Below are 72,089 nucleotides of genomic sequence, written 5' to 3'. Positions count from 1 at the left end.
TTGTATCTACCCACGTGACTGATGTATCTCCCTACCCCAAGATGAAAACATATTCTAAGTTGTTATTATTGTCATTAATCTAGGATCTTATCCTTTTGCTATGTCTTCTATAGTTGATTAAGTTAAAAAAAAATTTAGGTTGATGATAAAGAAGGCATCAGTTTTAAAGCCATGCATGTGTTAGGTAAATTGCAGCATTGTATTCAGAGATTAGCACATCTCTACCTCTCTCATTGGTAGAGACTTTTTCATTGAACCTATGAGGAGCCATGCTGTCTGAGTTGAGGCATGGGACTACTATAGAGTTGGAGGACAGACGTAGGGTGAAGATGGAGATGGCCTAGGGTGAAGGCATCGTTCTTATAGAGGACAATGAAGGCATCCTACTTGCAGAGCATGAAGGAGAAGCAGAGAGCAGCACAGAAGTAGCAGGCCTTGGAGACAGGAGAGGAAGGTAAAAATCCAACCTTTCCTGCCTAGGCTACCTGGCTCAGCATCGAGAAGAAGTGTGATCTGATAGAAGCTTCTAGGATGTCTGACTTAGAAAAGCTGTTCTTCCTGTAACTGCAGAGCCCCACACAGAGCATGGATTGAAGCATCACCTTTAGCCACGCCTTCTCCTTTCCCATATCAAAAGTATAAAAGTGAGAAATAGGAAGACGCCTATCCTGTGTCTTAGTCTCCAGAGATTAATGTGATTCTTAATTGGACTCTTTGATCATTTCAAATAATGGCATGTAAAATATTTAAATTTATGCAAACTATTCTTTTGAAGAAGTAGAAATAAAACATATTCTTGTCCCATTAATCATCAAACTCTCCAATAAAGCATTAAACCAAAAGGGCTCCTACCGCTCAGACTTGAAGCTTAGCTGTCTTAGTTTGGCCTCTACCTTGCTCTGAGACTTTTCTTCCCAGGGTAGTTAAGCACAGCATGTCACCACTGCAAGAAGCGCTACACGGCTGTTCCTCACAGCCTTGGATTCAGTGGCACCAGTCCTTGTAACTATCACTTGCTCCAGCCCTGCCTGTGAATTTTTCCGTCAGCACAAAGCACGGAAAACAAATTGTGAACACTGATCTAGACAAAATTCATTGCTAACAGTCTTTTTGCTGTATCCACCAAAGTTTATTCATCTCAGCTCCACCCCCTTCCTGTTCCAGCGGCCTTCCGTGGAACCATGAAATCTCAGATAACCTGGTGAGGGGTTGCTTCCAATGCTCTGTGAAGGCCAACAGTCTCAAAGGGGACACAATGGGGTCTGACCATCTACAGTGAAGAAAAGGTTTAAATAACATTCAGAATACCTACTATGAACAGTTTTCCTTCCTGTATGTTCAGGACACTCAAGAGGCATTCTGCTATTCTTGGTGAAATTTACAGCAGCAAAATTGTTTATCTCAAAATCAATTAACCTGTAACATAAACATACATGCCACATGTCTTTTGGATGGGGATTTATTTATGCTGCGTGTATTCATACACATGATCTCAAATCCTGGGAGTGGTCTGATTTGGGTCATTCCAGTTCCTGAAATCTTCATTTATATCTGCTCATTCTGCAAAACACACACACACACACACACACACACACACATCTGTCCGAAGCATCTACATATTAACTAGTGGCTTGTGAAACTTCTCAGGGCAATACAGCAGTCATTTGTCAATCAAGAATTCAAGAAAAATAGGGGTTAATAGAGATTAGTTAACAGGTTTTAGCACATAGACAATAAGAAATAAAACCCACAAGGTTCTAATGTTTACTTGTCAAATGGAAGGTTGCCAATGAATATGTGTGATCAAATACTAAAGGTAGGAAAGTCTTCAAGTTAAAACATTTTTCTGGTTCTTAGCAAATGGCTGAACAGGCAGACAAGAATGGCCAAATGCTACAAATGCATCTGGAAGATGAGCAAAAGATATTTTTTGTTCACACAAACAGCACCAAGTCCCACTTCTTTTGTTTACTGTTTTTGAAGCAACCTCTTAGGTCTACAAATTTTCTACCCAAGTTTTTTTTAATCTACTGAAAGTGAGAACCATTTGTGACCAAATAATCAGCCAGAAGTTTTTCATTAACTTGCCAATGACAACTTATTTTACACTATTATATATAGTGCCCTGTATATATGTGTATGCGTGTATTCCCATGTATCTTATGTGAAAATAAAACTTTAATTAATCTTAACAAATGCATGGCATATATATTATTTTGAAATTCCTTCTTTGATAATAGCTCATATTGTATACTAGGCGCAGCTCTCTCCTGGTACTCAGTCTTCAAAGATACTTGAGACATAAGTTTCTGATCTTCAGAAACCTATGGCTATGCACTATTTGAAAAATTAAAATATTTTTCTAAAGAGAGTTGTTTGTTAAGAGAGGGGAAATGTTCTTTTAAGTACTAATGGGTAAAAAGAATTGTATTTCTCAGGGCTGGAGAGATGGCTCAGTGGGTAAGAGCACTGACTGCTCTTCCAGAGGTCCTGAGTTCAGTTCCCAGCAACCACATGGTGGCTCACAACCATCTGTAATGCTATCCAATGTCCTCTTCTGGTGTGTCTGAAGACAGCTACAGTGTACTCACATACATAAAATAAATAAACCTGTTTTTTAAAAAAAAAAGAATTGTATTTTTCTTTTCAAATTGTTCAAAATAATTTTATAGATAGGTATATATATTATGAGCACATATACACATATTTATTAATACATGTTTATATATGTATATAATATATATATGAATTTTATAAACATATATGTTGGGAGAGGAAACCAGGCAGCTGTAGTAAATTGGAAAGTGTGTGTAAAGGAGATACAGCATTCTCTAGGAGAGCTATCACACTCCAGGAACCAAAAACTACCCTGGGAAATTAATTCCTTTCCAGTTTGCTATGGAGTTCACTATAACTGAACTACACAGCAGGTATCAGTGCATCTGATGTCATCATTTCAGGTCAGGAGACACTTAGGAAAATGCTGACAAATGCCTGAAAAGTCGGGAAATTCTGGTATAGGAGTCTCTGTTCCCTGGAGACTTTTCTGAAATTCTAGAATGAATTCAGAATCCAAAGTGCCAACAGGAAACTCTGGTGCATGTAAGCGCTGAGAGGACTGTGAAAGCCAACAGGCAGCCCCAGGTTTTCAGGGCTGTGTGAGAGCAGCCCAGGCCAGGTGGCAAGCCAGTCTTAACCCGGAAGCTGACATTTGGCCTAAGTCTGCAGACTGTGGCAAGTGTGTACCTCAGATAAGAACGTGGCCTAATCCTGACAAGCCTCTGAGGAGGATTAAATTCCATATCATTTAATTTTATTGTTTAGCATATTTTAGCATATTTTAATAAGATAATAAATTGATAAGATGTGTCTTTTCTAAAAGATGACATTCAATTCAGTAACAATCCTTTGTTACACAGGAAATCTGACTTCTCAACTGTCTAAAGTAATGGAAGTTTGGGGGAGGCAAACTTGCCTGTTTCAGAACTCAGTGTCTGTCCCAAGCTTGGGGCCAGGGCAGTTGCTAGACTCATGGTGCACAGGGTTGGAAATCTGCAGGGTTTGGAAGAGGGCAGGGCCTATCCTGTAAACTTTACCTTTAGCTCTGATGGTATCTTGTTGAGGACACTCTCTCAGGAGAGACAAAAGGTGACTTTTACATCCCAAAGCAGCAAAGCCCGCCTTCTAGGCAAGAAATCTGACTCTCCCTTATGAAAATGCACAGTCAGAATGTGTGCTGTGTGATGGGGCTCTGAATGGGGCAAACTCTGGAAAAAATTGTACTTTTCTCCTCGTGACAGCTGCCTTTTGTTTGGGCAAATCATTTGGGGAGAGAACAAAAAAGCAGTTGTTTGCTTAATGCCAAGCCACAAAAACACAGGGCCTTCCTGCCCTGCTATGGAAGCAAACTCTGTCTCCTGAGCATTCCTGAGGATTTGCCTACAGATTGAGGTGCTGCAGAAAGCGCCCACTGTCCCTAGAGCCCCCTCTCCTGGGCAGGAGCTGCCTCCCTTGCCCATAACTCAATAGGATAGGAATCTAGGGAGGCCAGAGAACTGAATGCCAAGGCTGACCAAGCCAAAGAGTGGCTGTAATGGGCGGAGTAGCCTGAAAGCAATTCGTTAATGCGCATGGCTGCCCTGCCTGCCAGCTGCCAGCACTCTGGGCCAGAAGAATCTGTAAAAAGAGCACGAAAGCTCGCGTTCAAAAGTTTTGGAGTTTATAACATATACAGGCTCATCCACACATGCCCAGAAATACACAAGCTGCTTGTGATACATACATTTGACGCCAAAATAAATAGAGCCTTGGCCCAAATCCCTGTAAGCTAGCAACAGGCCAACATAGCATTTCAAGTTAGAGGCCAATAGCAAAACCCAAACAGCATTTGTCCTAAACTCAGAGTCACAAGTGGGTATTGCTTTTCCCTTAACAGAATGGTTTTCTAATATCTTCACTCAGACAAGACCCTGCCTGCAGGGACTCCTGAGGCAGCCTTGCTGTTAGGTGAGTTCATTACCGTAAATCCATCCAAGGCAAGTTCCAATAACAATTACGAGGCCATCAAACCACGAAAGCCAGGCCTGACTTGGATTTGTGACTGATGCCGGTGAGAGGGGAAGGAGAGGTGATAGCTTTCTACAATTGTCTGGTCTCCTGAGTTTATGGAAGCACTGAGCTCCCATGGAAGAAGGGATGGTTTTCTGGGCCACCTGGAACATCAGACTATGGAGGGAGTAGGCAGTGTCCCCAAGCCCTCAGAGACTGCCTGGCAGTGTGTAGGTCGCTGACCTTCCTAAGGTTGAGACGTTTCCTCATACCTTCCTCCATGCTAAATGTTCTTTCTAGCTTCTCCAACAGTGGTTCTCAACCTGGGGTCATGACCCCTTGGTAGAGGGGGACGGTCACATATCAGATATCCCACATATCAGATATTTACATTAAGATTCATAACAGTAGCAAAATTAGAGTCATGAAGTAGCAACAACAATGATTTTATAATCATTTTAATAAACAATGAGTTTATGTTTGGGGATCACCACAACATGAGGAACATTGTTCCTCCTGAAACCTTGAAGGGTTCCCGCATTAGGAAAGGTGAAATCCACTACTCTATAAGGTCGGAGCCCAGGGAAGGATTGATAGCTATTAATACCAGAGTCTGCATACATTCAACTCTGACTTGAACAGAAAGAAGGAGCATCATTGGCCAGCCACTGGACAATTTGTCAGGGGCAATGAGGGCAGTCTTTACAAAGATCCTCATGCAGAGTTCCCCATTGGATTCTCCAATCAAATCCCAGGGCAGTGCTCTCTTGGTACAGTGCGGTTTTCCTTTGCCGCTGCCATAGATTTGTGTTTTAATGAGTATTTATGTTTCACTGCTTCTACTGAGCTCTGCAGATCAAAGCTACGCTTAGTTTTCATTGCCACCTGTGAATGGCTACACAAATCCACAGCTAGAGAGGTGAATGGGCAGATATAAGCCAAGAAGAAAGGATGTGGAGAAATAGACGCTGGATCCATGAATGGATGAATACTAAACTCCCCCGGGCCTGTCCGTCTCTACCTGATCTTGCCTTCCAGCATCTACGTGGGTAGCATCCAACTTATGGACATCCAGTCACTAGGTGTTGGTGTTACTGAAAGCTTTTGAAGAATCAGAGCAGGAACGGCCCGGACAGGCCACAGGAACAGCCTAGGAGGAAGACTGGGGGGCAAGGGGCAAAGAGGGAGAAACTGGAATGCTGGGAGTATGCAGAAAAAAAATGGTCATGGTGGGAGGGGAGGCGGGGGTGGGGGGGCGGACAGGGGGGATGGGGGGGACTAAGGGGGGAGGAAAGGCTTTAGTGACCTGAGGGGAAACTAGAATGTTTTGCTTAGCAGCATGGGGGGGGGGGGGCGGGGGGAGCAGCTAAGCAGTAATCGAAAGAATCCCTGTCATCAGAAAAGCCGAGCTGATAGGGGCCTCTCTGAGTGAGTGGGCTGCAGGGAGGCGGGCGGGGGGAGGGAGCCGAAAGTGGGAGGCCTGGAGGAAGAGAGCAGGAGGGAAAGAATCTTACCCCAAAAAAAGCAAGTAGCAGAGAGAGAAGGAAACAAGATGAGAGAAAAATGCTGGCCCTGAAGGCTGCTGAAGGGGTACCCAGGGCGGGGGAGCCAAGCCACAGCGCCCCTGCCAAGGGAGGAACCCGTAGGAGACCCACCCAGCCAGAATCTTGAAGTCTCAGACTTTTTCCACCTTATGAGCTGTAAATTGATCTATTCAGTTAAAGAAACCTGGTTTTTATTGAGTAATTTCCTCTGAACGACCTCCAGTTTTGAAAATGTCCCCAACCTTCTCTGACTCTCCCTCCTCCTCTGCCCCCTCCTGAGTCCCCACGTCAATGCTGGTAAATCACAGGGAGGCACCCTCACCGACCCCCCCCCCCCAACCTCATGCCCCTAAAACCGCTCTTGCTGCTTGTCAGGCTACTTGGCTATTCCACATATGGCCCTCGGTGCTCTTGGGTGCAGAGACCCCAGAGTTGTTTGTTCTGCCAGCCAATTCCCAGCATGCCCCTTGCTGAGCTCACATCCCGGCAGCCTCTCAGGAGCCCCCAGCCACAAGAAGGATTTCTCACTGGTCCTGAGCCACGTCCTCTGCCTGGCCTCGGATATCAAGGAAATTTCTCAATTTCTCGTCTTAGCCTTCAAATCTGGCCTCTTGCAGATGAAAACAAGGGGCTATTTATGGGAAACTGCACTCATCTCTTGCTTTTTACATTGCGTCTTTTATGCACTATCCCTCAAAGCGTTTTTCACAGACAAGTGCCATTGTCTTCTCCCTTACAGATGGCACCAAAGGAAAATCACAGAGAGTTAAGTAGTTCAGTGAAGGTCGCTGAAAATGTCAGAGCAGAGTTGAGAAAGGAACCTAGGGCTCTCGGCTCCCAGGCGCATCACCTGCCCACCACCCCCAGGCTGGTCTGTCAGAGGCCAGAGGTCTTGATTGCCCCGCCTGCACCTGCAAATCTCCTTCAGCTTTGAGCCTTTCAGCTCACAACAGAAACTTGTCTTCCTAACCACGAGCCCAGTTCTTTGGGTGAAAGGAGCCATCTTGCAAAATCAATTGAAGGCCAATGGACCTGCCAAGACCCAAAAGAGTCAAGGGAGAGGGGGGCCTGTGGGCCCCTCAGGAGGTGATATGCAGGCGTCAGGCTCGAAAAGAAATTGCATTACCTGTGCAGCTGAGGTTTTACTGCATGCTCAGTCTGAAAGTTGGCAAAGTAGTAATCAATGAAAAGGAAATATAATTGAGAAGATTAAAAGCCGAGGGTGGGTATGGACTAGGGAGGGAAGTGATTGCTAAAGAGGTCCATTTGTATAATTCAAAGGTCGATGCCTCTCATTAAACTCGCATCTCCAGACACTCAGGGGATGAAAGAGAACCTCTCCATGCTGACTGGCTGACACCTAAGAGTTTTCTTTGGCCACTTTCAAGAGTAGTGCAAGGCCAGAGGGATGCGAGAAGCCATTGGAAGGCAAATTGAGGGAAATCAATAAGCAAAAGAACATCTGGAGATTTGGAGACGTGAAGAATACCGGAAGGTCTTCTGACCCTCTCAGAAGATAGCCAAAGTTCTTCTCCACTCGAAGGGCGTATTTACACCTCAGAACAAAAGCTGAATCCGTGCCCAGGGAGGGTCCAGCCTGGCAGGCTCACCATCTCTTGTTTACATTCATGCCAACTCCCTAACTTGGGCCTGCACACGCATGTGTATCCTGCATGAAATACACATGTTCTATCGACTGTGTATCATTCAGACTCTGGCTGATATATGTACTTACTAAATAAAATAGCAGTTGTGTCTCTCAAAGAAGGCTTGTCTTTCTACTCTTTCCTAGAAAGGAAAGTATGTAGTGTGTGTGTGTGTGTGGTGTGTGTGTGTGTGTGTCCCCACAGGTATAGCTAAGTGGCAGGGAATAAGCTGTGCAGCAGACCATATGATGATTTGGTCCCCCGACCCCCCACTTTGATTCTGGGTCAAGTTGCTACCATGAATTTATCTGTTGTATCTTGGTCTCCATGTCCCTTTTCCAATCCGGTGACCTAACCCAGGAATCTCTGTAAGTACGTTTTGAAATATATGTTAGTTGCAACATATGCTGTTTAGATCCTTTTCCATGGGTAGGACTCTACAATGGTTTGTACAAGCTCTCTGCTTGGGGTCTCTCAAAGACAAAAATCAAAGTGGAGGCCAGGCCTGAATCTAATCTGCACTTCTGGGTTCAGGGTTCTCTACCAGTCTCTTGCAGGTTGTTGGCAGAACCCACGTCAATTTTGAGGAGGGACTGAGGTGCCCACCTGTTCATTAGGGCTAATTCTCAGCTGGTAGAGACTGACCACTGGTCCCTGCCTGTGGCTTCTCCATAACCCGGAAGCCTGCAATTCTAAGGCCCCAGAACAATTCTCAAATCCTTTGAACTCTTGACTTTTTCTGTTTCTGGCCTCTGGATTCAGAATTATAAGGCTGATGTGGTTAGGCTGGGGTCCCCTAAGATAATCCCCCTTTGGTTAATTCCAACCTAACTAGTTAGTAACCTTAATTACATTCGCAAACCATCTTCTCTGCCCTGTGCATTACCAACTTGCCTCTGTAATGAAAACACCTACCCCAGATGATTTAGGAGAGGAAGCTTATTTCTGGCTCAAGTCTACGAGGTGGGGCAAGCCTGGGGGAAGGGCATTTGAATTCATCTCCCAGAAAACAAGGAATCAGAGTAAGTCAGGAAGTGGCAAGGACTAATGTACCCCTAAGGACCTACTGCGTCCAGGTAGACACCACCTCCTTTGGTTTCTACAAACTCTCCAAATAGTGCTATGAGCAGGAGACCAGCATTCAAACATTAGCCTGTGGGTGCCATTTCTGATTCTGCCCATAATATCATGTGATACAATGTCATATCATGGCTTCATAGCCACAGGTCCCATTTGCCCGTCTCTGAAGGAGGTGATGAAGGTAGCGGGCACATCTAAGAACTGTGCTTAATGTAAGAAGTATTTTACAGATGAAAAAGGATGGATCTTTTAGAACAGCCACTTTCTCTACAATTAGTATTAATATTGAACTACCATTCATTGTTTATCTGAAATTCAAATTATTGGGCATTCTCTGTGCCCTGGATCAAGGCCTGCAGTTCTCTACCCCAGGGCAGGCTGGCATGATCCTGCAGGAGTGAACAAGGCACTTCTGTGAAGCAAGCAGTTGAGGCATTTTCTTCAGGCGATAAAGAAGGCCTCCACGGCCTTGTTTCCGTGGCAGCATGGCTGTCTCTGCTTCCCTCCCCAGCTCCCTGGCCCAAGCTTGTCAACACCCTGCAAACTCAGGAGAGTGATGGCTGTTCCCAGGCCAGCCCTAGCTTTGTGGGTGGGGCGAGGAGTCTGGAGAGGAGGAAAGGGGCTCAGGGAGAGGAAGAAACAAGCCCTGGCTGTCTCCATCCATTCTGTGTGGAAGGTTCCGGCAGAAGCTTTGGCCTCCAGGAGGGCCACACCGGCTCTTCAGACAAGAAAGCAGCCCTGAAGCAGCGGTTTGCCTTGTGAGCCCTGCTTGGCTCTCTCTCCCTGCTCTGCTCCAGGTCCCTGCCAGCAACACTTCCAACCCTGGCCAGCCCAGCACAGCCTTTGAACAGGCCAGGCCCTATTAGCCTGATCCCGGGATGGGTTTTTCTTTCCAGCTTTCACTAACAAAAATTCCCTTTTGTTTGGACACTCAAGTGGCCTCTAGGAAAGGCGCTTTCATGAGTTGCCAGAAGTGTTCAGATGCAGCAGCATTTGCGTGTGTGGCCAATTCCACAGCACCTCTGGGCTGATCCCACAGGCTTTCCCAGGCAAGATTCCGGTGAACTCCCAGCAGACCCCCCACTCTTCCCCCGAGGTCTAGCTGCACGAGCAGACCCTGGCGGCTGTCTGGGCAGCCAGAGATGGGTTTGTGCGTGGCCATTTTACTTTTATGAAATCAATCTGAGCAGAGAGAGTGATTTATATAAGCACCAGTCAATGCATTATTAGAATTAATATCATTATTTTACTGCTTCCCTTTTTAGGTTTTTTCCCTCTCATAAATCAATTCAGTTCGATAAGATTGGGCTGGGTTTTGGCTGCACATGGATGAGATAGCTCTGTGCTGTGGGAGTGAAGGGCCACTCGGTGGGTTCAGACAAGGCGTCCATTGTCTTCTGATTTGTGGAAAGCTGGTTTTGTGCTATGTTACATACACTACTGGATGTATTGCAAAGCAGTTTAGTCAGGTTTGTGTTTTACTCTGAATGCTATCCTCACAGACCCATGCTTCCTTAGTCTAGCTTGCCACATGCTAGCCTTTTCCACAGCCACATAATGGCCACTGGAGGATGAGTGGTGTGTCTTCCCATTTTCCCACTTGGCAGACACCACACACTAACCTGTCTACTGTCTGCTTTGGGTTTCCTAATTGCTTACAGAAGAAGAGTGTCTACCTCAATCTTTCTCTATCTCTATCTCTTTATTCCTCTCTGATTTGTATTTTGAGTATGTGTATGTTTGTATATATATACACGTGTGAGTATATGTGTGTATGTGCATGTGTGTATGTGAGTGTGCATGTGCATATGTGTGTGAGTGTGTGTGAATATGTGCATATATGTATGTGTGAGTGTGTGTGAATGTGTGTGTGTGTGTGTGTGTGTGTGTGTGTGTGTGGCTTACTAAGTAATAAACGTAGGGCTTCATGAATCTTGGACAAGTGACCTATCACCCTGTCCCTTCATGTAGCTCAGGCTAGACACCAACTAACTATGTAACCAAGGATGACCTTGAACTGATCCTGCTACCTACACCTCCTGAGTGCTGGAATTAAGGGCTGCTAAGTTGGGCTCTAAAGTCATTCATGTTTTTCTTCTTGTTGTACTGAGGGTAGAGAATCTGGGGATTCACGCATTCTAAGCCAGTGATTCTGATTAGCTACTGAGCTATGACCCAACATGCATCCTTTGCTTGTTATCCTGTGTTTGTTTGTGTGTGTGTGTGTGTGTATGTGTGTGTGTGAGAGAGAAAGAGTATATTTGTATGTGTGCTATATGTGTGTGTATGTGTATGAGTGTGTGTGTGAGTGTGCATATGAGTGTGTGTGTGTGTGTGTGTGTGTGTGTGTGTGTGTGTGTGTAAGTTACTAGGTATATAACCCAGGGTTTCATGAATATTGGACAAGTGAGCTATTACCCAGTCCTTTTTTGTTTTTTAGTTTTTAAAACAAGTCTTGACTTTCCAGCTACCTACTCAACAGAGTCTTTGGGTGGCTTTTCTGTCCACTCACCTTGTCTGAAGGTTCTGTTCCCCCTTCCTCTTTGGATGAAAAGCAAATAGAAAAGAATGAGATTGGGGACCCGGTGTGCCTCTATAGGCACAGAGTGGGTCCCCCAGGAGGAATGCTGATTCTAACTGTCCGAGGACAGCTAACAGCCTATGGTGCTGTGGTTCCCTAAACCTACAACCAATGGGAGACAGATCTCTTCTGCCTCTTAGGGTGCTGGGGAGCCTGCCCCAGACCCTCATGCATGCTCTCCTGCTTTTGCTTCTCTATCGATAGACTCCGTGACCAAAAGCAACTGCTGAGGAGGGAGTTCAGCTTACAGCTCCACAACACAGTCCATCATTGAGGAAAACCAAGGCAGGAACTCGGGTAGGACAGGAACGTGGAGGCAGGAACTAAAGTGGAACATGGAACTGAAAGGAATAGCCACAGCAGTATCAGTGCCTCCGGTGAGCATGTGTGAGTCTTCCAGGGTAAAGATGGCCCCCCAAGGAAACTGAGTGACGACATGGCTTTTGGAAATGGAAGGGGAATATTACCATGTTGACTCCAGACCACGGCCCACTGAGAGAGTACTCAGGGTGACAGGAGGTGGTCGGCGGCATTAAAAGTTAGGAGACTGTTCACTCTCCCTTCTGTGTGTGGATGTCATCAGGAAGAAGCTATAAGCAATTGTACCTGCTGGGAAGGGGATAGTCAAGCTTTTCCCAGCGCCAGGCCACTGCGTATATCAACTGTGCTTCAGGGCAGGGCCATGGCCAGCACAAAACAGATTCCATGGGATTTGTTTTGGTTAGTATTTTCTATCTTATTGGGAGTTCATTTTGATTGTGATTTTTTTTTTTGTATGTCTGAGGGGGATAGACGAGGGGAAAAACAGAGAGCATAAAAACACGAAGAAGTCAGGGACATGGGAGAGATCTAGGAAAAATGTAGGGGGTAAGAAAGAATATGATTAAAATATATTGTGTGAAAAAATGCAATTTCAAAAAAGGAGACTCTTACTGCTCTGAATGTCCGTGGTCTGAGATGCTAGACTCTCCTTCCTCCTCCTCCTCCTCCTTCTCCTCCTCCTCCTTCTCCTCGTCCTCCTCCTTTTCTTTCTTCTCCTCCTCCTCTTCCTCCTCCTTCTTCAGCAGCCTTGCTGGGGAACTGACACATCAATCCAGTTGCGCATATGCCAAGACCAAAGCTCAGATAAGTGAGGGGCTTGCTGAGACCTTGGTGGAGACCCCAGCCTGTCTTCTTGTATTCTTCAGGCACACTATTTAGAGTAAATCCATTCTTCTTCAATATTCTTCCATCTGGGCTGTGGTGTTATTGATGGTGATAACAACAATGATTAGGATGGTGGTGACTATTATATACTTGTAGTCATTGTCCTACTCTGAGAGAGAAAGAGAGAGAGATGGAGAGACAGAGAGACAGAGACAGAGAGAGGAAAGAGAAGAAGGGAGGGAGAGAGGGAGAGAGGAGGAAGAGAGGGAGGGAGGGAAGAAGACAGGGACTCTCCTTTGCTCCAGTGAGCCTTCTGGTGAAGGCTGCAGTGTTTGTAAGGTTTGTCCCAGGAAAAGCAACAAAACACAAAAGCACGTGGCAGTACCTCAGATATTGGACATGATCACAAATCATTTCAGAAAAGGATTCCTTTCTGAACCAGCACCATGGCTCGATGATGTCTTTCTTTAGGTTTTTATTGATGTGATAAAACACCATGAAGAAGAGCAACTTGGAGAGGGTTTATTATTTGAGCTTACATCTCCGGTCACACTCCATCACTGAGGGAAGTCAGGGCAGGAACTCAAGGCAGGACACTGAAGCAGAAGCCATGGAGGAACGTTGCTTACTGGCTTGTTCCCATGACTTACTCAGCTTGCTTTCTTATATAACCAGCCTAGGGTGGCACTGCCTACACTGGTTGGATCTTCCTACAGCAATCATTAATCACCCCCCCCAAAAAAAACCAACCAACCAAACAAACAAACAAAAAATGCCCCACAGACTTGCCTACAGGTCAGTGAGGGAAACAAACATTTTCTCAACTAAGAGTCCTTCTTCCCAAATGACTCCAGCTTGCGTTGAGTTGACAAAACGCTGAGCAGGACCCGCATTGCCGCTGTCAGGAAATCAGCTTCTCCTTCTCACACATAGGATGCTACTGCTTCAGGCAAACTGCTTGATTTTGGTGAAAGTGATGCTCACCATACAAAACAGGCCTATACTGTTCTATTTCCTGGCACTCTGGGTGAGGTCAAAATCTATAGCAAGGCTTTCTCTCTGGGAAGGTGAGGCATATGGTTTATTAATTACTTTATCATCCACAAATGGAATTACATAGACTGACACCATCAACTCTAAGGTCACATCTCAATACAGTGACTTGCAGGGAGCTCTCTGACCGAGTAGAGCTCAATTCAGTCCAGTCCGAAACTCCACAGTCATACTTGTCACTTGAGATGCCCCAGGGAAAGCAGTATCCGGGCATGAGCAATAAGGCCAGGGTGTTCCTACCACCTATCCATGGTGATTTGCATCTGGCTCTCCCCACTCTGCCCAACACTCAGAATCCTTGCAGAGAGGAGAAAACTCCTCTCTGGTTTTCCATTGTCCTTTTGGTACCTTTTCCTTCAGTGATCTCAGCTTTTGTTAGCAGGGATTCTTTGCTCATATCTGTGCCAACCGCCGCGGTGAAGGTCCTGACACTGACCAACGGCACACTCAAATTAGAACTGCGGAAGGATTTAATAGAAGACCTGTTTGTCAAGCAAGGGTGAAGTGAACCATGCAAGGATGGTGCAGCTTTTAGGCTGGAGACACAGGAAGTGTAACTGCTCCTGTCCTAAAAGGATAAGGAGACAGGTTTTCAGAAGCTGGAAGGAGCGTGTCCTGGAGAGACTCCGTGGTAAAGGGACAGTGGCCACGTTGAAAGGACCAGGGAGACAGGAATCCTCTGATTCTTCCTTTTAGCCTTTTTCTTGCATCTCTACTGGACAAATTCTGTGAGTGTCAAAGAGCAAGGGTGGGGCTTGGGGCAGAGCAAAGGCAGGCACGAAGAACCAGTGCATCTCATCAAAGAGTGTGGCTTCCCATGACCCACTCATTCCTCATTAACATGCCTGCAGCTTCTGCAGCAGCACCTAAGCCTTGCTGGGTCAGCACTCACCAGCAGTCTAGACATCTGGAAGGCCTGGACATAGGATCCGGGGGGTGTGGCTGTCAGTTCATGCAGACTTAGAGACTAAATTGTATTTTCAATGCTCTTTCCTTTCTTTAATTTACAGTGGCCTGCTCTATATTTTATGGAGCTATTTTAAGCATACACAGGAGATCATCTTGCTATACACAGGGAACAATCAATGTTCTCATTTAATAATTCATTCTTTCATTAAATGCCCCCAAGTAATTAAATAAAACATGAATAAATTCCACACTGATATTTGCTAAAGTTTTCTTTCTAGAGAATTTCACCTGTTGGAGGATGTGCTGGACCCACTGTTTACTATGATGAAGAATGAAATGGAGAAGCTTCAGGGTGCAGTCACACACTCCACACTTCACTATAATATCGACAAAATGCCCACTGAGTGCTCCACATTTAAATGTGTAATTCCCAACCGTCAAATAGTCCCGCATAGCTTGCAGGAAACTGTGCCCAGAGTACTACAACCAGAACCTTACCTAGGTAATATCTGCAAATGTGGAGAGTTTAGTACCAAGTTTATCTGGTACCCAAAATCCCCATCTTTCCACAATTATGCACCACAGTGTTGCTATGTCATTTCTTTGGGAAAAATAGGTGATGCAAAGGGCTTTCCTAAGAACTCGTGGAATCTTCCACATTTAAAAATACACACACACACACTCTCTCTCTCTCTCCCTCCCTCCCTCTCCCTACCTCTCTCTACCCCTCCCTCTTCCTCTCTCTCCCTCCCTCTCCCCCTTCCTCTCTATCTCCCTCCTTCTCTTTCTTATCTCTCTCTCACTCCCTCTCTCTCTCACTCTTTCCCTCTTCTTCCATCCCTCTCTCCCTTCCTCCCCCTCTGTGTGTGTGTTTGTGTGTGTGTGTGTGTGTGTGTGTGTGTGTGTGTGTATAAAAGAGAGACAGAGACAGATGTAGAAAGATCGAAGCTTGAGTCTACGACCTATGCATGGTCCAAAAGAATACAAATAGAAGAGAAAAGTAAAAACAAGAGATCTCTGCCCTGAGCATCTTTCTGATCTTCCTGCTTTTACCTTCGAGTTCTGAGCTCATAACTGTACACTACCATACTCTTATGCTGTGCTGCAGATGAAATCCAGGGCCTTGCATATCTTAAACAAGCACTCAACCAGTTGAGTCACATTCCTAGCCCCCTGAACAATAGTTATTTAAAGGCTATAGGTCTACTAAGTCTCTCTCAATTCCTGTGAATGCTAGAGTAGGCCCTTACTTAAGGAGAAAAGTCACTTCTACATACATCCCCACATCGCCACCACAGCTTCCCTCTCTAGGACATCCCTTGAGAACAGTGGCCCTCCAGGTCCTCTGTGCACTAGATAAGCCCTCACTCCTGAATTGCCTCACCGCACATCAATACAGCCTCCAGACCTAGGAGGTCTCCATGTGAGTCCCCCTCAGCTTTCTTACTGTGACTGCCACAGTTTGACCCTTACCCCCTGGCCTTTAGCACACAATGAATACCATTTCACAGATGTTTTATGTGTCTAATGTGAGAAAACGACCCATTTGGAATCTGTTTCCCTACCTTTGTCTGCCTTTGCGGTGCACCCAGAATTCACACTCTAAACCCTAAGTTTACTGTTGTCTTCTCTATGGCTCTAACAATGGATTTCAAATGGTTAAAAAAAAAAAAAGAAAAATGTTCCAGACATCTTATTGTCAGACAGCAGGTGGCCTGCTGTTTCCAGGTGACCCTCCAGTCCCCAACCCCATGCCACTCACATCCATGAATGTCCTCCATATTTGCTCATGGTGCCCTCTTTGTCTGTCCACAACGCTGACTCCCCTGTTCCTTACTGCATTTCTTGTCTTCCTGAGTCCAAGCTTCTTACCACTCTCAATAGCCCAGTGTGACTCGGCCACGGCAAGGGATAGAGCACTGCTTACAGTACACACACCTATCAGGCAGCATGCGGGTGGGGCACAGGACGGTGAGCCATTGTTAATCAGGCAGTTCCCCTGGCCCCCTTCAAGGTATCTGCTCCATGTCCTACACCGTTATGTGCACTGAGTATAGGAACCAGACATCCTAAAGACCTGCTGGCCAATTGGAAGAAGCAGGTTGCATACTTGCTGCTATGTTCCCATTAGGACTGTCTTTCCATTGACAAAACACAGAGATGTAAATCTTTGCAAGTTCTTTCTTTTTTTTTAATTTGATATATCTTTTATTTACATTTCAAATGATTTCCCCTTTTCTAGCCCCCCACTTCCCGAAAGTCCCCCAAGCCCCCTTCTCTCCCCCTGTCCTCCCACCCACCCCTTCCCAATTCCCTGTTCTGGTTTTGCCGAATACTGCTTCACTGAGTCTTTCCAGAACAGGGGGCCACTCTTCCTTTCTTCTTGTACCTCATTTGATGTGTGGATTATGTTTTGGGTATTCCAGTTTTCTAGGTTAATATCCACTTATTAGTGAGTGCATACCATGAGTCACCTTTTGAGTCTGGGTTACCTCACTTAGTATGATGTTCTCTAGCTCCATCCATTTGCCTAAGAATTTCATGAATTCATTGTTTCTAATGGCTGAATAGTACTCCATTGTGTAGATATACCACATTTTTTGCATCCACTCTTCTATTGAGGGATACCTGGGTTCTTTCCAGCATCTGGCAATTATAAATAGGGCTGCTATGAACATAGTGGAACATGTATCCTTATTACATGGTGGGGAATCCTGAGGTCATGCAAGTTCCTTCTAACGTGACATCACTAAGATCACATTAGCAGGTACACCCTTAAAGGAAGGGCCAGGTAGCTACCTAGGGACACAGTGGGCAACACCAGAGAGAGGAAACAAGAGAAATCAGTGTACTTCCTGGTAAATGCTGCTCTTTCCTGTCCTTTCCTCCCTGGAGCCGCCCCTTAGAATGCACGTGAGGTAAGAGTAGACTGGAGTGTCTAGACTGTTCTTCAGCTCCCGAGACTTTGAATAATTAAGTGGATCCTTGCATGCATTAATTGGATAGAACAGAGTTGATGGGCTCATGGAGCTGAGAGCACTGTCCCTCAGTCATCTTACCTACCCCACTTAGCTCCCTGGCACTCCTGGGAAACTCCAGGCAGGAAGCACAATTCAAAGTCTTGGGAAAACAACATCAAGTAGGCCAGTCCACCAGGTCAGCGGAAGGACCACAATGGAAGGTGAGGGAGAGGGGGGAGGGGGGAAAGGTGTCTCATTACAACGCTGGTGGGGTTCTGTATATTTGATTTTCATCAAAGGATTCTAACAAAGCCATTTTTCTTTCACCTTCACAGGTCCCGTGTCTGCGATGGGAAAATGGCCGTGTCGCTTGTGGCCTATGTGTGTTGTGTCTGGTTCCTGTGGTTTCTCTTCCTGCTTTGAAAATGAAACCCTTCGTGGATCTGAGATGGAAAGCAGAACACGGTTTTGTCAGCGAGGCCATTCGTCATGTTCCCGAGAGGGGACTGTGAACTCCCACAGCCTTGGGCTCTGCCAGCATGCAGACCACCCACGTCGTGAGCTGGGAAAGCCACCAGGCAGACAACACATATCTTGGCACTAGGCTCTCAGCCAGTCTTCTTCCAGCCCTGGGACTCAGGTCTGAAAACTGCCAGGGGGACTAGATCTCACCTGGTCCCTGAGGACTCTGTAGGGTAAATCTTGAAGAAGAAGAATTGGGTGGTGGCTAAACTTGCCTAGTAGTCCAGCATGAACGAAACTTCTGAGATCTGCCCCAGAGCAGAGCTCAATGAGGAAATGACTTTACTGCTCTGGTAAAAATTGTTTAGCTATGTTTAAGCTCAACTCTTTTTTTTTTTTTTTTTTTTTTTTTTTTTACTGTTTTGCAGAAAGCTATTTGTTTAAAAGAGATAGAAAGCTCTCATATGCAGCAAAGAACTTCTGATAGCAAATGTCTGCACCTGCTGAGTAGGGGAAGCAGGAGAGGAAGCCATGCAAAAATGCAGTGTGCTGTGGAAAGAATTCCCACCCAGCTGTCTGAGGCATCCCGGTGACTTAGCAACTGGTCATCTCACCTGGAGGCTCAGTAGAAGCACAGTGGGGTCTCACCTGGCTGTGCAGAGACCCAAGCGCCTGGAGTCTGCATTTACCACAAGCTTCCTGTGACCAAACCCTCTCAAAAACTAGGCTATGACAGAGAGGTGGGTTTTAGGAGTCAATGTCCCTGGCAGTCATTCCGAGGGAGCCCAGGGGGGTATTCCTAGGTAAGGGATGCTGGCAGGTCTCAAATACATTCCAGGGCTGATGAGAAGTGGCAGGAAAGGATTCTGGTGTTTTGCAGAGACATATCAAGAGCAAAGGCAATGAGCAGAGAAGTCAAGTCCCTTGAATCTTTTTTTTTAAGCTTGGTGTAAATGTGAAAATGGACCACTTAGGCCTGGAATCAGAGCTCAGGGCAGAGCAGGAACTGATTGTAACTGGCCTCCGCGAGGAACAAGCTGAGCCTACAGACTCTATTTAAAATCTTGTTCCCTCTGCTGTCTCCGTTTATTTTTTATAGAAAGTGATGACTAATTCACATTGCAATGTCCATAAAGATGTCACAGAAAACAGAACCGTACCCATCCATGACCCCTCTCAGTTTAACCTCCCTATCTTTGGTTTAGAAAGGAGCATCCACCACCCCACCATTCACACAGGAAGCGCATCTGCTGCTTGGAAAGAATCAGCATCAACCAGGCCTTCCTCCTCCCTCCTCACCTGCAGACAAGGTCCTCAGCTCTCTTGAAGCCTTAGCCTTTCAGTGTGTTCTGGAAATGGCTGCAAATAGTCCTAACTCTCTAGTCCCCTCTGACGGCCCCTGCTTGGGCGAGGGACTGGCTGCCTTGCCAGTTGACTCAAGGCAGTTGCTGCTTTGTCAGCATCCACACTGGACGGCCACTCCTGAGTCAGGTTTCCCGACTTCATGACTTCAGCATGTGTGGCCAAAGGGACTGAGCGGTCATGTTCTTACAACATCTGGCATGCTCTACTCCTGGCCCTCAGTGTGCACACTTGGTAAGGGGAAAAAAAAGATCCTAATTATCTCACTCCTTTCCCATTCGGTGGAATGGGGAAGCTTCCATGGGAGGAAAGGATGCTGGGAAAAAGTGGCTCTTATCTCTTCCTGTACATCATCTGGATTTGAAATCCAGTGATGAAGATGTATGTGGTGGAGGAGGATCCGGGGAGGAGGGAGCATTCCCAAAACTACTCACACTATCCGCATATGATTTACGTGCATACAGGCAGTAGAGGACAGGGTCATCACCAGCTGTGGCCAATCTCTCAGACAGGCAGGCAGTATGGGGGTTGGGGCTTGTCACCAACTCTGGGCAATCTTCCCTGAGAGGGGAGCACAGGGAAAGTGGAGAGAAATTGAACAATTATGAGGATAAAAATGGGGGACCAGAGATTGAGAAAATGATTTAAAAAAGAGAGAGGGGGACTAAAAGAAGAAAAATAAAAATGAGAATTCAGATTAAACTATTTAAAAGTTATTCCTCTATTGCCAAGATCAGCTCTCTTTCAGTTTTAAAAGAAAAAGCATTTTTCTTCATTGTCTTAATATTCTAGAAGTAATTTACTGCTCCAAATACCTGGGAACTATTGGCTGGTTTATGAGTGAGTCCCTGTCTTTACATAAGAACAGACCTTTTGAACTTACCTAGCTCAGGACCAGTCAATGAGAATTTTAAGATTGCAAGAAATTTAGGGGGCAGAAAAAGAAAAAGAGGCTCTCTCTTCATTTTATACTTCTCTCCTTTTAAAATAATTTTTAAAAATGTATCTTATTGTGGGTGTATGTGTATTTTGTCTGCATGTACATACATGCATGCATGCATGCGTGCTTGCTGTGTGCATGTGTGTGCATGAGCTATGTTCATGCCTAGCACTCTCAGAGGCCAGAGGAGGGTGTTAGATCTCCTAAAACTGGAGTTAACACACACTTGTAAGCCTCTCTGAGGTTATTGGGAATCAAACCCCAGTCCTCTGGAAGAGTAGTCAGTCCTCCTAACTATTGAGCCATCTCTCCAGCCTGCACCCTTCCCTGACACCCTCAATCATTTTATTTTTAAGCATAAAAAAATGTAAGGAGCTTGCAGTCAGTATTCACAATCATATGATCAATCTATTTCTATCCTGGTCTCATGTGTTCTTCATTGTCATAGCATTTGACATGTGGTAAGGATGAGAAAATGTTCCAAAAGATATACACAGGACATGTGGTTCATGGTCAGCTGATGACTCTGTGCCAAAGCCACCTCCTGTTCTAGTCTGTGTCACATGGGAGAATCTTGGAATCACATTTACCACAAGTCCTCTCACTGTGGTGTGAGCCTGTCAGTGATGCAGAGCCCTTGCACAAGATTTGAAGGCACTGTTCTCAGTGTCACTGTCATTGCACAGTGGGCAGCCACAGGGGTTTCCAGGCAAGTATCAGTGAATCACCTTGCTTGGAACAGTTGACTTGTGGTATTGGCTTCCTGTGGACTTAAAACCTACAGTGACACTTCAGTTGGGGGACTGTGGTGCTGCAGGTAGCCAAAATTAACAGTGGGAGCTCCTAACCCCAGCTCCTTGACCCTTCAGCTATTATAAAACTCACTTCCTTTGAATTGAATCATACCTAGAGTGGGTTCTGTGTCCCTTCCCACACTTTGACACTGAAAGCCATTGGGATGGATGAGATCATGGAGAGAGAAGGAAGCACATGGCACCTCTTCTTCCTGCTAGCACAGTGTAACCTGCTGCTTTCTGGCCTGATGGTGCCCACACTGTATCCATGCAAGATGGCTTGTCAACTGCTTAGCCCAATCATGATAAGAGACGTTAAGCACTACACATGTAGAAACTCTGATTGTTACATTAGAGCAAATGAAACTGATGTTCAACGAACACAAGAGATTTGGTAGAGGCATCTAGTTCCTTACCAGTTTGGACCTGAGTTCTAAACTGTTATGAACATGCTTCTGTACAAACGTCTGTCACACTTGACCTTCCTTAGCCAACCCTAGAGCCTCTCACTGCCGTGTATGAGATGAAAGACTTGGGTTAGCTAATATCCAACAGTGGTCAACACCTGTGACTTTGTCAATGGGCAGCGTCCACCACAGGCCAGCAGAAGGTCAAGGCAACCTAGAAGATGCACAAGCTGCTTATGAACTGGCCCAGGCTGTGGGAAGTGTGAGGGACCACATAGGAAATCGGGAAGTGGCTTGCAAATGCTTTGTTTTCTAGCTGTGGAGTGCTAGGCCAGAGCGTGGCAACCTCAATAACACAGTGGCTTCATCAACAGTTGTTGTAGTTGTTGTCTTCAAGCCAAACCATGGATGCGAAATGAATAGAGAAGGCAACAAGAAACTCTGAAGAGAACTAAGGACATAAAGCAGGGAGAAGAAACAGGAAGGGCGGCAAGGTCCACAGCTCTAAACAGCTTTCTGGAGTATCCCAATGCACAAGAAAGGCAAAGGGGGTCTGGGGGATCAGTGTCCAACAGGAGTAAGTGTGCACTGCGCCACCAAGAGGAGGCCCTCAGAGACAAAACAGTCCTGAATAGAAGATTATCTTCCCCCAATGGAACACCAATCTGGAATTTTGGCAGCAACATAAGGTGCAGGGTGGGGAGAAGGGGGGCTGTTGCTCTTTGGGGGTGAACCCATTGCATTCTGCTTCACAGATCTCCAATGCTAATAGCATGACTTCTACAACATACTGATTCAAGTTTAAAAGGAACCACCTGTGTGCGGCGTTCACTTAATGGAAGCATCTGTAAGCGCCGTGGAACTCGAGGAGAAAGGTGCCACTTCTGTCTCCTTTGTCCATCACTGCTTTCAGCAAAATTAACTGTTGCCAAACACAGACTATAAGCAAGAAGAACATGGAGAGACTGCCAACGTTGGGACTGAGCCCTGACAGCACAGAATAGACATCCAAAAGATGATCAACTGTACGACTTCTAGAAATCACAAGGGAGAATCCCAGGAAATACGGTTATCAGGACAAAGTATTTTTAGATGCAGAAAGAACCCTGAAGCTTTTTAACTCCTCCATGTGACAGCTAGTAACATCAAAAACTCCTGTCAACTCTAACCCTGAAGAGCCTCCACCCTGAGAGAATATGACTCTCCAGACCTCTGAAGACAGAAGACATGAGAGCTCTTTCCAGATCTATCTCCCCATCCTGCTTAAAAAAGGATTAGAGAGGCATAGCCCTCAAGGCACCCAGCGCCCAGTACCACTCTCAACCAGAACGAGTTACACGGAATCTCCAAAGAACCATCTCTAAAAGTCAGTGACAAGCTAGTGAGATGGCTCAGTGGGTAAAGGTAGCTGCCACCCAGGCCTGACAACCTGAGTTTGGACCACAGATGTCAAATAAACAGGGAGAAGGATCTGCCCTCCACAAAGCGGTCCTCTGACCTCCACTTGAGCTGCAGCACCTGTACTGTACGTTCTCTCTCTCTCTCTCTCTCTCTCTCTCTCTCACACACACACACACACACACACACACACACACACACACACATCAGTCACTTACACACAAAAATTAAATTAAAACTTTTTAATTAAAAATACAAGTCAATGTCAAGAGCAGAAGCAGGAACTTAGAGTTTGAAGCTGGAAGTGAGCCGCGGGACGGAACACACTTTCACTGAGCGGCCTTGGGAGTGACTCCTGCAGCCTGGCATTGCTTTTCTTTAAGACAGATGTGAGAGTCACCCCAAGATACTCTATACTGTTTGTGGCTATTGTGAAGGGGGTCATTTCCCTAATTTCTTTCTCAGCCTGCTTATCCTTTGAGTATAGGAGAAGCATCTTAAAAAATGCTCAACTTCATTAGTCATTAGGGAAATGCAAATCAAAACAACCCTGAGATTTCACCTTACACCAGTCAGAATGGCTAAGATTAAAAATTCAGGAGACAGCAGGTGTTGGAGAGGGTGTGGAGAAAGAGGAACACTCCTCCACTGCTGGTGGGGTTGCAAATTGGTACAACCACTCTGGAAATCAGTCTGGCGGTTCCTCCGAAAACTGGGCACCTTACTTCCAGAAGATCCTGCTATACCACTCCTGGGCATATATCCAGAGGATTCCCCACCATGTAATAAGGATACATGCTCTACTATGTTCATAGCAGCCCTATTTATAATTGCCAGATGCTGGAAAGAACCCAGGTATCCCTCAACAGAAGAGTGGATGCAAAAAATGTGGTATATCTACACAATGGAGTACTATTCAGCCATTAGAAACAATGAATTCATGAAATTTTTAGGCAAATGGATGGAGCTAGAAAACATCATACTAAGTGAGGTAACCCAGACTCAAAAGGTAACTCATGGTATGCACTCACTAATAAGTGGATATCAACCTAGAAAACTGGAACACCCCAAACATAATCCATACATCAAATGAGGTACAAGAAGAAAGGAGGAGTGGCCCCTTGTTCTGGAAAGACTCAGTGAAGCAGTATAGGGCAAAACCAGAACGGGGAAGTGGGAAGGGGTGGGTGGGAGGACAGGGGGAGAGAAGGGGGCTTGGGGGACTTTCGGGGAGTGGGGGGCTAGAAAAGGGGAAATCATTTGAAATGTAAATAAAAAATATATCGAATAAAAAAAAAAGAGACAGATGTGAAGAACTGGATGTGAGTTCCGAGAGCCTGCACTCCTGTGAGCACGAAATGCTAAGAGTGGTAAAATGCCTTGGCAAACGTGGCTTTTCTCAGCACAGAACCCATCCCCAGCCTGATTTCCTGGATTTGCTAGCCCCTTCTTCTGCTTGCTCAGACTGTAGGTGATAACTGTTTTAAATGACAAAGTAAGACCCTGGATAACCAATCCCTGCAGCATAGGATGACACACAGCACACCGCAGCCACACCCTCTGCCACCCACCGCACAGGTGATCGCACATGGGAACGCCCGTAGCAACACCGGGTGTGCCAGCAGCTGGACTATATCATGAGGGCAGAGCAGGCTGTGTCCTCACTAGTCAATGTCAACTGGATTTGAATTGCTTGCTAAAACACGGCTTAGACAAAGCCAAAAAGGAAAACCAAAGCTTTCTCGGTAAACTGGAATCCCAAAGCATAAATAAAAGATTCCACCTGAGGAGAGTGATTTATTAGCTCTCACTTAGCAGGAGCCTGTGACCACAGCTCTTGAGTTGTTTGCTGCTCGTTTATGAAACGCTCGTGCATGCGTGAACACACACACACACACACACACACACACACACACACACTATAAAGTTCTGTCAAAAGAAAACCTGAAAGTTCTACTTTGAGTTTTTAAGTTTCCAGGAATCAGTGCCCCTTCCCTAAACCCACCTTGTCAAACAAAGTATCCTCCACCTTGGCCCAAACCACTGATAAGACACAGGTCTACCTATGTCAGCCAGAGAGTACAAATTTGGGAAGTCAGGATTCCCAGGGCTGGACAGTAAAATGAAGTGATTGTGAAGGTAGAGACTGAAAGTCTCAACTGTCAATCTGGTCACATCAACCATGAAGACAAGAATGAACCTCAGCCACATCAGAGGAATGCAGCCAGATATGATACCACTTCTGATAAGGTAATTCATTAGAAATGTTACACAAAGCATGGAATTCAACCAGTTCCCCAAGACATGGGAGACATTTCTGAAGAAAATACTTTCCTACTACAAGTAGTCATCTTTGGACAAAAAGTCCAGAGCTTTTATTTTACTTTTATCTTTTCAGTCATACATGCCTAAAATATGCCAAAAGAAAAGAAAACAAAACAAAACAAAGCAAAATTTTTCTTCCCCAGTGTAATTTAGGCAATTTTACCAGATCAGCTGCAGATTTGGGCTATGAGTCATTGACAAGACATGGCGAGAACAATATATGAGCAGCCTTACTCTGCAGTAAAGAAAAACGGAACATAGGTTAAAATTGGGAGAAAACACTGGGCATGTGGGGAAGCATAAATTGAGACTTGGGGACTATCTCTGGCTTCTTCTTCTTTTTTTAAATCAATAAGAAGCAAACACTTCTGTGGCACTCCACAAACAGAGCCGACATTTCAACATTTAAAAGCCAGGGTTGGACCATGCGAGCCTGCCTCAGGGGCCCACATCTGACAAGAAGCCTCTTGACTTCAGGACCTGGTCTGGTTCAGGTGTTTTTGGCCCTTGGAGGTGCAAAGAGCAGAGAGATTGTTACTTCATGTGGGGAGTGGCAGGCATAGAGGTGTGGGCTCTGTCGCACGTACATTTCCTCTTCTGCTCCCTCTGCCTTTGTCTCCAGGCAGTCTCCTTTGTCATGGTGGGCTGACAGTTATCTAGGGTTGCATTTTTTACTCATTCTAGCTCAGCAACCAAGAAAAAAATTTTCCCATCTGTGAAATGAAAACTCTCCCTCCTCTATATTTTTGAGCAACTTAAGTCCCCCATCCCCACTGTACTTACAGAGATCCATAAAACAGGCATGGCCCTAGTCCTTTCTTCCAGCGGTATTGACTGGGGAGTGAGGTAGCCAGGACCCATTGAATGCATCCTGAAACCAGTGATTCAACAAACTTCTTCCAGTCATTGGGGCTGTACTGAGGATGGGAAGTTGAATGTCTAATAAAACCTAGGGGCCAGCACACAATGCTAATACGCTAGAACCCTCTGAGTTGCCCAGAAATGAAAGAATAATTTTGGCTCTGACAGTGTCTAGCATTGAAGTGGTATCATGGCCTCCTGTGAGTAAAAGTCATCTCTAGACATGACTCTGAACATCCAATCCCAAGAAAACAGATTTTAAGATCTATAAAAGCAATGGCCTCCCAGAAATTCAAATACCCAGATAAAACTTGATTGCAATCAGTTGTATGGGCGGGCCATAATAATCCAGAGAAATGCAGATGTATCCGGAAGTGGCGAGCAGAATGGGAACTACTGTCCGGGGACAGTAAGTTGCAATGGAGGACATCCGACAGGGTAACAGAAAAGCCCAAATGGTTGCAAGAGAAAAGTCATCTGATACAGAAGGAGAGACTTGGGATGGGCTTTGAGACTCAGGAGTTTAAAGGGCACAAGGTCAGAAACCTAATGATAATCGGATGATTCCAGAGCTTTTGTAAAGTGCTTAGAACACCATTTAATCCTTCTTTCTCTCCCTGAATGAAGGGATTTTGTTAAACAGGATCTTCTAGAAACCCTTGAAGTCAGGCAAATTGGGATTGGTCCCTGGCTACATGGAAGGGCTTCAAAGAAGATTGTAACATTGTATGGAGCCTCTAAGAAGGTCTGTCCAGATCTTAGCAGCTTCAATGTCCCTATTCTGAAAATGGGAACAGGAAATAAGGAACTTAACAAAAATCAAGGAAAAGTACAAAGAAACAACTTTTTAAATGTTATAATATATTTTATATTCTAGTATACACAGACACACACAGAAACACAAACATACAGACACACACAGATACACATTGACACACACACAGAAACATACACACAGACTATAGACACGTAGACATGCACTGACACACAGATACACATCTATACACACACATACAAGAACACAGTGACACAAACACACAGATACACACACACACACACACACACACACAACTGCCTGAAATACTTACATGTTAAGGTCAATGCTTGCCTTAAGTCATCTTGAATTAAACAGAAATGACATAACTTTGGAGATTCGATGTTCACAACAAACCCCAATAAAGAAATCCACTGTATGATGATAAGTGGGCAGGAATTATACAATCAAGATTCAAATAACTTTAACAGTCTAAAATGCTCGTGGGTGGGGGGTATACAAAATGATTAGGAACAAATGCAAAGTCCATTACTTCAGCTAAAAAACAATAAAATCCTTCATAGACATACCTGCTTAATGGCTGTAGATTCTGATGGTGTCTTTTAGTTGACCACATGTTTATTTAATATGTGATCATTAGTGTAATGCAACATAAAATCAATATCATGTTTAGATCACCATATTTGATAACTTCTTAATTTTCCAGTTGATCAGACCACATCCGAGGATCTACTGTGGTTTAAACACTATGGTAGTTAGTGATGATTTTGATAAGGTAGAGCACATCCATTAGGAGAATTCTGCAGGAAGGTAAGACTCTAGAAACTAAGCATGACAGAGGCTATCCTATGGAATTGGAAATACAGTTACTCTGCTATTTCATGGAAAGAAAAAGCCCCCGGGTTCCAGCTCTCTCTAAAACTGGGGAGCCTCTTTGGAAGTGGCCTGCATCACCTGTATGGAAGGTCCAATCTGGAGCCAATCTGGGTTTGCCTGCTGGCTGTGCCACACGTCAGCTGTTACAGTGAGTGGGCAGGTTATTGAATCCCTCTGTGCCTAAATTTCCTCCTGGGCAAAGTAAGACTACTTAAAGTGCTCCTTTCCCAGAGTTCTTATGAGAAATGCATGGTATATAGAGGTAAAGTATTTAGAGCAAGGTCCAAAACTATGACAGATATGGAAGTCTCTGCTACTGAAACAAGGGAGCGAGGTTTCCATTGGCCATTAATCCACACGTGTGAAGATGCTACGCTGTTCTTACAAAGCACCACTACCAAGGTGGTTGGAAAGCCACAGTAAGAGTCTCACGTTCTGGAGATGGGACTTCTGAAATGTAGGTGCTGCTAGATTTGGTGCTTTCTGGGGGTAGAAGAGAGAGAGACTCTAGCCCAGGCCTTTCTCTGGGCTCCTGACTGCTTGCTGGTGGGCAGTCCGCTCTGTTGGCTGAGTTAGGAAGCATCACGTGGATTACCTCTTTTATTTTCACCCTGCTCCCTCCCAGGATTGGTCTCCACACTGCTTCCTTTTTATGGATACCACCATATTGGATTAGAGCTCATCCTAAGGGCTTCCTTTTAGCCACCAGATAAAGTCACATTCTGAGGTACCAGGGCTAGGACTTCCACATAGGCATTTCTGGAATACATAATTCAAACCATAACAATAAGAGGCCAGGTGGCCTCCGACCAGAGGTGCTGCAGCTGTAGACTTAGAGTGCAGCCAGGTGAACATCTGTTTTTTCCAACGCTGATGTCGGTCATATCAGAAAGCTGACACACAATTCAGGGTACAATCAAGTATTGATTCATTAATCAGGAACCTGGCCTTGAAAACCCAGGCAGAAAAAGCCTAGAGTAACATCGTTGTTACTTCCCCTGTAGTTTTCTGGTCAAGACTAGCTGTGCGCCTGCTTCAGCATGTTTTTACTTCAAAAGAACCAAGCTTGGAACTCCGCGGTGCCTGAGGAGGAATGATACATACCCCTAGCCCTGGGCCATGGAAGATGCTTCTGGCTGGCATCCATTTCACCATCAGAACATTTAGGAAACCGCTGAATGATAGGAGATTATTCCGGGGTTATTTCATTAATTAAGGGCAGTGCTGTGATTATTTGGAGTTTCCTGATTATCTATCGGCTATAGGTTGATTTACTGAGCATCTCCTGTGGTAAATGTTAAAGCCTGAACCGTGTGTGCCTTAGATCAAATAACTTGGACTTGCCATGCTGGTCCAGGAGCCCCAGCGGCCCTGGAAACATGGGCTTTCTGCTCATGTCTCATCAACTCCATGGCTTTCCTATGTTGAGCACCTAGATGCAAACCCAGTGCCTTCGCTGTGACCTCCACTATGGTATTTTGAAGCACTACTTCCTTGTTCCCTACAGCCCACCCCTCAGACCTCCTTGCTCTCTTCAGCCACTGCCAGGGTCCACCCCCACTGCCCGTGCCAGGCACGCGCTTTGAAGAGCTTAGGGCGACATTTGGATTTTTCTTTTTCTCTCGGTTTTATTGAGATATAATTGGCAAAGGGTACGTGTAGTCAAGATGTACATTATGTGTATACATTGTGGAATAATCATCAAAATCTATCCAGTTAACATCCGTCCCCCTTATAAGGCTGTCTTTGTGCATATGTGTGTGCATGTGTGCCTGTGTGCCTGTGTGCCTGTGGTGTGTGTGTGTGTGTGTGTGTGTGCATGGTATACAGAAGTATACAGAATTCTTACTGTATACTCTGGAAAATGATACATTCCTAGATAGCCACAACCATCATCTTATATAGGAGGTTTGCTCCATCTTGTAACTGCACATGAGCTCCCTTTGTCGCCATCTTTTTCCCATAGAAAACTGAAATTTAAATATTCCCTCAACACCAACATCACTTTAGCAGCTACATCTTATAAGTCCCTGGACCAACCCAGGATTCAGCATCCACATCGGACATCTCACAACTGCCTAAAACTTCAGCTCTGGAGGAAAGCGTGTCTCCTTCGGGCATCCCTGGACAGTCAGGCACATACACACACCCCACAGATACACACATATAACATAATTAAAATCAAAAAGTTTTCAAAGAACATTTCTCCTCCCCTATTTAACCAAAAGCAGTACTAATAAGTGAGTGTCCGTCAGATTTGCTGCATAATAAATAGCTACACACAAAAATACCTCAGAGGAAATCCATAAATGGCTTATTGTCCTTTCTTCCTTGCACATTTATGCACTAAGATGGCTTTGGCTGTTGGCATGTAGTTGGTCTTGCTGAGATTGGCCCTGCCCCTCAGGTTAGCTCTCCTCTGCTTGCCTCCCATCTTCCTGGATCAGCACTTACTAAAGATGGATTTTTCCTACGATGAAAGCAGCAGAGGGGATTCATCCTATTTAAGGACCGCATTCATGTCATAGCCACTAATTTCCCATTGCTACTGGTCCAAGGGAATCACATGGTCCAGCCTACAGCCAAGAAGTGCTTAAATCAGTTCTTGGTAGAGCCATGCAGGTATAATATAGCACATGAGGAGATGAAGACCCTAGACCAATAATTTGATCTCTTCATGGGGCAAGTGGCCCACAGAAGGCTCATCTGCCACTTAGCTGACTATCCGGCAGCTGTCTGTGGCCCTTAAACTTGCAACCACTAAACAAACTCTCCAGCCTTCTTCTCAGCCCACCTCCACTCCAGGCAAGTCCACGACACTATATCAAAAGCAGCCCCTCCCACCTTGCTATTTTATTAAAAGCTTTCTACCAGGCTGGGAAGTTGAGGGATCCCACCTGCATCTAATATACAGTCATTTACTAATGTAACCCTGCACCATTTGCCTCCTCTCCTCCCCCCCCCCACACCCACCCCGAGTCAATTGCCTGCCTGTTGCACAGTCGTTGGCCAAATTCCAAAACTCATAATAGGAAGAAAAAAAAAAGAAGATGATTATCTGAATATCCAAGCCATTCTCCAGGCAATGAACCCATGACGAGTGTGACCAGCATTCGAAACACTAATAAGAAGGAAGGAAAACAACAACAACTTCCCATCAGAGTCCCAGGCCCTGGGACGGATGAGGCCAGTCATTCGTTCACACCTCTCTCATCTCTGCGGAGTATTAACCTGGGTGGACTTGTCAGGCTTTCAACACGCAATTGTTTAGCTTTGGATGTCCCTGTCGGCTGGAATTGAGGTTCCAATAACCACAGGCAAAGGCAGATGTCAAAGTAGATAGTCCATGCAGGAAGAAGGAGAGCCCCAGCAGGGAGATGCAAATGCATGGAGAAGGGGGGAGGCTGCTGGGGCCATAGCATGCTGCAGAACATGGTACAGGACCATGGCAGCCCCGGGTAAGGTTGCAGGTAAGGTTGATGCTACTGCCAATGTGGACCGCTGGCTCCTTCTGGCACAATCAACCTGAACATCCCTGCATGAGCAGAAGCCCAGGCTTAGGTACACAGTGGAACTGCCGCCGTGTGGCAGGGCACAGGGACAGTGATGGAGAACAGGTTGAACAGTCTTTGGTCCTGTGTTTACTTGGGAGATTCCCTCCATAGTTTTCAACCTATTCTATTAGGATTATTTTTAGTTTTTTAAAGTGATAGTTGACTCACTAAGTTGACTTCATGACCCTTCAATGGCTTTTTAAGAACTGATCTATAGAGATCATTTCCTTCCCAAACTGCTTTTCTCTGAGCATTTCAGGACAGGATGATCTGGGCTATTGAAGTGGATTGGTGTAGATAAAAAGCTGAGACTCTAGGCTACGATTATGTAGGACGTAGGACTGGATGTTGCTGGCTTAACCTGCCCTTGTCAAAGTGCATTTTGAGATATTCTGTAAGTGCAGACAACCATGCATGCTAGCTGTTACCTCCGAGGGAAGCTGAGTTCACAGGCCCATATATACTCAGTACCTAACTTGTTCAGCCAGCAGGAAGGCAGGACTGCTGGCTAAACAATTTGGACCCCAAGAAGCAGATTTATAATAACAGATTGATTAAGAGAGTTAAATAAAAATAATAAATAACCTCAAGTAGATAAAATTGACAGCACAAGTAAGAAACAAGAAATGAAAGGGATTTTTTTAAAAAAAAAGGCAGTGTTTTTAATCATGGGAAAACTTAACAGTTGATATAAGGAAAATCATAGAAAACAATGGGAATGATATAGCCAAATAATGGTGTAAGGTGATGAAATATGAAGCTCTCTTTAGAAAGAAATAGCGACAAGGAAACCATGAGAGAAGCTCGGTGTGGTGGCTCACTGATGGAATCCTAGCTAGCCCTTGGGAGGCTGAAGCAGGAGGATCACCAGAAATTCAAAGCCAGCTAAATGGTGAGTGTCAAGTCAGCCTAGGTTATAAAATGAGACCTAATACATAAAAACCTAGAAATCATTAGCAAAAACCTAGAAGAGATGTTAGCACCTGGATAGCGGAAGGTGGAGGGGTGGTGAGTGGGTGGGCAGACAGACACCATGCAGGAGTTCAGTGTGTGTGGTGTGGGCAGACAGACAGACACCATGCAGGAGTGAGGGGAGGCAGACAGACACTGTGCAGGAATGGGGAGGAGCAGGCAGACACCATGCAGGAGCTAAAGTTTGGGGTGTGGGCAGACAGACTACATGGAGAAGTCTGGGGAGAGAGGCAGACAGAGACCATGCGAGATATATATTTGGAAGGCAATGATTAGTCAATTTCTCATAATTAGAGACTGAGAAAACTTAGGAAGTTTCAAATAAGACAAATGAGAAAAATCAATACTTTGACATATTAAAATGAAATGTAAGACCATCAATAAGGAAGAAAAATTCAGGAAACTTCCAGAGGGAAAGAGAAAACAACCTTCCTGACTTTAGAATTATTGACAACAGATGTGAATACAGGGAGATGATGTGTAAAGGCCAAAAAAAATTTTTTTAAAAAAATAATGAGCCCAAAAGCAAGTAGGAAAATATAACTCTATTACAGAACACTGCATTCAGCCAAATTATAGTTTAAATATGAAGACTCCATAGACAGACACACCGTAAGCATGTAAGACTTAGCAGGTTTTCTATACTAAAAAACTAAGAAGTAAATTCAAGTTTCTTGGGGGGGGGAGAATATGGAATTTAAATAATCTAGTACAGTTTATTAATGTCTAAGGAAGCAAACAGCCCATGAAATAAAAAGAGTGATATCAGTAATAACCCAGAACAGATGTTTTAAATAATATTAACAAAAGAGGGGTAGAAAAATATGAGATGAAAAATAAAATACATTTCTTTTGTTCAAGGGAAGATTAGAGATGCTGGTAGATAGATAGGTAGATAGATAGATAGATAGATAGATAGATAGATAGATAGATAGATAGGCACATACATACATGCATACATACATAGAAAGATATATGATAGAATAGAGAAATAGAGAGATAGACAGATACATGCATACATACATAGGAAGGTAGGAGATTGATAGGTAGATAAAGATGATGAAGATAGATAGATAGATAGATAGATAGATAGATAGATAGATAGACAGACTTGATAAATAGAGATGGATAATAGATCTGAGATTTCTATGGTACAAAGAAATACAATTCAAGAGAGACAGATTTGCTAACATTGCTTTTGCATGCATATCAACAATATGTGGTTGATGAGAGAAAAGATAAAAAAGAGAGGTGAAGGACAAAAGATATTCATAGAAATTATGAATTATAGACTAAAATGCCAATTTCAATATCTAATGAAATCAAAGAGATACAAACAGGAAAAGTCTATTAGGAATAATGGACAAAAGCTATATATAATCATTACTGGGGTATGTGTAATTCATAATATTCATTCAGAATGTATAAAATAGTGATGATAAATCTGGAGGAAATAGGAAACAAGCCAATGTTCAACCCCAGACAGGCCAGGGACCTGTGGAAACCCAAACATTAATGCTCGGCTAAAGATATATAGCAATATGCTACACACACAATATTGTTAGTAATGACTGCTAACGATATTCTACTATATTTATAGATCAGTGTCTCCTTCAGCCATCATCAGAGAAGCTTCCTCCTGCAGCAGGTGGGAACCATACAGAGAGTCACAGCCAGACAAGAGGTGAAGAGGGAGACATTGGAACACTCAGTCCTAAATGTGATGTCTCCATCAAAACCTTCCACTTAGGGCTCAGGGAAGCCTGAGAAAGAAGAGGCAGAAAGATTGTAAGATCCAAAAGAGAAGGAGGACACCAAAGAGATGAGGCCTTCAAAACACAGCAGAGTCAGCGCACATCTGAACTCACGGACTGTTGTAGAACACACAGAGCCTGCCTAGGTCTAAGCCAAACGGTATCCCAGCACTGAAGAGGAAAGTGGGCATTAGCTCAACCCCTAAGCCACAAGCCATCTCCAATTGATAACCACACAAAAATGAAAAATTTAGTTTTCTCCAATGAAGTGTCATTGGGTATACAAGCCACATTTAAGAGAAGGCCCCATGCCCAGCAACAGACGGCCAACATAAAATTATTTCAATGGGTTTTTTTTTTTGAAGTTTTTGTTTTGTTTTGTCTTATCTCACAATGTTTTGTGTGGTCTTCCCTGACCCCATGAGTCCTTTGCTTATATATTATTGTTTCTGATTTTGTGTCTTCATGAGATTTTTGTGTGTCTCTGTTTCTATATATGTTTCTTGTGCTTTTTCTTGTGCTTTTTTGTTTGTTTGCTCAGTTTGTTCTATTCATGTTTGTTTATTTTTGTTTTATCTTGCTTTATGTGTTTTTCCTTATTTATTATTATTTTTCTGAATTTGAGCTATGGGCCATGGATGCCAGTGTTAAAGAAGAGGAAGTTGGAGTGGTATCCTTCCCATGGATGAGGCAGAACATGTTGACATTATCCAGCTGTGTATGTGTACAACAGGAGCCTGTGCAGTGCATGTGTGATGGTTTATACATGCTTGGCCCAAGCTGTGGCACTATTAGAAGGTGTGGCCTTGTTGGAGTAGGTGTGGCCTTGTTGGAGTAGGTGGGGCTTTGTTGGAGTAGGTGTAGCCTTGTTGGGGTAGGTGGAGCCTTGTCGGGATAGGTGGGGCCTTGATGGAGTAGGTGGGGCCTTGTTGGAGTAGGTGGGGCCTTGTTGGAGTAGGTGTGTTACTGCAGGCATGGGCATTCCTAGCTTCCTAGAAGCCATACTTCTCCTAGCTGCCTAGCTGCCTACGAAACAAGAGTTGGAACTCTCAGTTCCTCCAGCCCCGTACCTGCCTGGATGCTGCCACGCTCCCACCTTGATGATAATAAACTGAACCTCTGAGCCAGCTCCAATTAAATGCTGTCCTTCATAAGAGTTGCCTTGGTCATGGTGTCTGTTCTCAGCAGGAAACCCTGACTAAGATAACAAGTGTTCTGCTAACTCACAAATATGGGTCACTTCTACAGAGGTCCCAGTTTAAGTAGAAAGTCTGAGAGAATGGAGGCAGGGAGGAAAAGTAAGGACTGTGAAGCCTCAGCTTTGGGGGAAAGACACAGAAATATTGACTTAGCACGCAAGTGTGATAGGGTCAGTCACAGTGTCAAGAAAATGCAATAGATGAAGACAAGAGGAAACTTACCTGGCTGGCACAGTTGAGTGTCCAGGCATAGATCCTGACCTCAGATGGGAACCCAGTGTTCAAATACCACCACCAGAAATCCATCTCTACCTGTGCCTCTCTTTTCTTGCCATCTCCATCTTTCTCACAGTGATGGGCTTGGAAGCTTCCAGCTAGTGTCTTATCAGTTCCAGATGAAAAATTACCTCCCCTTCCAGAAAGTTCCAATGGAAGTTCCAGTTTGGCTCTAATTAGGGCAACTTGGCTTACAGACCTGTATTTCAACCCATCTTTCTGGCCAGGCCTGGATAAAAGTCCCAAGTTTCCCCACCCAGGCTCACCTAATTAAGCACTGGGGGGAAAGCTTCACTTAATCCCAGACTATAACACAGCAAGAGAGGACATGAGTGTCCTCAGAAGCAGAGGATGGGGCCGGTGAGAGAAAGGCGTGCAACAAGAAACTGGGGTGGAGATACTCTGTCCATATGCTAAATGCCAGACAAAGGCAAAGAGGGAAGCAAAAAAAAAAAAAAAAAAAAAAAAAAAAAAAAAAAAAACAAGCAAACAAAAGAAAAAACAAAACAAAAAAACAAGACAGCATCTCCTTTCTGCTGAGTGTCCCTCCTGTCTTTTTTTTTAAATATTTTTATTTTCTATATTCTTTGTTTACATTCCAAATGATTTCCCCTTTCCCAGATCCCCCCTCCCCATATGTCCCATAAATCTTCTTCTCTCCATCCATTCTCCAATCACCTCCCTCCTTTTTTTCCTGTCCTTATATTCCCCTCCAATGCTAGATCAATCCTTTCCAGGATCAGGACCCTCTCCATACTTCTTCATGGGATTGTCCCTCCTGTCTTAAAGAGAGAATGAGAAGCTGGACAAGGGCCCTCCCAGCCTGGCATTCAAAGTCCTGGCTCTCAGCCCCTCACCACCCACCACCAGGCCTTTGGAAAGAGCTATGAGGCCTTTGGCCTCTCAAGTAATAAAAGAAAAAATATAAAAAAAAAGTCACTGATTGCTGAAAGCATCCTTGTCATATGAGAGCCAGGTTCTCCCTGGCTGGACTTTTGTATTATACACATCATAGATTCCTTCTTTGCCAGCAGGTAATTTCTCTGGTGACAGAAACATCGGACTCTCTAGTTGTTTACTGAAACAGAACCCTCCCTGACTAGACTTCAGTGTTCTATTTGTGCAGAGTGCTGAGATGGGATTTAACCAAGGACCCTGAGGGGCTCATGTTATATGAATCATCTCTCCAGTGCACCAGGACATCAAACTTCACTCCTGGCTCTTTCTTTACCGGCTGCAGCAGTTCATCGGAGTTTAGGTCCAATCAGAGCAGCAGCTCATCAGAGCATCCTGGCAGGTTCCCCTTGTCAGGACAGCCATCAGAGGGCAAGGGAGAGCCAGACAGATGGACATGGAGAAGGAACCCTGGCCAGCCAGACATGAATGTAGATTTCATGCCCCTGCTGTGGGAGGGGAGCCATGACAGTCATCTCTGTTGTTAACAGCCAGCTTGGAGGGGACTCCAGCGGCCCCCCTTAGGGATGCGACAGCTTCTTTTGTGTGTGATAGTTTGAAGCATGCCAAGTGACCCAAGTGGGAGTGTAACGAGGGACCTCTCTGCCTTGGGCTGTGGAAGAAAGTGTAGGAATGTAGTTCCAGACCCATCGCTGTGAAGATCAAGGCAGAAGTGCCTCATGCTCAGCTTCCCAAATAGTCTTGGAAACCAAGGCACAGATAAGCTAATATGTTAGAAGCTCTAAGGTGGCACATGTCTCCCTGACCAGAGTCTAAATTCCTTTGGTGTCCAAAGCATTATCCAATATGCCATCAAAACCAGCTCCCTTCTGCAACCCCAATCTGCTTCTCCATTAAAGTTTACACACCAACACCTCTGTATGCCTCCCGTCTCCATATATACACAGTGCTTTAATCGGTCTTCCTGATAACTGAATTTATCTGGCCTAGCCTGGTTCCTACAATAGACTAAATAAAGAACTCCAAAGTGGCACCATGTGCATGGGCACATGTGCATGTGCTCCTGGGCACACACGAAAACTCAAAAACTTTCTCATGAAATGTTGGTTTCTGAAAAAAATATTCTTTTCTTCTTACTCTGGCTATGAATAGGTCTAAGTCTCTAGTTTAATAAATGCTGATTCTAGCTCAAGGGGCAGTCTAGCTGCCTGGATAGCTCGTACTGTTCTTTCTTTCATTCTGCAGCAAAGTCTACTTCCTCTGCTTAGAGACCTCATGCAACTACTTTGATCCTTACATGGTCTTGATTGCCCCTCCTGTAAAATGGGACCCGCAGTGCCCAGTGGGAATGAACTTGCCTTGGCTCGTGTCTTAATATCATCCCAACCTTTTGAAGGATGAAGACATGATTACCACTACCCAATACCACCATGCTGAACCAAGAGGACGGTGGGGCTCGGCCTTACTTTCAGAGACTGCAGGAGTTACCTGCTCCAGAAGGCATAGTATTGAAGCTATTTAGTGTCAGTGGACACGAGACTGTCCCCATCAAGCAGAACAGACCACACAACTCAGGTTCCTGGTGAACATACTAATAAGATCGAAGGAGAAGCCTCCACAGTGGTCACAGTGCACCAAACACTGTGTTTCAAACCCACTTGCTTCGTGGAACTCAGCCACTGGAGAAAGCACTGCCGCAAACCCATGTTCATAGATGATGAAGCAATTACAGACAAGTTAAGCAGCTTGCTTCAGTAGTGGAGCCAGAACTTGTGCACATGACTGTGTATGGAGCCCATCTGCACACACACACACACACACACACACACACACACCCACAACAGAGCCTTTATTTTCTAGGAACAGAGGAGGACAGGCTCTCAGGCTGCCTTTTCTTCTTCACTGCAGTCCCTGTATTATCCAAATCACCCAAGGTCTACAGTGAACCTCTATCACTTTCAAAACAGTGATTTAAAAATGTCCATACAGAAGAGCATCTCTCATTCACACTTCTTAAACCATTGAAGGCTTTGAATATGAAATAACTCCCTCCCAAGAACTCATATGTTGGAGACTTTGTCCCCTCCTGGTGACACTCTGTTAGGTTCTAGACACTTTAGAAATGGGATCTAGGTATTGGAAATAGGTCACTAGAAGCAGATCCTTTGGGCTGTCTTATTTGTGGCCCCTTTCCTGTCTTGCTCTTAGCTCCCTGTCTGCCATTGTGAGGAGAAGAGTTCTCCACTGCCTCATGCTCCCACCAGCATGATATTATGCCTAAGTACACCAGATATGTATGGAACCAACCAAAATACGAGCCAAATAAATAACTCCTCCCTGAGATTGTATCTGCCAAGTGACACAGTGATGAGAAGACTTCCTCAGAAGGACTCTCAGTCCATGGAGCAGACATGCTAAGGCCTTGGGGAGATAGTGGAGATAAGGAAAAAAACCACATGGTTTGAGACCAAATTTAGATATTTCTCTACTTTCTCATCTTGAGGTATCGGGATAAGATCCTTGCTTCCCAACTGCTTATGAGCTCCTGGATACTGAGAGTCAAGATGCTGGGAATGTGCCTGTTGCTCTTAGGACTTTCTGTACACATTGCCTTATTTAAGCACCACACTCTGTGTAAATTGGTGTCAGCATTCCTTCTTCCTAGATGCTAAAACTGATGCTTCAAGACTCAGCTGGAACAGGTTTATAAAGCGAGTTTACCACTGAGCTACGATACAAATCCAGGCACATCTGACCGCCAGTCTGGAGTTCCTTGTGGGTAAATACCGTTGCTTGGTTTTGAAATCCAACGCTCCAAAGACACACACCTAGCCTAAGCCTCTCATCCAAACTCTCGGAGCAGCAGTATCTGACTGGCCATTGTTACTTCTGGAGTCAACTTAAGTAAAGTGCTTGGTAACTCTTACTGGACTTCAGCCTGCCTCTCATGTCTGTCTTTTCCCTCCTTTCACAACATCCTTCAGGGCCCCTCTAGCTCTCTGAGGTGAAAGCAGTCAGCTAATGAGAAAAGGCACCCAGAGAGAGCAACCTCACATCAGCCCCTAGGTGCTAGCCTGCAGGCTTTTCCCAGAATGGGCCAGGAGTGGCTGGGAGGGAGGGAGTTTGCACCCCGCTCAGCCAGTTAGCTTTCCAGGCCAGCAACAGTAATGGAGAACGTGACAAGCTGTCACTAGAAGCCAGCTCAGTTCTCCAAGACTTAATGGTAGAATAACACAATAGGGTCAGACTAAAAAGGTTCCCTTATGAAAATTTTATCAGCAACTTTGGTAAATGGCTATGGGAAAGGTGCTTTGCTCCCAGGCAGACCTGGGACCCAATTTTACAAGGTACAGGCGGCCTGCATTGCCTCACCCCCACAAGATATTAAGGGCACTCAAATTGAATTAACACCAAATCAAGCCGGTGCACTTAACAATACAAATGCACTTAAGGGATGCCTCAGGATGATTTGTGACTAAAGAAAGCAAAGAAGAGAACAGACTGCAAGCCACAAGGGTGGTGTTGTGTGTCATATACAGGAAAGGCCATAAGTAGACCTTAGGATACCGGAAAACCATGAACTTCAGAGCTCTCAGATACCTTAGACCAAGCTGTAAAGTAGAAGGCCGCTTTTGTGGTATGCAGAAACAATTGATAAATAAATTAAGGCCAGTTTTCTTAGTGGCATGGTCTCCATTACCTCTGACAGGAGAGGAGCCACTCTGTTAAGATGAGTAAGAGACAAATAATGGTGTATCAGGTAGCACCCCAGGACGTTCTTTACCATATGCCTGAACTCTTCACGACAATGATCACACAAAGATCGGAGTGACATCTGAGTGACGAGAGGTGGCAGTTCTCCAGACAGACCTCGACACATCCTAAAGAGAATCAGCAGAAAGCCTTCCTGGGAAGAGAGACCCCAGTGTGAGCAGCCCTCGGGTTTCCCCTCTTGCCCTTCAACACACGTCCGCACACATTTTCTCCCCCAGCGTGTCTTCCTTCTGAAGTTTCAGCCTCCCGCACCCTCGCTTGCATCCCCACTCACACCCCCCTCACCTCTTTTCTGTGCACACCCTGTCTATTGGGCTGGAAGACAATTGGCCCATCTTCATAGCTGAATGGCTCTTCCAGATGATCTTGGAAACTTGGATACATTCTGGACTTGTGAGAATTCAGGGGGAAAAAATGGCCTCACTGGGGATCTCTTCCCATCAAGTGAAATACACACAAAAGCATGTTTTTGTCATCCTTTCGGGGAACAAGCCGCCTCCACGCAGGGTCTCACGCAGGAAATGGGCTCCATTTAGGTTGGAGGTGGCCTAATTTTATCAGAGTTAAAGCAGTTGTTCATCTAGTCATGGGGCGGTTGGGAAACTGGGGCAGCTTCAGTTTTTCACTGCAAAACACTAAGTTGTGAGAGGGTGAGAAAAATTCTTTCCAGCCGCTGAGCCTCAGCCAGGTCTTGTTCTCTAAGGAAGGTGGCATCATTGGGGGACTGTACTGGCTGCTTTGTGTGTCAACTTGACACAAGCTGGAGTTATCACAGAGAAAGGAGCTTCAGTTGGGGAGGTGCCTCCATGAGATCCAGCTGTGGGGCATTTTCTCAATTAGTGATCAAGTGGGGAGGGCCCCTTGTGGGTGGTACCACCTTTGGGCTAGTGCTCTTGGATTCTATAAGAGAGCAGGCTGAGCAAGCCAGGGGAAGCAAGCCAGTAAGAAACATCCCTCCATGGCCTCTGCATCAGCTCCTGCTTTCTGACCTGCTTGAGTTCCAGTCCTGACTTCCTTTAGTGATGAACTACAACGTGGAAGTGTAAGCTCAATAAACCCTTTCCTCCCCAACTTGCTTCTTGGTCATGATGTTTGTGCAGGAATAGAAACCCTGACTAAGACAGGGACAAAAGGACGAGATACCCCCTTGCCCAAAAATATCTTAGGCCCTCCTCTGCTAGAATTTGGCTGTGGGACTACAGGGGAGTGACTGAGCCATGCTTTGTCTCATTGTAAAATAAACACACTTGCATCTTCTTCAACGTCCTCAAAGGACTGTAGCAGGGAGTGGAGACAATCATTATGGACAAAGTCTTTAGGAATTAGGAAGTACCACAGCTATACAGTGTCGTCATGGTGACCATTATATTAAAAATGTACCTGCAGGAATAATAGATACTAAGTCCCAAGGAAGAATTTTCGAACTACCCATAGTTTTCCACAACAGCAACCTTCTCTCAGATCATCCAAAGAAAAAGAAGAGAAGACATGTGAGTGAACCCCCCCTTTAGCCTCCAGGATCACTGTACCATTTACTTTTGAGATTCTTCTGTGTACAACTTTAAAAAGAAAACAACAGATTATGCCATTTCTAGCATTCCTAAAGTCATCCAACACACCTGAAGGTGTAAGGCTAGCATCGTGTCTTCTTCCTCAGAGCCAGAGCTCTGCCACATCCACAGACTATCTTGGTAAGGCTGTATCCTCTCTGCTCACTAGGTGACATCATTCTAGGTTCTGTCTAGTACACTTTCCGTTACTCACAAGCATTCCTTATATACACCTTATATATCCCCCATTGTTTCAAACACACTTGTTTGTAGCTCATAAATCCTTGCTCATGGTTTGGGCAGTCAGCACCGGCTACTGCATACTGACCAGTACTGACCATGTGCCCAGCTTAGGATAGGTATGAAGAGGACCAGGAGACTCAGAAGAGTTCCTTAACTCAAGAAGCCTGTCTTGGATTCCTCCGCTTAGTTCTTTTTCAGTCTCAGAGGCAGACCGCTAAGCTGATTGCACTACCTCTAGCGAGGAATACCCCCTACCAAGTAGAAAGGAAGCAAAATGTGCAAGACAGAATTAATTTGCTCTCACTGCTTCCCATAGGACACTCCGTTATACCTGGCGCTGAATTACTTGTCTATGTGTCTCTCTGACCCCAATACGCATCAAGCTTAGGGACCTGCTCCTCCCATTCAGGTGTCTGTCCTCAGCACATGTCACAGTCCAGGTAAGTGGCAGGGGCTCTATGAGCATGTATGGAAGGAACACGCCATGGATGCATAAATAAATAAGTGGATACTGCACGGGTGGACTTGACATAGCTTCGCTTTCTCTCTCCACGACTATCCCTCTTTCCATACTTCTTTTCTATTAACACTCATCTTGTCTTTGATCCACAGGACCCATAGAGGCAGTACAGCCTAGTGGTGATCAACACTCTCCCGAACCTTGTCTCCTGTTGGCTTGCTGGAGAAGATTGTTAAATATTCAGGATAATTTTTTTCTCTCAAGCTGCTTTTAAATGGTTTCTAAGTTGAAATGGATCCTGGTGAGAGTATTTTCACCATAACAATTAGTGCTACAAATTAGGGAGATGTAGTTCAGCTCTGTCACCCAGGCCCTGTGTGGCCTTGAACAAGGTGCTTAATATCAAAACCTTGCTCAATATAAAAACCTCAGCTTCCTTATTATTCTTATGATGGAGGGCCTGAATGTGGCTTTGCAAGGCTACTATGGGGAAAATGAACATTTTGAAAGTGCTTGGTATAATTCTTGCCACAAACTGTTTAACAAAACTAGTTTCTATTTCTAGTAGGCATGGTGCCGTTTCTCACATTTCAACTAACGCAATTCTTTTCACCCTCTTACACTTTATCTTGTTTTCCAAAGAATTTATGACAAGGGAAAATAAGAACATAATAAATAAATAAATCTGTAAAAAATAGTGACATGAATGAACATCCAGTTGGAGAGAAAAATTGAAAACTCCAAATCGTAATGTTATGTTGATTGAACGGGGCCTAGTAGATCAAGAGTCACAGAGGTGTCCTTATTGCATGCCGGGGAATCCTCTGGGTATATGCCCAGGAGAGGTATAATAAGGACACATGCTCCACTATGGTCATAGCAGCCTTATTTATAATAGCCAGAAGCTGGAGAGAATCCAGATGTCCCTCAGTGGAGGAATGGATACAGAAAATGTGGTATATTTACAGAATGGAATACTACTCAGCAATTAGAAACAATGAATACATGAATTTTTTAGGCAAATGGTTGGAACTGGAAAATATCATCCTAAGTGAGGTAACCCAATCACAAAAGAATACACATGGAATGCAATCACTGGTAAGTGGATATTAATTAGCCCAGAATCTCTGAATACCCAAGACACAATTAGCATAACAAATGACTCCCATGAAGAAGTAAGGAGAGGGCCCTGATTCTGGAAAGGCTTGATCCAGCATTGCAGGGGAGTACCAGGACAGAGAAAAAGGAGGGAGGTGATTGGAGAATGGGTGGAGAGAAGAGGGGGGAACCGGGAAAGGAGAAAGCATTTGGAATGTAAACAAAGAATTTAGAAAAAAAAAAAAAAAGAGTCACAGAGGTGCTTGTCCTTGGCTAGGTACAGCCAGCAGTCAGGGCTAGAGCAGGGAGGGCCTGTGATGCTCTAACACAAGCTTCCATGCCACAGGATGGAGCAGGGAGGCGTGGCCCGCGGAGGGGTGCGGTGCGGGGGTGGGGGGTGGGGGGGAGGAGCCTCGCACTGAGCATGCAGAGGAGGGGGTGCTTCCACTCTCAGCACTCGAAGGGCATCCCACTTTACAGAGAAAGCTACTGAGGCCAGGGGACAGGCACAGGGTGCCTGAAGCCACCTGGCTGCTGACTGACAGAACTGAAATTAGGACCCAGAATGCCATTCTCTGGTCCACTCCTGCTCCTATGCCCCACTGCTCCACTGCTGGGGCACCCTGCTGTCTCCTCGCTCCAGGAAGATCCACTTTGTGATAACAGAAAAGATCAAAAAATCTTTCAAGATTGAACAGAATCACACTCAAATGAAAAAAAAGAAAAAAAAAAAACACCAAAACCCTGCTGGCATTGAGATATAGGGGACTTCCCAGGGAACTTCCTAGATCTGGCTGTGACACATGAAAGAATGACTAGCTAAGCCCTAAGCCCGATGGCAACAACAGCTGCTCTGGGAAAAAAAAAAGCCATGTCCTCATTTTGTGTTGGCTTTTGAAAGGAGCGCCGTCTTATTAATTCATATTCTTTTGTGGGCCACTCTGAAGCCCAGCCTTTTTTTTTTTCTTTTTCCTTTTTCAATTTCTCCTATATGTAGAAACTTTCTCCCAAACTTCTGTCTACAGCTTCGACTTCACTCTCCGTGAAACTCTCTGTTGGGGTAGTTAATGGGTGGACGCAGAAACCAGATCTATTTTTCCTTCCTCTTCTTTGGAGAGAAGCGTCCAAAGCAAGAAGGTGTAAAACGCGATCAATGGCCCCACAGAAGGGCAAGGTAGAGACTGCGGAGTCCGGTGGGCCAGCGAATCCATTCACCTTCTAGTTGACAGCAATGTTTCATTGATCAGGCAACAGGCAGGTGGAGCCCAGCATGCGGGCCTCTGTTTTATAGGGATCCTGTTATTGCCCCCCAAACTGCAGCTGACCTCATACCAAATAAACACATCAGCCCAGTTCCCAAGTCACAGTCCCTGGTGTGGCACAGAGGCGCCTCATGGAAGCCCTTTCTTCATCTCCATTCAAAAATGGCTCTGGCAGTAGTTCCTGGTTCCCACGTTAATAACTCTCTCCCTACCTACTTCCACATCTGTCCAGTCTGTCCAAGACCTCATTGACAGGACCTGCATTGACATTCCAGGGCAGGAACAGTCACTAACATCCAAAAGAACACTAACAAAGACCCTGAAAGGCTGAGGGGGTGGGGGTTGGACGGGAGGTGGGACTATCGATTTTTAAAAACACATTTCTGTTATTTGTTTTACACATAGCGGAATTTCACCTCAGTTCATCTCAGTTTACTTTGCCATAAGCGGATTTCTGAGTGCTGCCGCCTGGTTGGGTGAGCTTGAGAAACGTGGATTCAGTGGAAGTAGCTTCATTTTTATACAGGCATGTGTATGTATGGGTGTATGAGGGTGTGGGTGTATGTGTTCATGTGTGGGTGTGTGAGGGTGTGGGTGTATGTGTTCATGTGTGGGTGAGGTGAATAAGAGCACACCCACATGTCATAACACACGTAGAAATCACAGGATAACCTCAGGTATCCTTCTGACCTGAGTCTACCTCATTGTTTACTGCTGTACTATGGACTCCAAGCTAGCTTCCCACACCCTTCCAGGGGATTCTCCTGCCTCTGCCTCTCTCCCCACTGCAGGAGCCCCGGGGTTAGGCACACCATGCTACCCCATGCAGCATTGACCCGGGTTCCTGCAGTCTGAACTCCTTTCAGTCTTACACAGCAGGTGCTCTTAGTCACTGAGACATCACCAAGTCCTTGCTTGTGCTTTTTAAATGAGTCAGATGTGGTAAAGCAAGCAAGCAAATAAACAAACAAACAAATAAATAAATAAATACAGAATCGGCTACTAAAAGTCGAATAAGAAATCCACAGTCCTTATTACATGCTGGAGAATCCTCTGGGTATATGCCCAGGAGTGGTATAGCAGTGTCCTCCAGAAGTGACAAGCCCAGTTTTCTGAGGAACCGCCAGACTGATTTCCAGAGTGGAACCCCACCAATTTGCAACCCCACCAACAGTGGAGGAGTGTTCCTCTTTCTCCACATCCTCGCCAGCACCTCTTTTCTCCTGAGTTTTTGATCTTGGCTTTTCTGACTGGTGTGAGGTGAAATCTCAGGGTTGTTTTGATTTGCATTTCCCTAATGACTAATGATGTTGAACATTTTTTAAGATGCTTCTCAGTCATCCAAAGTTCTTCAGGTGAAAATTCTTTGTTTAGCTCTGTACCCCATTTTTAATAGGGATATTTGGATACATGCTCCACTATGTTCATAGCAGCCCTATTTATAATAGCAAGAAGCTGGAAAGAACCCAGGTGTCCCTCAACGGAGGAATGGATACCAAAAAATGTGGTATATATACACAATGGAGTACTATTTAGCCATTAGAAACAATGAATTAATGAAATTCTTAGGCAAATGGATGGAGCTGGAGAACATCATACTAAGTGAGGTAACCCAGTCTCAAAAGATCAATCATGGTATGCACTCACTGGTAAGTGGATATTAGCCTAGAAACTTGGAATACCCAAGACATAATCCACATAGCAAATGATGTCCAAGAAGAACAGAGGAGTGGCCCCTGGTTCTGGAAAGGCTCAGTGCAGCAGTTAGGGCAATACCAGAACAGGGAAGTGGGAAGTGGGGATGGAGGGACAGGGGGAGGGAAGAGGGCTTATGGTACTTTCGGGGAGTGGGGGGCCAGGAAAGTGGAAATCATTTGAAATGTAAATAAAAATATATCAAATAAAAAACAAAACAAAACAAACAAAAAAGAAAAGAAATCCACAGTCCAATTAGAAAGCAAGACAGTTTGCTCCACCTGCGGTATTGAAGGACACCACGCACCTGCAGGAGCCTGTAGGTGGCATTCCCAGAGAAGACTCGTGGAGACCCCAGTCCCACCACTCATAAGATCTGTGACTTGAGAAAAGCTGCCCTGCCTTCCATCCTTTGGGTGTAACATAGAAATAGTATAGTAGTGCGTGCCTGGTGTGCTTCATCTCAGCGATATGAGTGTTAGCTCACACCCTGTCACGTGAATGGCGCGTTCTTACTATCATTGAAAGTTTCAGGAGCATACAGACTAAAACTGGAATGATACAAAGATCTTTGTAGTCCTGCACAAGATTGGCATGCAAGCACTCCATGTTTTGGTGGAAGGAGAGAACTAATTCCCCACAGCTGTCCTTATCTCCACAAGGAGCGCGCACCTGCACACACACACACACACACACACACACACACACAGCATTTCATGAGATAAAATCCAAGTTGCTTAGTTCTGGAAATTTTTCTGTTTTTTAAAAGAAAAAAAGTGTTTCCTTACTGAAACACTTCACAGACAGGAACAAACTGGCCTGCCTGCACATCTGTGGGAGAAAGCTCCATCTCGAGATGAAGCGGTGATACGTTGTGCGGAAGCCCACAGCTTGTCCACTGTCTGAAGAACGGAGTTGAAAACACCAGCTTCAGAAAGTAAGTACTGTGTGTACAGCCTGAACACAAAGAATTCAAACACTTGGGCTCACACTGGGATTGTTTTCCCCGGGTCAACCCAGCCTTAGAACTTTGTTGAGGAATTTACTTTGCTCATTACTTCAGGGAAATAAAAGACTCGGTTGAGACAATTATAACTCTATTCTGGAGGTGAGCAACAGCTCGGGCTTGCCTTGTGTTTTATTCCCATCCATCCTTCGGGCTTTACCTGCAGGATCCCCTGGGAGAGCACAGCTGGGAATTGGAATCTTTGCGGGTCTATTACAAGGTCTTTTTGTGTTCTGTGTCTCAAGTTTCTGAATCTGAAACTCCGTGAAATACAACTTGCAAAGCACCTCTTTAGGCAGGAATACCACTGGAATCTTCCCTCCTCCTCTACAAACTAGAGAGAGGAGTAGGCGCTGCGCTGGGGGACCAAGCGCCCACTGCCCGCGCTTTTGAAGTACATCTGGACAAGAAAGGGCAGAGCAGCGAGGGACCGGAATATGCCAGGCTGTCACTGCTGGGTGCCAGGCAAAAAGGGCTGAGAAATGGAGGGAGGCAGGAGGCAGGCAAGTGCTCTCACGTGGAAGGATGTGGTCATGGGGGAGAGAGGAAAGAAAGATGAATGGGGTCTGAGGCCGTCATAGGCTAAAGCAAACAGGAAGGTTTTAAAGTGAGATTTGAGGAAAGGAAGTGGTTCTGAACAAGGCGGGGAGCGAGCTGGAGACATCCATCTCAGAAAAACAGCCACTCTCCTTTTTAGAATGGGCAGACTTGTGTGAATATTTCTTGGCGGTACTGACAGATGAGCAGACCAAATTTTTATTTTTTTTTAATATTTTTTTAAATCGCAACAGATTCCAGCCTTTTCCTAGAACTTGAACCAGAAAGAATTGAGACTTTAGATTTGAAAACATTCAGAGTCTCTCTGGGGTGAAAGTCAGCCAGGCTGCTTCGAGCACACAAGCAGGGCCACCCAGATGAAGAGCTCAGGGGGAGGTCATGAACTCTGTTCAACACCAAGAGTTTCCGAGGCCTTCTCCCTAACGCTATGTCCAGCACACCCGAGTGGACTAGAGAACACGGCCCAGGGAAAGCTTGATGCTTTTCAAGTGTGGAATTACACTAATAACTCCCAGTCTGGCCAGGGGTCCCATGCAGGAGAAGACAGGGTGGGCGGGGCCAGGAGCCTAGAGAAAGTTCCCGTGTAAAGATGGAGAGCACTGACTGGCGGTTTCACAGAAAGCATAGAAACACCAACCAACTAGGCCAAGGGCAGCTGCTCACCGACCCACAATGCCTTCCGAGGACTAAGATGGTTCTAGAAGACAAAAACAAAGGAACAAACTCGTACAAGAATGAATTAACCAAAATCAGCAAATCCTACATCTTTCTAGCTCCTGCAGAAAGCTCCCTTACTACAACCCTCTCAGAAGTTGCTCTCCACAACTTATGAAGGCCAGCAATAGCCCCTAGGGCCTCAGGACAAAGAGGGTTTCCTCCCCCCTCAACCCCCCTTCTTGTTTTATAGCTGTGTGAACGGAACCTCTGTGACTTTCACGTTTCTCAACTATAAAATGACCCACAAAATGCTTTGTTCCTACCTCCATAGACACTGCCCACTTTAAACTCCTTTGCAAATTCAAAGCCTGTAGTGTAAAAGGTCGTGTGTGTAATGGTGACAGTTGTCATAGGATAATAACATGCAGGTTGTTTCTTCACAGAATACAACTGAACTCAGGTGTTAATAAACCTAATGTTGGACCACTTTATTATTCAGTGATTTCTTAGTCTGTGTTTACATTCTATGTTATAAAGTCGAAAGCCACAACCACATTCTGATAAAATGTCAGACTTTGAAATAATTAGTACTGTTTTTTTTTTTAAAAAAAAAAAGCTGTTTTATATTATGTATATGTTTTTAAATCTGCATGCATGTTCATGTGTCCCATGTCTGTACTACCTAAAAGGCCAGAAGAAGGCATCCTCTGGAACTAGAACTGTGTAGGTACTGGGAATTGAACCTGGGTCCTCTGGAAGAGCAGCCTGGACTCTTAACTGCTCTTAACCTCTGAGCCATTGCTCCTTATCAAATACAGTAGTCACTAGCCCCAAATAGCCACTTAGATTTATATTTTTAGTTTGTGTGTGTGTGTGTGTGTGTGTGTGTGCCCTTTGTGTACGGATGCCCAGGGAGGCCTGAGTGCTGGAGTGCTGCTGAGAATCAAACTCAGATCCTCAGGAAGAGTAGGGTGCTAGTTTAGAACAAGAAAGGTTCCTGTTCCTCCATCACTCTTGTTACAGTCCACATATGGCTGCTAGCAATGAATTAGACGGGCATATTACCATCCTTGTAGAACGTTCCATAAGGCAGCAATGGTCTAAATGGTAATATACCCCCATTACAAATACTTGGAAAATTCACACATTTGGGTAAAAAGAAATAAAATTCTTAGTTATTCACTACCCAGTGGAAACGATATTACTATTTTGTCAGTCACTCCTGGTGTTTCTCTCTCTCTCTCTTTTTTCTATCCTAAATGAGTCTTGTTTTGCTTAGGTAACATAGTTATAATCTAGTGAACATGAGTGTCACATGGTCTTCCTTTTTTATACATTTTAGAAACCTCACTTATGAGACGTGGAGTATTTCATTATCTTAGACACACAGGGTAGATGGTTTAAAAATAAAAATACGAAAGGTAAAATTTGTAATTCGGTTGTACTTGCCAGATTCATTAGGGGGCTACAGAAATGGTTATATCTTATGGAAGTTCTGGATGAACGTTTTTTTTTTTTTTTTTTTTTAAATCAAGAACGTGCTAGAGGTATCAGACTAACGCTCTGGAAGGGCCCACCTGACCTGGTAGTGGCTCTCAGCTCTTGAGCTGGGAAGAAATCACATGTGTGTCATCACACCATCACACCATCTCCTCTGCTTCAGGCCTGGGCCCAGCAGATGCTAAGGAAGAGCGGCATACTATAAAATGAGAATAATCATCCTGAAATTACACGTTTCATTGCCAAGACTAAAGCTTGGGGATCACGCACGCTGTCTCTACGAGCCTTCTTTCCCTGCATTCCTGGAGCCTGGCAAGGCTGCTGAGAGTCACTTAGGGGAGAACTCACAGCAAAGAGCCCACACAGAGACTGGCACTCTCCTCCAGAAAGCTTCCCGAAGCCTCTGCCTGCTGGTTGCTCTTCTGAGAGCTGACTGTTCAGAGTCTCCTCTACCCAGGAGACTTTCCTAACCCTCTTCCTTGTGCTGCCAAGGGCACTGACTTCCAGCCTCCCTTACACACACACCTTCTCTTTCCCTGACCCATCCCAGCCAAACTTGTAGTTTCATAACCTTGAAGACCCCAGATTCCCTCTGTTCCCTGGGACCTCTCTGAAGTCCAGATGTGTGTATTTGCCTGCACATTTTCTCCAGGCATTTCAAAGCTATAATGCAATGTCAGCCCGTTCTTCCCATCCAACCAGCACAGTAACAGAAACCTGCACCCTAGTTTTCCTTTGCAAACGCCACTGCTAGGGCGAAGACCTTGTTCTTCTGTTTCTAAAGCCCTACTCGTTACTAGATCCCTTTCCAATTCTACCAGCTCAGGAGAGCTACCAACCTCCATCCTCCCTAGCCTAGACCACGGCAGTAGACCCCACCCAATCCTGATTCACGGAAATCTCCACCAAAGCCTCTCAGGCTGTGCCATCAGGCGCGAGGAGGAGGGAAAAATGAAGCGTGTCAGCTCTGCAGGTCTGGGCACAAGGCCAGGCCCAAGGTGGTGGGGGGACTCTGGGCAATTTCCCTTGGATTCTCTGGTTTCAGGGCCTTCATCTCTCTAGAGCAGAGCTGCCTACAGACCTCTCAGAGGCCTCCGAGCCTGAATTCTGTAATCTCAGGAACTTACCCACATCCTGGAGGATTTGTCCAGTTACACGTCTGCATAGAAGTATTCCCACAGACACGAGACAAGGAATGGTAAGACTTTGCAACAGTTGCTGTTCCAGAAACAGCGTGTGCAGAATGTTCCAGGCCCGGACAGTGGTACCAGGGAGGAGGAGAAGCCCGTCTGTCGTCAGCAGACTGAGCCTTGGCTGAGTGTCCCAGCAAGCTGAGGGAGACGGGGTCTAGAATGGTTCATGTTCTGTTTGGAAAGGAGGTTTTAATGGAATGTGCTTCTCACTCTAGACTTTTAATGATTTTTCTAAATGTAACAGGGCCAGTGTGGGTGGGACAGATAAAGCAAGAGGGTCTGTGTCTTGAATAAAGAGAAGAAGAAAGTGACTCTGTCCCAGGCAGGGACTGAGTTAATGCTTAAGAATACTTTAGCCAAGCCCAGTGGTGCACACCCAGGGAGCGTTCAGAAGGCAGAGACAGGCAGATGGATGTCTGTGAGTTCAAGGCCAGCCTGGTCTACAGAATGAGTTCTTGTCTTGGAAAAAAAAAAGCAAAAAGCAAAAGCAAACTAATAAGAATATGTAAAATCTGAAAAGCCTTACTATATATAATACACATCAGTTGGTTAGCCCAGTAGGCCTCATTTCTTACAGGGATGTCTTACCTCAGATTTGAAGCTATTGTCTGCAATGAACTGGAGTGTTTTTGCTGTGCATGTAAAGTTTTCTAATCTTACAGCAACATAGTGGAGAAATTATAGAAAACGAATTTTCAATATTTTTCTACCATCTCTCTTCAGGCACATAATCATCAAATTAGTTCATCTTTGGATTGCCTTGGGTTAGAATGTTTGATTTTAAAAATTTCCATTTGAGTTGCTGACTTGAGCTTCATTTAAAAAAATCATTAAAAGAATTTTGACTTAAGATTTGGACAAATTTTCCAGCAACTTCTGAAATGACCCTGAACTTATGTCTTTCCTTTGTTTTATGTATTTATTCAAAGTAGCATTATCTACATGAAAGACTACAAAATCAAAATATCAGTTAACTTTGAGAAAAACAGTAAAAATGCCTCACCCTGAAGGATTAAAAATTCAGCCAAGATTTAATTCTTATTTAAAAATAAGTAAAGCACACATCTATCTCATTAACATGCAAAATTTGTCTTCACCATGAGTCAATCATAAGAGTACATATCTACCAAAGAATTGTTTTAGAATAAGTTGTTACTATTTGTAAAGCTTGGTTTATATGTCTCTTACCCAGCTATATTTTCCCTGGAGAGGCAGAGTCAGGCAGATTTCTGGCCTCCCATTCTAGCTGGACCCATAAGCTGTGAATTCAGTGAGAGATACAGTTTCAGAAAATAAGATGCACTGTAACCAGAAGACACCCAACCTCAACTTCTGGCCTCTACACACAAAGACACACACACTCACACACACATACACACATACATGTAACTTCACACACACAAACACGGGCATACAGGTCCACTCAAGCACACACACATGAATGTAACTGCACCCCACACACACACACCCTCATACATGCATGCATGTAACTGCACACACAGGCACATATACACACATGCATGCAGCTGTAGACACACAGAGAGACATAGGCCCATGCATGCATATAACTGCACATGCATGCACACACACACACACACACACACACACACAAATACACACAAATTTTATCATATTTTCAATAAAGTCGAGTGGGATAAGTTTAAGAAGCCTTACTAAGCACCTTTCACTATATTCCTGAGGAGGCTCACAGGACAGAGCACTGAGCTATTGGACAGGAAGCAGCCCAAGCTCAGCAGCCAATGTCAAATCTCGACAGGGCAATTGGTGCTTTGGCTGACTCCCCAGTGAGCTCATCACCAGGCACAGCACAAACTTATGCTCCTGTTCCTTTGGGGCACCTTTTGTCTCCTGAGCCCTGTCCCCTAACCCATGTGCCAGTGCTGGAGATGTGTTAGTCCTTCCTGGCCCCAAAGTGCCTACCCAGCCCAGAACTAGAGTCTGTGTCAGAGACAGATAATGTGGGCCATCAAATGCCAGCTCACGGCACACCATGACAGCCCAGAAGTCTGTCTCCAATAAGACAGAAAACACTCACTAGCTTCTTAACATGGGCCAGGCTCTATCTCTGTTGATAGATCTACAGCAGTCTGTCCTTTATCTGTGAGCAATATGTGCCAAGACTCCAATGGATGCCTGAGATCTCAGATAACTCTTACCCCTCTGTATGCTGTGTATTACTACACATTCAAACCTATGGTAAAGCTTAATTTATAAATTAAGCATAAATTAATAATAAGACAGAGAAACTATTGCAATAACTGTATGGAGCTATGTGAGTAGAATCATTCCCTCTCAGAGTATCTTGGTTTCTGGTGCACTATAAGAGTATTTGGGGATCATGATCAGTAAGAAACTGAAGAAATTAAGTGCATTGGTAAGGGGAGACTGTTGAATTCAGGCACTGTGGATTTTAATCTACAACTGAGGACACTGAAGTTGAACAGGAATGTAAAATCTATCTGAAGGGTCAGGATTTGGATCCAAGTAGGGCTGATTTATAAACACACTGATAGTCTATCTCCTCAAGCAACAACAGATTCAGTATCTCTGTTAAAACTATGAAATTGGGGTAGCACCTCTTTTTGAAATTTCAAATGGAATATGATGACAGTTCCTTCTAAAAACATGGCCATATGGTCATAGGTAGGGTAGGGAGTGGAGAAGGAGAAACTTAGAGACAGGGAGACCAGCTCAGCAGCTGTGGTATTGATCAGACACAAGCACTCAAGATGGCTGTGTGGGAGCTGTGGCAGGAGGTGCCACACAGTGGGCACTTCCACGCTGAGGGTAGAGGGTACCTGTGGGATGGGATGTGGGGGAAGAGAGCTCAGTGAGTGGGGTAGGTTTGAGGGCATCTCCAGATTCCTGAGGAAAGGAACAGAGATGTCAAAAAGAGTACAAGAAGGAACAGTGTAAAGAACAGCCAGAAGGAGCAATGACGTACAAGCATTGTAGGAGTGCTGCCACCTTCTGATGTACTTCAAAGCCCGTTCATGAGTCAGATCCTTACATGACATGTCTAAAGTGGCCAAGAACCTGAGACTAGGGGAAAACCTAACACTATTATTCTGCTTAAAGAATATAGCAACAAAATTTCTCTGGGTGACACATTGCTATATCCAAAGAGTACAATATCTCTCAAAACCCACCAGAGAAGGAGTCTTCTTGCAGTAGATGGGAACTAATGCAGAGACCCATGACTGGGCAATGTCCTGTGTGGGAGAGATTGGAGCACTCAGGCCTAAATGGGACATCTCTATCAAACACCACATCACGAGACTCAGGACTTTATATGGAAGAGGAGTCAGAAAGAGTGTAGGATCAGAGGTACTGAATGCTTCCAAGGACATAGCATCTTGCAGACACAACAGGACCAGCACACATATGAACACACAGAGCCTTTAACAGTGCACACAAGACCTACACAGGTTCAAACCACACAGAATCCCAGTGCCGAAAGGGGAAGTGAACCCAAAGTCCCACCCCTACACGAGAAGCTATGTACAATTGATACTTCCTGGGAAGGGTAAAATCAGTTTTCTCCAACAGAGTGTCACTGGGAATATCAACCACACAGCAGGGCAGGCCCCATGCCCAGGAATAGCTGGCCAAAACAAAATGGACTCCATGTTTTTTTGTGCACTTTTAATTTTCTTTTTGTCTTATTGTCTTTTTTTACATTTGTTTGTCTGTTTTAGTTTTCACTTTTTGTTGTTTTTTTATGTTTTTTTTGATGTTTCCTTTTTTCTTTCTTCTTTCCTTTCTCCTCTCTCCCTCTCTCTCCCTCTCTCTCCCTCTCTCTCTCTCTCTCTCTCTCTCTCTCTCTCTCTCTCTTTCTCTCTCTCTCTTTCTCTCTCTCTCTCTCTGAGAGAGAAAGAAAGCAAACAAAGTTGGATAGGAAAAACCTAGGAGGAGTTGGGAGAAGGAGAAAATATTATCAAAATATATAGTATGACAAAAATTTAAAAAAAAAAAAACCAGCTGGGAGATTAATCGGTCTGTTCTGGCCTCCCTGAGCTCAAGGCTCACACAGGCTATCCAGACACAAACGTGTTCTCCTCCACTAAAGTGCAGAGCTACAAGTTAGACTAGGAAGTCACCAGTCTTGAGCTCTAGGAACTCAATATGCTGCAGTTTGTGAGAGCTCTCAGGAAGACTGACTGATAAACTAGACAGACAACCATGCAGCCCTCAGAGTCCCTGCTCAAGAGTGGGTCTCCAGGGAAGCACTGCCTGAGGGACGTGTAAGGAAAGGGAAGAGCTGGGGAGAAAGGACGAAAGATGGCTAGGAAACAAGTTAAAGTGGGGATGTGCCGTGCCTCGTTGTGGCAAATGGAAGGAAAATGAGTGTGTCCAGCAGATCTGGCTATCTGACAGTCTGGGCCACAGCTCTGACAGACTACCATTAGTGCAGTAGTGATGGAGAAAGACCATCCTGCTGGAAGCTCCTAGAACCTCATCTAACCACTGCTTTGGGCATGACTCAGCAGCCCAGACCCTGGAGGCTCCCAGGAAATCTCCGTCTTCCAGACCCAGAATCCCATGTTGCTCTCCATTGCTGTTTTCAGCATCCATCTGTATTAGGAGTCTGCCCCCAAAATGATTCTTCTGCCTGCATTCTGCCCATCTTTGTGAGTAAACCTATCTGGTCAAACACAAAGGCCACTCTTCTTATTAGATATAGGGAGGGAAAGTTGGGTCCAAATCTATTCTTTGCTTCTCTGAACTATCTATAGATGATGACCAAGATGCTATGCAAAAACAGGCTCACAAGAGCTTCGTTATATTGGCTGAGGAGATTGCCATTCTCTCGGTGGGCTCAAGTTATCTTGGACCTTTAGAATAGTACAGGGAAAGACATTTGCTCTTATATAAGCTTTGCTCGGAGTGGACTTTAGGGTCCTGAAAAGTAAGAGGACATGAGGTTAACCGGAGTTCCAGGGATATGGAAGAGTCACCCAAACCAGCTATTGCCATTGGTTTGAACTTGGCCCTGACTCATTGTGGCAGCTACTGCAGCCAACACTTTCCTTAGCCTCCCCAAACTCCAGAATAGAATTCAGTAGACACATCAGCTTGATGGCCCTTGCCACCTGGTATATGCCCACCAGACAGCCCATGCCAGAGTCTTTCTGATTCCTATAGTTCTAACCATGGGTGGTAACAGTTCCTAGAATTGTCGGGAGATACTTTTAATTGTCACAGCACAGGAAGGGGTTGCTGCCAACATTTAATGGCTAACAGCTAGCTACAAGTCACCTAACAGTCCTTCAACAAGGAACTACCTCTGTCTAAGGATCAGAGGTACTGCTGAGACCAAGCAATCTTCCTGGCAGTACCGAGACCCAATGCCTGCAGTGGCCTCCTTTCCTTCCTTGTCTCTTTCCCAGGGTTCTGCTGTGCTTTCCTGGGATTGATCCAAAATGAGCCACTTGTACTCAAATAATTATCTCTGTCTGTGCTTCCCAGAAGATGAACAAGACCACACCATGAAATTAAACACACTTCTGCATTGTTATAAACAAAATGTGAAGCCCAAGTGCACATGACACAAGCCTGTCTTCACAAGACACACACACTGAGTTCTATGCCCAACCTTCCTTTTCTTCTGAGAACTTTTATTAAGTTTCTCAGACTAACCTTGAGCCTGTAGTCTTCCTGCTTCTGCCTCTCTAGTGACTGAGAAGATCACACATGGCTCATGGAATACATTATAATCAACGCTGAATAGAGCAGAAACCAAATCTGGATAGAGTCACCTCATCCTGTGTCCCCGAGGTGACTATGAAGCCCCAGGCTGGAAGTGATAAGTAGGGCCTCTCTGAGAAGACCCCCATCCCAGATTCAAACTCCAGACCCAGCACCCTGGTTCTATTTTTTCCATCCTAATGAGAGACTCCCAAGACAGAAAGTGAGTGGCAAAACAAACAAATAAAAACCATTACAGAGCATTGACAGGGTCCCCAAATCCTAGATCAACTCCTCCCTGTCACTTCATCTCTGTGGCACAGAACGAAACGGCTGCACATGGGTCGAGTGTGAAGGGAAGTTTCTGTCACAGCCAGAGGTTTGCATCTGCTTACAGTTACAGGATGTGTCACTCCTGAGAACTCCCCCTGACATGCTCGGAGAAACAAAAAGGAAGAGGAAAGAAAGAAAAGGTATTAAATTGCTGGCTATATGTGATCTATATTTTTTCTCCTGGGTTTTTTCATTATATCCACTCTGACACGCCATTAAAAAGAAAACCCTACATATACAAGTAATAGATTTTTTTTTTAAAAAAGAGAAGAAAAAACTTAATATATTGAACAACCCAACATATACAATTCAAAAGCAGTAACAGAATCCCCTGCTCTGGCGGGCTGTAAACTGGGCTAGGGAGGGACGTTGTTTTTCTTTTGGTCATTCTGCCAAGTTAGAAAGGAAGCTGGAGATTAGAACGAAATATTTAAATCAAAAATGAATCCTTCAATGAAAGTCGCTTGATCCCTTCCTTCCCAGCCCTGCCTGCCTTCCCCCTGTTGGAAGCATATTTCTCTATGAAAAGAAGTGGTGTATTGTGGGATAGAAGGGAGACAGCCCAGTGGGGAGCCACATCCATCTCATCCCTTTAAAAGTGAGAGATGAATGACCTAAGGTCTTTCCCTAGTCAAATGCTTTCTCTGTACAGAATAAATGGCACTGTTTCCCCTGGGAAGTGAAGGGCCGCAGGCTCCCCGCCTCTTTTCTCACTGGGTGTAGACATGCTAACCTAGTACATAGACCCTAGGACATGGGTCAGCCTGGTTAGAATGGACAGATCTACATGCCAGGGCAATACAATATTCTTCAAAACTCAAGCAAGACCTTGGCTCTTTATAATGGTTCTCTAAGAGACACTGTTTTGGTTTCTTGAAATTGTCCTCAGATCCACATAAGAGATGCCTAGATAGCTTAGGTCAGGCAAGTGTAATTAGAGAAAGGGCCCAAGAAAGGAGAAGCCAGGAACAGAGCCACATCTGATATCCAGGCACCTCTAACATTTCAAGTTCAGTGTCTGTTCTCAAAAGGATCCTGTCTTGGTCTTTGAAGAACAGGTTCATATGTCCTCTTTAGTGCTGAGCCCAATTCATCCGTGTTTAAAAGCAATACAGCACAAATAGTGGATCGAGACTTTATGACCCCAGGCCCTATTTATTAGAAGCATAGCTCAAAAACATATGGGGGTAAAAATCAGCACAATGGAACTCTAGAAGAGCAATGACAAACAGAGCAGGGGGGGGGTGTCATCCTCAGGACTGACCACACTGCTACATCAGTACTGACTTGTATCTGTGACTGCTTTGCAAAACCAATGTATTGATGCTTTTTTGACATCCTAAACAAACACTAGTCTTGTGGCACCAAGAACAGTCATGAATTAACTACAGAGTCATGCAAGCTATAAAACCTAAAAGACACGTTGATAGTGTTCATAATCATGCAGGAGTATAGAATAATGGTTCCGTTCTCCAGTGGCAAGAATGAATTGTCTTTCACATTTGTGTACTTAGGTATTTTGATAGTGGAAAAAGCCCAATGTGTATCCTCATCTTTGTCTCAAATCTCTCTAGCTTCTAGCTTCACTATTCTGTGGCTTCAACATGTCCAGAAACAGATCTTGCATCAAAAGGGAGCTGGTTCATCACACTACCCTTTCCCTAGTACAACAGTCACCCAACACCTGCACAGGGAGTCTGAAAGCCTGCTAGCTCCTTGGTGTATCTTAGGAAGTTTTTAATGGGGGAAAACTACTGCAGCATCAAGTCCTTCCTGGGTTCACACAGGAGCACCCACCAGTGGACACCTTTTCTGTGAGATACTTTGCTCACCTGTAGTGTGTCTGGTGCAGAAGGAAGCCTCTCATTTTACCTGGGAAATGTGAGAGTGAATGTGTATTTACTCTTGTCTTATCTATGGTGCCCCTGGGAACCTTTTGTTCTTAGGCCTCACAACCCATCAGCTTCACTTAGAGAAGTCACAAAGCAGGTCTCTATACACCACTCACCTGTCGTGTAGGTCTTGATGACAACCATACAATGATCCCTACTGAATTTGAATATGTCCCAAGGCCTGAGCTCCATGCTCTCCAGATTGCCTCAGTTAATCTCCACTCCTTGCTGTAGTCTACTTTGTTTTGTCCCTGAAAGCAATTACAGTTCAGATAGAACAATTGACTTGCTCAGGGCTTCTTGGAGGTCAGGAGCCTGCACCCTTCAGTACCACTACTCAGGAAGTCTGGCCCAGAAGCCCTCTCTGCTCAATGGCCTACCTAGCTGTCATTCTGTTTGATAGCACCTTGGCTCCAGACCTTTCTCCTTCCTGCCCCATCATGTCTTCTTGTTCCCGCTGCAGATTTCCCAGACTGCGATGGGCTTGACCCAGTCTGTGACTGTAATTCACTAGAGTCTGCCTCCTGCCAGGTCACTGTCCCAAAGACATTACCTGGATCCTTGCAGCTTCCAGAAAATCTCCCTCCTCCCAAACTAGCTGAGTGCATCTGGGACAGTCATTAACATTCAGGTGTTTCTTTGACTAGTCACAACAATCTCAGCTCTATCTGGGCTTAAATGAGACCCAGAAAGGTTTTTTGAAGACACATATTTCCATACCAGTGTATCTCCAAAATGACTTCAAATGTACATTTTTATTTTTATTCAAGCTCATTCAAAATGATCTCCTTCCAAGGCCAAGTTGCTCCCCATGCATTTCTCCCTCTGTCCAGAAAGAGTGAACGTGTGTCAACTTTCCCAGAAAAATCTGGGTTTGCGGCATGAGTTCTAGAATATGTAGCAAACATTCTACCTCAGTATAAACTTTCCCACCCAGGAAACCAGTAATATGGAAATTTTAATGAGTCTTGGTTTTGTTTTGTTTTTTGTTTTCTTTTGTTTTTGTTTGTTTGTTTGTTTGTTTGTTTGTTTGAGATGGCCTTGGTCTCTAACTGGCTTAGAACTCAATTAAGAAGTCTTTTGTGAGGCTGAGCATGCTAGCCCAAGCCTGAACTCCTAGGAGTTGAGACATAAAAGCAGAAAGGTCAATCATCACCAGCCTCAACTACATAGCAAGTTCTAATCCGGATGGACTTCATGAGACCCTGTTTGATAATACAACCAAAAAAGAAACGGAAGAAGGGGAGAAGCAGCCATTTTCATTTTAAAATACAAACATCATCATATTTAAGTCAAGTCTAGCTTTCTGGACTTAAGTCACATGCACTAAAGTCACCCAGTCCCTTAGCCTGATATTTCCAGTCGACTCTGTAATGCTCTTTTTCTTCCACCATTATTTCTAGACACTGGGGTTTTTCTGCTATCTTTCTAAAGTATCTTAGATGGCTTATTTATGCATTTCCCCCCCTGAGGATTTCTCACTGCACCAAGAATACCTTCCCGTTCTCCCTGACCTAGTTGGCAAAATTCAACTAGCACAATCCCCCACACCACCCGCAAACTGTCCTGAACAGTACAGCGTGCACCCCAACAGCCCCCTTCCTCTTCACACCTGTGGCAAGCCCAATGTTCACTCACTTTGTGCCTCCTTCTGACCCTGCCGGTGTCCGCTGAGGAGGGACTCAGCATCTCCCCTAGCGTTTTAATGTTTTCCCTCCATTCTACCTGCGTGCCTAACAACTGGCCACTCCCACAGAACCCACTCATTAAAACTGCGACACTTGGATTTGATCCACCAATGCTTGCACAAAAAAGACATCCTCACGCATAAGGCAGCAGCAGGACTAGACAAGTTCACCCCTAGCAAATATTTTTGGTGGCTAAAAAGGCGAGAGTCTTTCTTTTCCTCAGTCTCAACAGAAACTGCTGTTCGAGGGTGTGTTTAGGGTACAGAAGTAGAGAGAGGCTTGTTAATTTTAAAGCCACATAGTATGTTTGGCTAAGACTGTGACTCCATTTGTGTATTTCAACCACGTAAAATACACCCTGGGATTTCGGACTGAGAAAAATAGCCATATAAGGAGAAAACACAGCATTCCCTATAGCCACTCTTGTAAAACACTCCATGATTTAACCCTCTGCTCGGACAGATCCAAGCTCCTGCACTTCACAACTGCAAACAATCAGATTCTCGGGAGGAACACTGCCTGTGACCTGCATCACTGGGCACAAAGATCACAAACAAACCCTGACAGGTCACATTCAGGGCAGCTTGACCTCCCAAAGCCCTGCAGCCACCGTCTCCCTAGCCACGGGCCATTCTGAAACAGGCACCAAGACAACTCAGAGGCCTCGTTAATCCTCTCCTTTAAGAACACAGGGTTTGGGGTCTGTCTCCATCTTCTAGGTGACAGGCCATCAATCTGCAGAATTCCTTCACGAGGGAGGTGCGGGAGGAGGAAAGGGGACTCCAGGAACAGCAGCCAGAGGCAGAATTGAGTCAACTGCTGGCTAACTCCAGCTCTGCACCCATGACCTGCAAGCACTATGTGTGCCTGGCCAAGGGGGCCTCTGGGCTCTGCAGAGGAAGGGTTGCAGAGCAAAGAGCTCACAGCTGCCTCTCGGGCCTGCTGTCTTTGTCTTGGTTGCTACTCCCAACAGTTCTTCTGATGGCGATATGTTGAGGTTTCAAGGGGTTCTCAGAGGTGTGTAGAGGTTCTGAGAGGTTCCAATGTCCCTCACGTGTATCAATTGACCTATGGTTAGGAATATATGGCAGATACGGCCCATTTCCTTCGGTCATCCAGTCAGTCTTTCTGACTCGCTCATACACCCTCAGAAGCACATGCACACCACAGAAGGAAGAAAATGGTGTCCAGCTGGAAACAGTATTTCCCAACTCCCACACTGCTCAGGGCCAGAGTGGCCATGTGACCAATTTCCAAGGGGCGGCACAACAGTGAAAGTGATGTGTGCAAATTCTAGGTCAGATGTTATAAAAGAAAGTAGCTGCTTGTCCTTCCCTTGCGTGGGCTGGATGCAGATGTGAAAAGCACAATGAGATAAACACTCTGGGCTGATGGAGCAAAATGGAAGGAAGCCTTTAGGAAGCAGTGCCACCTACCTGCCAGGTGCCACAGGCAGGCCTGCTAGGAAACGCTCCCCCTCCCCGCAGAGGAATAAACAATCTCATCCGAACAGTGGCATTTCTCAGTGTCTTCGTGACAGCAGTTTAGCCTGTGTCCTAACTAATGCATGTGCCTTTCTGCTGCCTCAGCTATGCACTGAATCTTGAGGCCGTGCTAGCTCACACTAATTTAAAAAGCAGAAGAGGGGGAAATCGTAACTGAGTTCCCTAAGAGTCAGCAGTATTCTCAGGCTCAGACAGCCCCTCCCTGAGTCCTGGGTGGGTGAGAGTGAAGGTCACAGAGTCCAGCTCCCTCCCCCATAGAAAAGTGTCCTAAGGAAAGTCTACCTTCACAGATGAAAGCCAGGGACCAGGGTTCCTGCTCTCCGCTGGAATCAGAAACACTGCATAGACAATTGTCATCATCATTCATAAACTGACATTCAAAGTAGCTTCCTCAATGGTTTTTCAACCGTGTCACCTCCCTGAGGCAGAGATGTTAAAGCAAAAAGTGTGGTTGCAATCCGACATTTGCTCCCTTGATTCTGTACACTCTTTGTATTATGTCACAATTAGTTTGGTACAAAGCTAACTGTGGTCTTTACATTGTTAAAATTTATCATTCGATACTGAGATAGGTTTGTAATAGATGAGGCTGTGTTATGCATAATTTTAATGCATATTTCTTGCTTTGTGTATTTGGCTAGTGACTCATTATGTTGGTGTTTATTTTGTATTTATTTGATAGGATAGAAATGGTGTTCTACAAAAAAGCAAATTTCAACGATTCTCTCCTCCAGGTTCAAAATGTGTTGCGAAGCACAGAGACAGTTCACAGTATTGACAATGCATTTGGTCCAGGAATGCCTCAGGCGCATGCAGTACCAGTACTGGCTCAGAAGTTTTGACCAGAGATGAGACTTCAGAATATGAAATGCAAAGACTGACCAACTCAGAGCAGCCTTGAAGCTGATCCTCTCCAAACTACAGGGTAAACTGCAGAAGAACCCAACACAGTTCATTCTGTTCATTCAGCATTTATAGCAAACTGGAAAGATGAAAAGGTTTGGGAAGCGAGTGTCAGAAGCACACCCCAAAATACAAAGTTGCCATCTCTAACTTCTCTTTTAAGAAACATTTCTGGACTAACTTGACATATAACAAGTTTATGAAAATCAGTGATGACTTGCTCTGGGGTTAGATGGAGAAGTAGCCCTAAGGCATTTCCCAAAGCCAAACACACACCAGAAAATGTGGCCACAGTCATCGCTTGGTGGTCTGTAGCTGGGATGATCCTCTATACCAGGTTACAACCATTTTGGGGTATCCATCAACTCTTTCACAGGGGTCACATATTTGTATTATGACTCACAACAGTTGCAAACTTACAGTTATAAAGTAGCAATGAAACAGTTTTATGGTTGGGGTCACCACAGCATGAGGAACTGCTGGGGAGCTGGAGCATTGAGGAGGCTGAGAACCAATGGTCCATAGGTTTTTGAATCTATTGCAAAACCATTGCATCTGAAAAGTGTACACAGCAAATTCATGTGCTGCAGGCAGCTGTCAGTGGCCAGCAGGGGAGGATCCAACTGCCCTCCATGACAATTCCCAGTCTTTCAACCAATAACTAGAGCTTCAAATGTTGAAGGAAGTATGCTATGAAACCTTGCTGCACCCACCAAGGTCTCCTGACCTCTCACTTACCAGCACTTCTCCAAGAATCTGAACATTTTTTTTTTTTAGGAAAAAACAAGGCTACCATAAACAGCATAAGGCATTCAATGCTTTGATGACTTCATCAAATCCTGAAGTGTGGATTTTGATGCCATGGGAATAAACATATCATATCCCAGGAGCAAAGTTGTGTTAGCTGTGTTGATTTCTGTTTTGATGAATAAAGATGTGTTTGAACTTAGTTATAAAGACTTAAAATTATCATCCAAAGCCTTAGTTACTTTTGTACCAATATAACAATTTCTATTAGATTTTTTAAAAGTAATCTTTAACACTAATTATGAATTTGGCCTTGTATTTGGTATAAATTTAACTGTATTCTGCCTTTCTGCTTCTGTTCTTTTCTCTGTCCTATGTTTTAGCTAAATCTCTAATAAACCACGTGGATTTTAAGTTTCCATGCTTCTTAACTTAGTCAGTTGTCACATGCTTGGGATTTATTGTATTGTCTTATCCTTGTGCTGACCTCACCATATGAGTGTTTAACTTTTCCAAATTAATAAACTTCCAAATTTTCCAAACTTTCAGTAAACAAATCAAGCTTACTTTATTTCATCTTCCCTTGTTCTATTAATTTGTAATTAACACCTCATTTGTACATTCCTGCATGCATGCATTTTTAGACGTCATCCTTGTATTTTTAACACACATCTTGCCTTTGAAAGTATTGATCATTTCTCTTCACCTAGAAATTGTCAGAATGCCAGTCCCTGTCCACCTTTCTGACATAGGTTTGGTACCTAATATCTCACTCTACTTTTTATCCTTAAAATTAGATGACATTATCATTACTTTCTATAGGCAAATCTGGTTCAGATTTAATTTCCCTTCTTAGATCTCATTCTTTTCATTTTGGCTTAACTTTCTTCTACTTGAAATACATAGTTTAGTAATTTCTTGTTTTTTGTGAAAACAAAATTTGGTTGTTGATGATGTCGTTGTTATTGAGTGATATTTTAGCTGGATTTAGAATTGAAAGTTTGACATTTGTTTTTTAATAGCATTTTGGGCATATCATCTTATTATCTTTGGAATTCTGTTGCTGCTATTGAGATGTGTTCTGTCTATCTAATTATATTTCATAAAGGGATTTTTTTCTCTATTGTTTTAAGAAGTTTTTAGCCGAATGGTCTTCAAATTATATTATAATGAATTTAAGGCTTAAATCTGTATTTAATCAGTTCATGGCTTGCTGTAATTTCTAAATATTATCACTTCTGTTTTTCCATAGTTATAAAATCCCCACTTTTCCTCTTTGACTTCTGTCTCCCGTTCTCTGTCTTTGGTTTCTCCTGTTTATGTTTCTGTGATGCTTTCTGGATTAGAATTAGATTCTCTTCCAGTTCACTAAATTTTTTTAGCCATATCTACTCACCAAAATTGATTAGTACAGTTAGCATACTTAGGAGTTCCTTTTTCCTCAGCTGTATTTTCTTTTTACATGGTATAGTATTTGAAATGAGGATGTCCCCTATAAGCTCAGGGATTTGCACACTCAGCCTCTGTTGGTGGAACTGTTTGAAGAAGCTCAGGAGATACAACCTTGCTAAAGAAAGCAATGACTGGGGCCTTTAAGAGTAAAGTCGCTTGTCACTCCCAGCTTCCTCTCCTTGCTTCCTGCCCATGCTCGAAGTTGAGATAAGAATGTTCAGCTCCCAGCCCCTGCGCCACACCTCACAGCCATAAAGGACTCTGATTCTTTTAGAACCATCAGCCAAAAAAAGCCATTCTCTAGTCTTTGGTTATATGTCTTATTACCACAACAGAAGAGTAAGTAATACATAAGGCATCTCATTCACTTATTATATTTCTGATTCCTGACTCTATGCCTATAAATATTTGAAACATCTCTCTACAATGTATCCATTAACTGAGGTTCTTAAGGCTCTGGTCCTGACGTGGACTCTACCCAAGCTTTGTCCTCACATGCCTTGTAACTTTGGAAAGTGAGCTTTTCTTCAGGATGACTTTATCTGAAGAGATGTAGTGTTACTTGAGTTGACAGAATAACTTATATTAAATACCATTCAAAAAATAGATATTATACAGGCATTTGTCTTGGAATCATATTTTTATGTTAATATCTTAACCTGGATATTCCTAGATCACATGACAAAGTATAAATTCAAAGTCCAAGTCCAAGCAAGGCAGAGCACTCTAGTTAAATAACATTTTTAAAACCCAAAATGCCAATTAAAGTTAATTTGGGCTTTGGAGTGGTTTTTGTCTTATTCTACATTTGCATCTGTGCTGATACCTTTCTTAGCCTGCAACCCATACAGTCATCGAAACTACAAAATGTAGGTTTTCCTACTCAAAACCACTCACCTTTCCAAATCTAATTCTCTAGACAACTAACATAGTTTCTGTGTTTCCAGACCAAGTGGGTCACCTTGGGTCAAGAATCCATGGCTAATGCAGCCACCTGCAAATAAATTCTCAGTACTTAACAAATTCTCTTTGATCTAGAAAGAAAGATAGCAAGAGAACCTAGAGGAAGGGAAGAAGAGAGGGCACGGTGTCTCTGCAACAGTATTTATTCTTCTTTGCTCTTAGCAGAGGTCTGCTTTCAGTGATTATCTATCCCCCTCAGTGTGGGCATAAAATTCTTAAAGGTAAAAAATAAGCTTACCAAGAAGGACATTGGTAGGGTCACAAGAAAGATCATGATGAGCATATTTTGTACACTGGTAGAATTTATTTTCAACTCTGATCAACTTGGGAAGCTGCTGGTCTACACACCTTCTAGCCCGATGACTGACATAGTAGATATTGAATCGATGTTGGCTGAAAAAAATATCAAACATTTGCTCCAGCCTGTTGATGGGGGGGAGCGGGGAAGCAGTGCACATAGGCAGAAAGTGTTCAAAGAGAGATGGAAGGCTGCAAGGCAATGCCTAAGAGAGAAACATTTCCCAGAGAAATGAGAAACGTGAGGCAGGCACCAAAAAATGCTGAAAGAAAGCAACCTCTCTTAAAAGTCATTATAAAGGCTCAGAACAATATTCAGTTCATAAATCACGGTCTGGTCATAGAGGAGGGACAGACATGTTCACCCCTAGACATTGCTGACCCAGGTACGTATGCCCCTGTTGCAGGAACAGCAAGGGGCCATTTGTGAACTTGAGTGTTATATTCGATTATGTATTAAAGCATATAGACTTGAACTCATTCTGTAGTTGCCTTTTTAATATGTTCTTCATGGGTTTTGGTTTGAAGACACAAACTAATGGATACATCTCCACAAACTATTATGAGTTACTTGATTAGCTTAAGAACTGTAGAACTGTAGATAAGATGTGGGAATCAAAATGACAGCTCATCCTATGAAATGCTGCCTACCTAGGATTTTTATTTGCTTTTGTTTTGTTGTTGTTGTCCGGTTGGTTTGGTTTAATTTTTTTTTCCTTTGGTTGGTTTTGGGTTTTTTTTGTTTGTTTGTTTGTTTTGTTTTGTTTTGTTTTATTTTGGGATATTTTTGTAAATGTATAAATTATCCAGCTGAGCTGTGTCAAAGACTATCTAGGTTTTCTTCAGGAAAGGTCTCAGGAGGGGCCAACTAACCAAAACTAACCAGAGGACTTGATTTAGGAATGTAGATTTCTTTCCCACAATGCGGCTTTTGGTTTTTAAAAGAGAAGCCATCCAACAATGCAAAGCACCAGCTTGGCAGCTTATAGGTGGCATTATTCAAGCACAAGAACAACGTGTGGAATGTGTCAAATGTGTGTGTGTCAAATCACGTAGCTTCCCTTCTTAAACCGTTAAATCTTTGCATTTCATCTTCAGAGGTGCTCAAAGACAGATCACCAGTGGGAACTTGACAACATGACATCTGGAGCCTCCCCACTCCAGTTGCAGAAACAAAGAAACAGCCTGCAGGGGCCCAAAGGTGGTGGTAGAGCCAATAATCCATTAGCATATAGTGTGGAGTCCTGAGCCCAGGTAACTCTTGCTGGGTATGCCTCTAGGTGGGTGGCACATCTGCCTTCTTTTAGCATTACTGAAAACTTTGAAATATGAGAAGGATAAGTATGCCAATTGAAATTTATATCAAAAGACTTAGGTGAAAAAAACTATACTGTGCATGTGTCAGACATTCAAAAATCTGGGGTAACCTCAGGCTAAAAAAATGCCACCATAGCCCCTTCCTCCCTGAGCTCTCTGTGTGAGCCCACAGGTAACCACTGGGTACTTTTGTTGATGGGTCACCACAACTGGGTCCTGGTCTGTGAATGTTAAGATAGTACAGACAATTTCCTGAGTCACTGTGTCTGTCCTCAGTTTCCTGTTGGGGTAACTGAAATGTTATCCTTGCAAACAGCAGCTCTGTTGGGCACACAGAACCCTTCCTTCCAGAATCCTTCCAGAATTCAGCAGGACCTTAGATATTGCCTGCTGAAAGGTTCTCTCCTAACTCTGTAGAGGGGATACTAGTATTCCTGATTCTCCAGCTTCATTTTCCACCATTTCTGACAACAGCACCTCAATTTTATTCTGAGGAACCTTTCTCCCATTGTTTAGGGTTTGGGTGCCCTCCTCTGGTCAACAGCTGGGAACATGACCCAAGCCAAACCAACAGGAGTTGCTCTTCAGAGACTGTAGATCTTGGGCCAGAGTGGTATTATAACAGAAAACATTTAGAGCTGATTAAACCTGGACTCTATGCCCTAAAATCACTAGCCTTTTTCTCATGATGCCATGCTGTTCTAGTTGCCTGGACTCATGCTTCTTCCTGGGTTCTGGGAGCTACTCTGGATCTGACAATGAATCCCTTGTTGGCCTTGCAACAGCACATCTGCCCTGCACAGATGAGGAAATCAGTACCCAAGTCTGGGAAGTAATGTGGAAGCCATGACTCTGCCCGAGTCTCCCTGGTCTCCTAGGGACAGTCAGTCAGTAGCCTTCTCCCTATTGCTGGTCCTCCATGCTGCTCTCTGAAGTTTGCAATCCACCTTCTAGACAACTTTCAACTCTCTTATTCTCTGGGTACCAGGCTATTTTCATACACCCTTCATATTGACACCAATCATGTCAAATTCTCTACAATTCTGAAACTCATTCTCGAGTCCTTTCCCCTGCCAAGATGTCATTCCAGAAGAGATCCTTCCCACTTGAACAGTGGTAGCATTCTAACCCCTTGGCTTTGTCTCCTGCCACCTTCCTCTTGGAGAGAGAGTGAAGTTTATACTTTTGGGGGGATGCTGGGGGGGGGGAGGTAAGCACATTCACACTTGCCATGCGTAACACACCCCTGCCCTGATCAGATGTGTGCCTAGTCAAAAAAGCTTTGGAAAATGTTTTCCCTGAGGCCTATTTGGTGTACTTTTGTGTACTGAATGCCACTGGCCATGCTGTCCCTCCTGGAGAGCAAGCAATGGGAGCTGGGCATAGCAAGCTGGAGCTCTGTCCTGCTCTGTGGCTGCCTAGATAACTGACCGCCGTGAACGACCACCTTCTCCCAGAGCCCTAGGCTGAGGGTTGAGGGTGTCAGCATGGCCCACTCCACCTCCTCAAGTTTAACCAGAGGAGCCTCATCAAAGTTGCCTGAGGTCACTCTCAGTCCTCAGGAAGTGGTTGAGATTAGAATTCAGTCTATTTCTTGCAGCTGGGAAACACATTCTCCTGGCAGGGCTGTCCTCAGGAGGCCTGTGAGGAATTTACACCTGTGATTAACCTCCCTGTCCATCCAGTTTCTCTAGAGCCCTGCACAGCTCCATTGGAGAGGAAGGCTCTCTGGCAGTGAACAGATCTAATTTGATCGAGAAGGGTGTGAGATCCAGGTAATTTAACATTCTATAATAAACAATTATATGCGAAATGCGGCTGTAGCTACGAGGAATGATTCCAGCAGAGACAATGACAGCTGACTCGGCCAGTCAGTACATGCGCAACTCAACACATTCCGTTAGTTCAACCAACAGTCTTAAAAGAGAATTTTTACGATGTGAAATATTAAATTTGCTATTTATTTGAAATTTCCCATGTTACTTAAAACTGGGCTAATAATTTACTTTTTGTGGTACTCAGAAGTAGTCTCTGTCCAGTAGAATGCCCACATATGTGGAACATGTGTTTGTGTTCCAGTTGGGAGGTTATTTTTATAAATGCAAGCTACCGAATCTATTTTTCAGTGAATGTTCTTCAACATAAATTTTATTTTAAAGCTAAGCCCATTGCCACTATCAGGAAAGAACAGATTGTAGGCAAAAACTTAGCTACTGGTTATTGCATAAGGTGAGGTGAACTCTTAAATGCAGGACAACACTTGCTCTTCTGTGGCATTGTACCACTGAGCACTAGACAATGGAATCTGAGACATGGGATCCTAATATTTTCAGACTCTTCCTGCTTTAAAATCCATTAATCTTCATGTTGATTTTCCCTCCACCCTGTTCCACAGTCTGTCTGTGTCTTCAACGAAATGGCCAGAAGAGACATCTGGGCAGAGATCACATAGGGTATTAATGGCAGGGGAGGGCAGATCCTCACCAGTGCGGTGAGCCGCCACCACAAACTTCAGACTGCCGCTCAGAGAGGGAAGTGAGTCAAGTTCTCTGAATCCTGTGGAGATAAACCCATAGCCTGTTCCCCTCTTCCCAGTCTGTGGGTGCACGCCTGGCCAAACATGAGGTGTCTGGTGCAAAGCAGGGCCAGTCAGACCTTCTGTTCCTTATTATGTCAACAAACTATGCTGTTGTTCAAGTTCTTAATCTAAATTCACTGAAACCAGCACAACTACAGTAAAGTACATGTTTGAATTTCTGAAGCATTTCAAAGCAGATGAAGCTACTATATCCATAAGAAACAAGCATTTCTAAAATTGAATGTGAATGGACTCATTCATTCACAGAAAAACAGGCAGGCAAGTACAATGGCCACAAAAACTCTATTACTCATGGCTGTAGCTGCTATGTCTGATACCCCTAGGTGTATACAAAACAACCCCAATTAACAATCTGCCATGATCTTTGTGGGTATGACTGCCTCCCACACTCATATGTCAGAACCTCACCTCACCACAGTCTTAAGATTACAAGGTGATGAGCTCAAAGAAGTCGCTAGGCCTGTGACTGAGAACTGCATTATCCACACAGTCCCTAAGAACCGCATTATCCACACAGTCCCTAAGAACCGCGTTATCCACACAGTTCCGGGAAGCGGCTCTGCCGAACCTGCAGCTACATTAGGACGTGTTGATGGCACCAGTTCAAGGAATGGACCCCATTAAATCTGCCAGCGCCTTTAACTTGGGTTTTCCAGCCTCCATTCTTCTCTTTGTAGCATTGCTTGTTTGAACATTATAGCCCTCGGGCTTCAATCAGACCAAAACTTGTAGTTTTCAAGCTAACTTCCACAGCCGGGCTTTGCGGCACACTTCAAGTTTAAGGACAGCCTAGGCAGCTTAGCAAGACCCCAACTCACTTTTTTAGATTAAACAGTAAAGCAGGGCTGACGCTGTGTGTAACACGGTGGCAGACCAAGAGCCCAGTGTGCCCAAAGCCCTGGTTCTATCCCCACCACTGCAAAAAGCAAACAAGTAAGCAGGCCGCACACAGACTCCCCACACCCTGGGCTCGAGGCCAGCCCTCTCAATGGCTGTCCCCACCTGCTGCACTTGACCTGTGCTTCAAGGTTAGCTGGTCACAGGCAGTTGTCTCCTTGAAAAGATAAAGTTATGCATTTCAACGGCCTGCTTGGAATCCCTGACATCTAAGGACATCAGAGGACGCTGAAGTAACACAGAGAAATGTGACTTGCTGTGTCCTGAATGCCAAGTCATCTGTACATGTGGGTTTTAGCAAACAGCTTTGCCCAGTTTCACGGGTGGCATTAATATCAATGGTTCTGCAACCAACAGGATGAGTCTCCCTCTTAGCCCTGTACAGATGTTTAATTAATCAGGGCTGCTGCCCTTGTTCGTCCTTGACTGGGTTTCCCTGCTGATTACCCACTGG

This window comes from Apodemus sylvaticus, chromosome 3, assembly GCF_947179515.1.
Source record: "Apodemus sylvaticus chromosome 3, mApoSyl1.1, whole genome shotgun sequence".
Classification (NCBI taxonomy): domain Eukaryota; kingdom Metazoa; phylum Chordata; class Mammalia; order Rodentia; family Muridae; genus Apodemus; species Apodemus sylvaticus.
The sequence above is the reverse complement of the archived record's forward strand: the minus strand, read 5'-3'. Positions refer to the sequence as shown.